At 44.9% G+C, this 72,089-nt stretch overlaps 2 protein-coding genes across 5 annotated transcripts; one reads left to right on the top strand and one right to left on the bottom strand.

Annotated features, from left to right (window-relative positions):
• The first annotated feature begins 330 nt into the window (after positions 1–330).
• On the top strand, positions 331–22,471 carry LOC106585443 (nuclear receptor subfamily 5 group A member 2-like). 2 transcript variants are annotated; one of them, XM_014171645.2, is made up of 7 exons: positions 331–538; positions 2,562–2,686; positions 2,789–2,930; positions 3,830–4,476; positions 8,144–8,263; positions 15,800–15,947; positions 20,519–22,471. In XM_014171645.2, the coding sequence occupies exons 1-7, from the start codon at positions 517–519 to the stop codon at positions 20,770–20,772; spliced, it is 1,458 nt and encodes a 485-aa protein (XP_014027120.1). In that variant the 5' UTR covers positions 331–516; the 3' UTR covers positions 20,773–22,471. The 2 variants fall into 2 exon arrangements, with proteins under 2 accessions (XP_014027120.1, XP_014027121.1); XM_014171646.2 differs by lacking the exon at positions 331–538 and adding an exon at positions 1,886–2,025.
• A 2,347-nt stretch (positions 22,472–24,818) lies between these two features.
• On the bottom strand, positions 24,819–44,431 carry adgrd2 (adhesion G protein-coupled receptor D2). 3 transcript variants are annotated; one of them, XM_014171644.2, is made up of 26 exons: positions 44,066–44,431; positions 43,749–43,816; positions 43,426–43,486; positions 42,994–43,230; positions 42,205–42,834; positions 40,967–41,092; positions 40,592–40,686; positions 40,065–40,364; positions 38,515–38,626; positions 35,636–35,770; positions 33,116–33,224; positions 32,767–32,872; positions 32,558–32,613; positions 32,314–32,440; positions 32,082–32,185; positions 31,685–31,787; positions 31,292–31,445; positions 30,765–30,898; positions 30,445–30,560; positions 29,028–29,148; positions 28,384–28,425; positions 28,197–28,250; positions 27,897–28,044; positions 26,234–26,286; positions 26,068–26,098; positions 24,819–25,054 (listed from the first exon to the last, which is right to left on the bottom strand). In XM_014171644.2, exons 2-26 carry the CDS (start codon positions 43,791–43,793, stop codon positions 25,047–25,049), a joined length of 3,207 nt encoding a protein of 1,068 aa, XP_014027119.2. In that variant the 5' UTR covers positions 43,794–43,816; positions 44,066–44,431; the 3' UTR covers positions 24,819–25,046. The 3 variants fall into 3 exon arrangements, with proteins under 3 accessions (XP_014027119.2, XP_045562842.1, XP_014027118.2); XM_045706886.1 differs by lacking the exon at positions 26,068–26,098 and having other exon boundaries at positions 44,143–44,431; XM_014171643.2 differs by lacking the exon at positions 26,068–26,098.
• Positions 44,432–72,089: the final 27,658 nt, after the last annotated feature.

The raw sequence follows: 72,089 nt of genomic DNA on the forward strand, positions 1-72,089 counted from the left end.
TCAAAAGTAAATGTTTTCTGATTGTTTTACATACATTTCTTCCAAATGCATTGTGTCTTACAATATGAGTACTGAAAGCATAACAGGCCTATTGGTCATGAATAATATAAATGTTTGAAATCTGCTACATTTTTTTAAATCAATTTGGCATAACAGACCCATACGATACACTGTGTGTCGGGCTACTCATGTATATGTGCATCTTAGTTATTATCTGCATGCTTGGATGGGAAAAAGGGCGCATCATCGTTTCCGTGGTCGTCACATGACGTTGACCAATAAGAACTTTGGTAACTTTTTTGCTATTTGATAAAGAAAGAAAAGCAAAGAGAACGCTGGAAATGACTGCAGTTATTCGTGGAGATCACCATTATCCTAAATTATTTGTTTATTAGGCTACGAATTTGTTTTGCAGATTCGGATTGTATATGACATACAAAGTGGTCAAAGTTTTGCAGCATCTTCTTTAATAGGTTTTATTGTCATCGACGTCTAGCCTGCCTCATAGGTAATACAATGTTGGGAGAAAAGGCACAAGGTAAGTGACAAAATCCGCTAGCGGAATGTGTAGAATTGCCTGAAGCTTCGGATATGCCTACATTAACTTTTAGTTATTTGCTATTTGTAAACCCACATATACTGTAGGCTAATGCAATCTTTTATTTTGTAATATGCCTCTATTTTGTTGTTGCACGTTCATATCGAATAGCCAATTTAAAATTATTTATTTAGCAGATAGACCAACATTTAAATAAAGATATTCAGTCTGCACTTCATTTGTTTATGTCGAAGCCTTTAACCGTATTGCAAGACAAATATTATATTAACCTGGCATATTCAGCAGTCTATTCAAGGAATAATTAATAATTAAATTCAATAGGTTCCAAAGGGGGGGGGAATAAAGGAAATAATAAGAAAAAAGGAAATAATAAGAAAAACAATACAGTTTTAATCTGCATTTGAAATGAAAATGGTACAAAATGAAATGCTTTCCCTTGATGTCTGACCTTGAGGTACAGAGTAGCCTAGGCTAATAGATGTAGATATATTTTTTTAAGCCGTTTGCATCTAAAGTAATTGCCAAAACAGCAAATATAGTCCAATGTGAATCAGTGAATCGAAATGAATTATACAAAATAGCCTGTAGAAAAACAAAAATATTTAAGCCTACTTATTGGATATTATCTTCCTATTTTGTCCAAAATAGTGTTAGCCTAACACCCCTTGTCGAAATGTAAGCTATTGTTTAAACGGCCTTGGAATATAATTAACTCAGGCGTTGGGTCTGCGTTTCCTATTATAGATCGAGTCTATTGATTCATGAAAAATTATTATAAAAAAGAGTAAGGACTGAAATGTGAAATAATACGCAAAAGGACCGTTGATGCGGAAGCTATAGGTCTACTAATTTCTTGTTTAAATTATTGCTGTTCACATTCATATGGCCTAAAGTCATAACTTAGTCACAGAATTAAAACTAACTCTGGATCTTAATTACGAAAACAAAACGACTGATGATTATGATAATAATAATATCGATAACAACAAACAACATGAATAATAACAAAAATGTAATAACAATCGTTATAGCCTAACTATGCTATAATAGCAGTAATAATAATAATAACGACAACGACAATAAAAATAATAATAATAATCATAACAGTATTAATAATCATAATAATAGATAGGCTATTATCACTTTCGATCATCCTCCGTTCCTATTTGACACTTTTGGTTAAAGGCATTCTCCTTAAAATGGGACATATCCGTTTATTATGTTGCAAGAAAGGGTACACTGTACCACACATAGGTTGTTTTCTCAAGATAGGTGGTCGCATCCACCGCTCATTGGCCAACCTCCCAGTAGAAGGTGAGAGAGCCCTGAGTAAAGGACATGTGCTCGTGTCGAAGCGCGCGTTGGACCGTGTTGTAGGTGTGGATTATAAAACGCGTTATTCTATCCTAGTCTGAGGCATTTCTTGATTAATAGGAATAACCACTTGGAAGAAGGGGGCGATAAAGGTAATCAACCATACACGTTATATTTGGTCGAATCCGTTTAATCATTTGCCTGTCTTATCATAAAATGTTTTTTTTTTAAGTTTTTACATTTGATTTTAATAAATCGTGAATATCAATGTTTTTATGTTTGCTTCCATGCATTATGGAATCGTCGGTCTTATTTTTGTGAAATAGTCTGAAACTATTGTCAATCAGCTGTCTGAAATACGCTAATATCACCGCAGCATCAATCTATCATATTTATTGTGGAAGTAAATGTATTTTTGCATTTTTCGCAATATATATATTAACCCACATTAAGATTATTATTAGTGAAACTATATATATTTTTAGGTTTTAAGCCTTTTGGAAGTTTGATTTAAAGCAGATATCATTTCACAGCTGCACATAATCCTACAATTTCGTCCTGCATTTTCAAATTTGTCAAGGGCCGTAAATGCATTTGATTAAGAAACTGTACATTATTTTAATTCATTTATTCGTTACATCCCTGCTTCATCCGTTTTTCTTGACCCTTGCTTTTATTTGCGAACCAGGCGTACCATTGATGGTAGGCGTAATGGACTACACCTATGATGAAGATTTGGAAGAATTGTGTCCTGTTTGTGGAGATAAGGTCTCAGGATACCACTATGGACTCCTTACATGTGAAAGTTGTAAGGTATTTTCATTTGTAATTATTCCTTTTTTCAATTTCCTTTTTTTCTTGTGTTTGTGGGTTTTGTGGCTCATCAACCTAATGTAGGATAGATATTTTCTCCAGGGCTTCTTCAAGAGGACAGTCCAGAACAAGAAGAGGTATACTTGTGCAGAAAACCAGGAGTGTAAAATAGACAAAACACAGCGGAAGAGATGTCCCTGCTGCCGATTCCAGAAATGCCTCGATGTTGGCATGAGATTAGAAGGTATGGTTCTCTTCATCTCACCCCTTCATTTGACATTATCATTGAGTCGATTTCAACCGTACTGTCCAGAAAAAAATAAGCCCTTAATGTTTTGGCATATTTTTTCATTTGGATATGATTGTATATATATGAATTTGTTATAATTTGCTATATGCCCGAAATATGTCCAACATATGGCCTGTAGGCCTCAACAGATGCTATAGCCTAATGTCTTAGTATCAGTTGCTTCTGAATTGTTTAACACTTTCGCAAAAGTTGTAGTGGTATCTTTGTTTTGAATTAGGGACAGACAATATACAGAGTTGAGAAGTTTAGCGTCGGTGATTTTATGGGGCGCAAAAACATGAAGTGGCCGGAGCGCGGAGCACACCAGTGATTCCCACCCAGGCTGTGATGTGAAAATGTAGCACCTGTTTCCGCGGAGAAATGACACATTCTTGATTTTCTAGTAAAACTCTGGGCTTCTCGCTGTGGTTTTAAACGGAGACTTAATATTTACATCAACACGGTACCATTGTGTAACAGCAAAGGCATTAGCGTATGTTGTGTATGGTACATTTTCAAAAAGAGAATTGTGTAATAGAATAAAGTAGTATGATACCCGTGTGGTTGTTTTACGTAGATTTTTACGAAAATTGATTCAGGAAACTGCAAAACACATATTCCTGACTAAATTAGGCTATTTTCCTGTGCACTTGTTATGGCTGTATTTGCAGTGATATATATTTGAATATTTGCGCTATCCTCTTTATAAGGATAGCGCAAATAATTATTTTTCATGAGGAGCATTTTACCATGATATCCTTCCGGCTATAGTAGCATAGTAACAATTTCCATGTAAAGACCCTCTGTTGTTGACATAGTTCTGTTTCCCCACTCCTTGTCTCTTTCTGTGACAGCTGTGCGTGCAGACCGCATGCGTGGGGGCAGGAATAAGTTTGGCCCCATGTACAAGCGGGACAGAGCCATGAAACAGCAGAAGAAGGCTTTGATACGTTCCACGGGCTTCAAGCTGGAGTCTGCTCCTCCACAGCTCTCCCCTGTACAGACTAACTATGGCTTCACTGGCACCCTGCACAGCCTCCCATCCCTCCCCAAAGGCCTCATGCCCTCCATCACCCCCACAGACTATGAGACCAGCCTCTACGGACCCTCCTCCCTGGGGGTGGCCATGCAGCCCCATGGACCCCTGACTACCCAGTACCAGTGCACAGCATTCCCCAGCAGGGCCATCAAGTCTGAGTACTCTGACCACCACACAAGCTCCCCAGAGTCTCTGGTGGGGTACCCCTTTCCGGATGTGTACCCCTCCGGAGGCTCCCCACAGCCTCCCACCCTCTCCCCCCTGGTGCTAGAGCTGCTGCGCTGCGACCCAGACGAGATGCAGGTACAGAGTAAGATCATGGCCTTCCTGCAGCAGGAACAGAGTGGCCGGGGCCGGCAGGACAGGCTCAGCACCTTCAGCCTCATGTGTCGCATGGCTGACCAGACTCTGTTCTCTATAGTGGAGTGGGCCAGGAGCTGCATCTTCTTCAAGGAGCTCAAGGTAAGCTTCCCAGACCCTGTCCACACAGAAATGATAGGAGAGACATGCACATTTAGAAATAATTCTTAGAATAATGATCACAGTATCATATCTTATCATTGTAATGATCTTATTATTCCACTTCATTCATAAGTGATATCAAGAATATTGAAGATAACATTTTTCTTGATCCTCTTTCTGAAGCCCTGCACCCACACACACATTATGGCAGTAAAGAACAAAGGCCTGTGTAAAAATGTTAGATTTACTATGACAGATAGTTATCATTGTTTCTGTCCCTCCTTGTTTCTGGTGGAGGCACTCAAATAGAGCAGCAGTTAAAGAGGTGACATCATAACCCACTGTACCTCCCTCGGGGTAATGATTTGGGATGCATCACTGTCCATGTCAGATAGGCCTTATACTTTGAGTCTCTTTGTCAACTGAAGGGTGTAATTGAGTTGTGCCATACTTTACAGCATGAGTTATGTCTCCAGTCAAATGTTACTCCCGGTCCCAACAGGAGAGTGAAATCAATAATGTTGTTTGACACTGTGGTGACTGACCAGAGGGGTATACTACGAAGGAAGCTAGATCTACTCAGGGTTTTCTAAAGCTAGCCAGCTTCAGTTAGCTTCACATTCCATCTAAGGCTTCATCTGTATACTACGATGGTGGATATTGCTCATCCGCCACGTGGCTAGTCGAATGCCGAACTCTTCATGGAGACAATGCTGTAGCATCAATCCATGGGCGAGTCAGTGACACATTTTAATTTGTGTAGAAATCAAAATGAAACACAATTTATGTAGCAAATTCAGCAGGCTACGGTGTGAAATAGGCTTTTAGAAGTGCCGTCTTTATTTTATTACTTATCATTAATACTGGCTTTGGTGTGCACAAGCAACATTTTCCCCACTCCCATCTATAAAATAATTGTATTAAGTAATATCTACAAAAGTTTTACCGTGCGTGATGTTTCAAATGCGTTCTGTCATTACTAAATGTGTAATGTGATAGGTATTTTAAAATTAACATTGTAAAACAAAAAACAAAAGATATGAAGGAGATGATGACGCAATCTTTGCGAAAGGGAGGGAATCTGATTTCCTTGGTCCTCAACTCGCGGCTCAGCCACTTCATTCAGGATAAATGGAGTAAGCTCTGAGTTAACCTGCAGGTTAGTTCTCAGGATTCGTTGCCATATAAATGTACCTGGTTAAAAGGTTAGCCACTTTCGTGGTACCAGTTATCCCGAGATGAACTCAGGGTTGACCAAAGTTACCTCGATAACTCCTCAAACCTGATTCGTAGTATAGGCCTCTGGGGCCTAAAGGAAACAATGCATGCTGGTGTTGATGAAGGCTGACCAGTGATATTTCTCAATGCTCACTGTGCTATTCATTTTATTGATGCTGTCATCGGCCAGAGAATAGCTTGCGACGGGAACTTACTAAAACATTGTTTGCTCTTTGCCATGTATTATTCGAAAAATATTTAGCACCCATCTGAATTGACGTGTATTTAGAAGCAACTTTTTGTCACATTATTGTTATTTGTCTGTTAGCCTTATCTGTGAGACAGTGAGTCCATTGTGTGGTGAGATAGGAACATAGTATCTATGTAAAGACTGTGTCATGGGGACACACACAGTGGTCCCATTCTTCACTTTAATTTACTCTTTTAACTGGCTTATTTTATAGTCGGTAGGCCTATATGCCTCTGAGGACCCATGTTCTGATGCAGTGATCAGTGGCCAGTAGTAGTTACGGCAGCATCATCAGCATTATGGAGTTAGACCTGACTGGAGAGGAGGATTCTGCCCCTGGATAAACAACAGTCTGAAAAATAGCTTAAATGACAGTGATGGGGTTTTGTTTTATATACAATATGAGAAAATGGCCAGCATATTTGATTTGATGTAATCGTGTGTAATCTAATCTAGCTATGGGATTATGATTATGGAAAATTGGAGAGACAGTTTAGTGTTGCCTCTGGCGTGTTGATAGTGCAAAGCCAAGTGTAACATTTGAACTGCATGGATTTCAGTCATGTTACGTACCTGTGATGTATCCTGGCTAAATTGCAACCAATTGTGAGGTTGTAGACGTGAACAGTGTGAGGCGAGCACAAAGCGGTGGATGTTTGCCAGGAGAGAGAGCCTCCTGCAGAAAGAGCTATCTCTCTGAGTAATTACATTCCATCCAGACGATAACAGGGGAATGTCAGCTCTCTCTCCACGGCCCAGTATTTTATCTCTCATTGTTCATATTTGCAGAGGAAAAATTGAGCTATCATCTGCTAAATTTACCTTGGGCATTGCCAGTATGTTTGTGTCAGAAACTGCCCGTTACTTGAGTTTTTACATACAGTATCTGACATTAACATACCTGTAGCATATGATCAGACATCATTACGTGCATGCAGGGTTGGTGCATTGTAGCAGCCCTTTACTAAATGTTGATTAAAAGAAAGATATATATTTATTGTTCCCTTTTTCCCACCAACTAACAAACAGCCATACACCACAGCATTACATACTCACATGATAACGGACAATGTGAGATGTAGGCGCTAAAACAAAAGAGAGATAGCTCCAGAGACAAATGATTGGGTTTCTTTTAAGGGAAAGGGGATGTGATTGGGTAAGGGAAAAGGAGCAGGTGGGTCTTCAGATTGGCGACTGATTGGCGACTGATTACTGCCACCTGTGACTAGGGCAGAAGGAGAGAAAACAAATACACACAGGATACATGTATCCGTAACAGATGGTTTTAGACCTGTCCGTCTGATCTCCAAAGCATCTGTATTGGTCTCAAAGCCAAATTATGACAGTTATGGAATGGCACTGAGTGAGGCAGGTTTATGCTTCCCTGTTTCTGCCAGCCAGGGGGGACAAGACTGAATGTCCCTTGACTGAACGTTCACTGTGTGTATGTGAGTGTGTGTGTGTGTGTGTGAAATGTTGTGTCTGTGTGCCGAATCCTCCTTGAGAAGAGGTACTGTATGATGAATCAAGCTGTTGTGTGTTGGTCCTGTAGCTCTGATTGGGAGCAAGATTGGACTCCTCCTCTGGACAGATATATAGTTCCATTGAAGGGGTAGTAATTCTGTCATCCCCATGCCAGATGAATGTGTGTCCTGGTGCTATTTGGGGGCTTCAGGAACGCTCTGTGTCACCAGCTGCAGATTACTGACAGTGTCGTCCTTCGACACCCAGAGTATATGTGCTAGCAATGAGGAGCATCCAATCACTCCCCCCCCCCCTTAATGGGCGGGAGCAAGGGAGGTGACGGAGGACAGGGAGCGGTGAGGAGGTGGGAGAGGTCATCTCTGTGGCTCGTAAATACAACGTGAGGATGCACGAGACACTGACACCAGCCCCAGATGCTGGAAATATGGCACAAGGACCCTCATCTTCCTCTCTGGGTTTTATAGTCACCCCATTTATCTGTCCATGTAGCTATGTGTGTTTCAGGTGGGACCACACTATCCCATGTGGATGCTAGCTTTTAAGGGGGTTGATGTTAGATTGATGCCTGCTTGAGATTGTAATATCAGTGTAGGCTGTTTTATTTGACATTGGGTTTGACATTAGATTGGTTCTCCACTATTCCTATGCTTGGCCAGCTGTGTGGAATGAGTTTGAGCTTTGATGTGACCTGTTGTTTTCTGATTCTACTTTAAGGTAGGTGACCAGATGAAGCTTCTTCACAACTGCTGGTCTGAGCTGCTGGTCCTGGACCATGTCTTCAGACAAGTGCAACATGGGAAGGAGAGCAGCCTGCTGCTGGTTACTGGCCAGGAGGTAAGCAGCCTTGCAGTTCCAACATAAAATTAATACAATCATACATTCATGAATACCAGACACACACACACACACACACACACACACACACACACACACACACACACACACACACACACACACACACACACACACACACACACACACACACACACACACACACGCGCGCGTCGTTACAAATACACAACCTCTATGGATAGCAATACATTTTTTTCTTTGTTGTTGCAGTAATGTGTATCTATACAGTACTTACTGTTATTACACTGTACCAGTGTTATTACCACACATTATTTTAGTGACAGAATATAAAGTGGGACTACACTGAGTGTACAAAACATTAAGAACACCTGGTCTTTCCATGACAAAGACTGACCAGGTGAATCCAGGCAAAAGCTACTGTATGATCCCTTATAGATGTCACTTGTTAAATCCAGTTCAATCGGTGTACATGAAGGGGAGGAGACAGGTTGAATAAGGATTTTTAAGCCTTGAAACAAAAGAGACATGAATTGTGTAGGTGTGCTATTCAGAGGGTGCAAGAGATAAGGGATATGGGTTGTAGGTGTCAGGTGCACCGGTTTTAGTGTGTCAAGGACTGCAACGCCGCTGGGTTTTTCACACTCAATAGTTTTCCATTTGTATCAAGGATGGTCCACCCCCAAAGGACATCCAGCCAACTTGATACAACTGTGGGAAGTATTGGAGTTAACATGGGCCAGCATCCCTGTGGAACGTTTTCAACACCTTGTAGAGTTCATCTGAAAATGGCGCCAGAGGGGATGGCTGCCGTCTTATCGGCTTTTAACCAACCATGCTATTTTGTTAGTTTTTTTCACTTTGTTCGTAACTTGTATTGTATATAATGTTGCTGCTACTGTCTATTATGACTGAAAAGAGCTTCTGGACATCAGAACTGCGGTTACTCACCTCAGATTAACGAAGAGTTTTTCTTCAATGAGTCAGATGGGAGGGATATACTACAGACACCCGACCATGCTCAGATCCCTGTCATTTGCCGGAGAAGGAAACAGAGATTTTGCAGAACAAGATCAGGGTGCCTTGTGAGGATCAGGTGATGAGTGGCTAATCTGCCTTTGCCTTCTGTCCTGCTAACTAACGTTCAATTGCTGGAAAATAAATGGGACAAACTGAAAGCATGTATATCCTACCAACAGAACATTAAAAACTGCAATATCTTATGTTTCACCGAGTCGTGGCTGAACGATGACATTAAGAACATACAGCTGGCGGGTTATACACTCTATCGGCAGGATAGAACAGCAGCCTCTGGTACGACACGGGGCGGGGGCCTATGCATATATGTAAACAACAGCTGGTGCACGATATCTAAGGAAGTCTCAAGGTTTTGCTCGCCTGAGGTAGAGTATCCCATGATAAGCTGTAGACCACACTATCTACCTAGAGACTTTTCATCTGTATTTTTCGTAGATGTCTACATACCACCACAGACCGATGCTGGCACTAAAACCGCACTCAATGAGCTGTATACCACCATAAGCAAACAGGAAACGCTCACCCAGAGGTGCCGCAACCAGAGGGGAAAAAATTCTAGACCACCTTTACTCCACACACAGAGATGCGTACAAAGCTCTCCCCTCCATTTGGCAAATCTGACCATAATTCTATCTTCCTGATTCCTGCTTACAAGCAAAAATTAAAGCAGGAAGCACCAGTGACTCACTCTAGAAAAAAAGTGGTTAGATGAAGCAGATGCTAAACTACAGGACTGTTTTGCTAGCACAGACTGGAATATGTTCCCGGGATTTTTCCGATGGCATTGAGGAGTACACCACGTCAGTCACTGGTTTTATCAATAAGTGCATCGAGGACGTTGTCCCCACAGTAACTGTACGTACATACCCCAACCAGAAGCCATGGATTACAGGTAACATTCACACTGAGCTAAAGGCTAGAGCTGCCGCTTTCAAGGAGCGGGACTCTAACCTGGAAGCGTATAAGAAATCCCCCTATGCCCTCCGACGAACCATCAAACAGGCAAAGTGTCAATACAGGACTAAGATCGAATCGTACTACACCGGCTCTGACACTCGTCGGATGTGGCAGGGCTTGCAAGCTAGTACAGACTACAAAGGGAAGCACAGCCGAGAGTTGCCCAGTGACACGAGCCTACCAGATGAGCTAAATAACTTCTATGCTCGCTTCGAGGCAAGTAACAATGAAACATGCACGAGAGAATCAGCTATTCCAGATGACTGTGTGATCACGCTCTCTGCAGCCGATGTGAGTAAGACCTTTAAACAGGTCAATATTCACCACAGGGCCAGATGGATTACCAGGACGTGTACTCCGAGCATGCGCTGACCAACTGGCAAGTGTCTTCATTGACATTTTCAACCTCTCCCGGTCTGAGTTTGAAATACCAACATGTTTCAAGCAAACCACCATAGTCCCTGTGCCCAAGAACACTAAGGTAACCTGCTTAAATGACTACCAACCCGTAGCACTCACATCTGTAGCCATGAAATGCTTTGACAGGCTGGTCATGGCTCACATCAACACCATTATCCCAGAAACACTAGACCCACTCCAATTTGCATACCGAACCAACAGATCCACAGATGATGCAATCTCTATTACACTCCACACTGCCATTTCACACCTGGACTAATGGAACACCTATGTGAGAATGCTATTCATTGACTACAGCTCAGCATTCAACACCATAGTGCCCTCAAAGCTCATCACTAAGCTAAGGACCCTGGGACTAAACACCTCCCTCTGCAACTGGATCCTGAACTTCCTGACGGGCAGCCCCCAGGTGGTAAGGGCAGGTAACAACACAGCCGCCACGCTGATCCTCAACACGGGGGCCCTTCAGGGGTGCGTGCTCAGTCCCCTCCTGTACTCCCTGTTCACTCATGACTGCACGGCCAGGCACGACTCCAACACCATCATTAAGTTTTCTGATGACACAACAGTGTAGGCCTGATCACCGACAATGAAGAGACAGCCTGTAGGGAGGAGGTCAGCGACCTGACCGTGTGGTGCAAGGACAACAACATCTCCCTCAACATGATCAAGACAAAGGAGATGATTGTGGACTGCAGGAAAAGGAGGATCGAGTATGCACCCATTCTCATCGACGGGGCTGCAGTGGAGCAGGTTGAGAACTTCAAGTTCCTTGGCGTCCACATCACCAACAAACTAACATGGTCCAAGCACACCAAGAGAGTCTTGAAGAGGGCACTACAAAACCTATTCCCCCTCAGGAGACTGAAAAGATTTGGCATGGGTCCTCAGATCCTCAAAAGGTTTTACAGCTGCACCATCGAGAGCATCCTGATGGGTTGCATCACTGCCTGCTATGGCAACTGCTCGTCCTCCGACCGCAAGGCACTGCAGAGGGTAGTGTGTACGGCCCAGTACATCACTGGGGCCAAGCTTCCTGCCATCCAGGTCCTCTATACCAGGCGGTGTCAGAGGAAGGCCCTAAAAATTGTCAAGGACTCCAGCCACCCTAGTCATAGACTGTTCTCTCTGCTACCGCACAGCAAGCAGTATCGAAGTGCCAAGTCTAGGTCCAAGAGGCTTCTAAACAGCTTCTACCCCCAAGCCATAAAACTCCTGAACAGCTAATCAAATGGCTACCCAGACTATTTGCATTGCTCCCACCCCATCTTCTATGCTGCTGCTACTCTCTGTTTTTATCTATGCATAGTCACTTTAATAACTATACCTACATGTACATATTAATTCAATTATCTCTACACCAGTGAACCAGCACGTTGACTCTGTACCAGTACCCCATGTATATAGCCCGGCTATTGTTATTTACTGCTGCTCTTTAAATATTTGTTATTCTTATCTCTTACTCTTTTTGTTGGTATTTTCTTGAAACTTCATTGTTGGTTAAGGGCCTGTAAGTAAGCATTTCACTGTAAGGTCTACGTAATTCAGCGCATGTGAGAAATACAATTTGATTTGATGCCCCGACGAATTGAGAGTGTTCTGAGGGCAAAGGGGGGTGCAACTCAATATTAGGAAGGTGTTCCTAATGTTTGTATGGTCAGTATATACCCACAAATAGATATGTACAGTGCCTTTTTTTCCACACCCCTTGACTTTTTCCACATTCGGATGTGTTACAGCCTGAATTTATGATGGATTGAGATTTTGTGCCACTGATTTACACACAATACCCTACAATGTCAAAGTGGATTTTTTTGTTGTTGTTGAAATGTTTACAAATTGATAAAACATTTAAAGCTGAAATGTCTTGAGTCAATAAGTATTCAACCCCTTTGTTATGTATGAGAAGCCTAAATACGTCCAGGAATAAACATGTGCGTAACAAGTCACATAATCTGTGTGCAATAATAGTGGTTAACAGGATTTTTGAATCATTACCCCGTCTCTGTACCCCACACATACAATTATCTGTAAGGCCCCTCAGTCAAGTAGTGGATTTCAAGCACAGATTCAACTACAAAGACCAGGGAGGTTTTCCAATGTCTTGCAAAGAATGGCACCTATTGGTAGATTGGTACAAACAAAAAAGCAGACACTGAATATCACTTTAGCATGGTGAAGTTATCAATTTTACTTTGGATGGTGTATCAATACACCCAGTCACTACAAAGATACAGGCGTCTTTCCTTATTCAGTTGACGGAAAGGAAGGAAACCGCTCAGGGATTTCACCATGAGGTGACTTTAAAACAGTTACAGACTTTAATGGCTGTGATAGGAGAAAACTTCGGACGGATCAACAACATTGCAGTTACTAAACAATACTAACCTAAGTGACAGAGTTAAAAGAAGTAAGTCTGTATGGAATGCAAATATTCAAAAACCTGTTTGCAATCTTTGGCGGACAAATCCAACACAACACGTCACTGAGTACCACCATTCATATTTTCAAGCATGGTGGTGGCTGCATCATGGTTTGGATCAGTTTGTCATCAGCAAGGACTAGGGATTTTTTTAGGATGAAAATAAATGGAATACAGCTATAATCACAGGCAAAATCCTAGGAAAGCCTGGTTCAGTCTGCTTTCCAACAGACACTGAGAGACAAATTCACCTTTCAGCAGGACAATAGCCTCAAACTCAAGGCCAAATATGCATCAGATTTGCTTATCAAGATGACATTGAATGTTCCTGATTGGCATAGTTACAGTTTTGATTTAAATCGGCTTGAAAATGGATGTCTAGCAATGATCAACAACCAACTTGACGGAGCTTGAAGAGTTTAAAAAGAATAATGGGCAGATATTGTAAAATCCAGGTGTGCAAAGCTGTTTTTTATAGATCGTTGAGAAAAAAAGACAATGAAATCCATTTTAATCCCAATTTGTAATACAACAAAATTGAAAAAATTCAAGGAGTGAGAACACTTTCTGCTGCCTGCTCTTGTTCTTGTGTTTGGAAGATGCAGAACAGAAAAGGAAAAAACAACCATCAGCTTGTCTCTGCAGCTTGTCTCTGCAGCTTGTAACTGACTCCTGGGTTTAGGGAGGAGAGGCGAAAGATTGCCACTGGTATTTATTTGCCTCGTGTTTAAATGAAGTTATTTTTTTCTCATAAAGACTGCAATGGAAAACAGGCAATTTTTATCTGCATACTGTACAAGGTTTGTGAGAACAGGAGGAAGAGGGGCTTAAAAGTTACACTGTATCATTCTAGAAGCTACTGTGGGAATTTGAGGATTTAACGTCCAATATGTTACATAAAATGCCAATCGCATTAATTTAGAAGGTGGTGAGAAGTTACTGCAGACTCAATGTATGGCATCTATGAACCTGTACTGAAGCTGTACTGTACTGTAATTCAAGTTGCAACACCACCACTTTTCAACCGCATTTTCATTATCTCCAGCACAATAACAGTGTCTACAACCTTTTGGTTATTGGCCCGCCACTCAACCTCTTACATCTAGACATTCCGCTAGCGGAACACCTGCTCCAATATCCAATGATAGGCGTGGCGCGAATTACAAATTCCTCAAAAATCCCAAAACTTCAATTTTTCAAACATATGACTATTTTACACCATTTTAAAGACAAGACTCTCCTTTTATCTAACCACACTGTCCGATTTCAAAAAGGCTTTACAGCGAAAGCAAAACATTAGATTATGTCAGCAGAGTACCCAGCCAGAAATAATCAGACACCCATTTTTCAAGCTAGCATATAATGTCACAAAAAACAAAACCACAGCTAAATGCAGCACTAACCTTTGATGATCTTCATCAGATGACACTCCTAGGACATTATGTTATACAATACATGCATGTTTTGTTCAATCAAGTTCATATTTATATCAAAAACCAGCTTTTTACATTAGCATGTGACGTTCAGAACTAGCATTCCCACCGAACACTTCCGGTGAATTTACTAAATTACTCACGATAAACGTTCACAAAAAACATAACAATTATTTTAAGAATTATAGATACAGAACTCCTTTATGCAATCGCTATGTCCGATTTTAAAATAGCTTTTCGGTGAAAGCACATTTTGCAATATTCTGAGTAGATCGCCTGGCCATCATGGCTAGCTATTTTGACACCCACCAAGTTTGGTACTCACCAAACTCAGATTTACTATAAGAAAAATTGGATTACCTTTGCTGTTCTTCGTCAGAATGCACTCCCAGGACTTCTACTTCAATAACAAATGTTGGTTTGGTTCCAAATAATCCATAGTTATATCCAAATAGCGGCGTTTTGTTCGTGCGTTCAAGACACTATCCGAAGGGTAAAGAAGGGTGACGCGCCCGGCGCGTTTCGTGACAAAAAAATTCAAAATATTCCATTACCGTACTTCGAAGCATGTCAAACGCTGTTTAAAATCAATTTTATGCGATTTTTCTCGTAAAAAAGCGATAATATTCCGACCGATGAAAAAATAAAAACATGGGGTTGTCTCGTGCACGCGCCCCCAGTCTCATTGTTCTCAGATCGACCACTATCCAAAGGCGCTACTGTTTTTCAGCCATGGCCTGCGAAGTCATCATTCAACGTTCTGGCGCCTTCTGAGAGCCTATGGGAGTGTTAGAAAATGTCACGTTACAGCAGAGATCCCCTGTTTTGGATAGAGATTAAGTAATAGTCAGAGAGGGCGCTTCCTGTTTGGAATCTTCTCAGGTTTTGGCCTGCCAAATGAGTTCTGTTATACTAACAGACACCATTCAAACAGTTTTAGAAACTTTTGAGTGGTTTCTATCCAAAGCTAATAATTATATGCATATTCTAGTTTCTGGGCAGGAGTAATAATCAGATTAAATCGGGTACGTTTTTTATCCGGCCGTGAAAATACTGCCCCCTATCCATAACAAGTTAACCGCTAGGCTACCTGTCACAGAGAAGCATTTTTTGGGGCATTTCTTCTTATCTTCTTAACCATAGATCGTAGAAATGCGCGATTTTTTTACATATGTAGACACTGGTTCGGTGCTGGAGAAAATGTATATGAGGTTGAAAAGTGCTGGAATTGCCCTTTAAAACCTGTATATACAGTAATACTTAATGTTGTCCTTTTGTGTTGTGTTGCAGATGGATCTGTCATCCATGGGGTCACAGGCGGGGTTGAGTCTGTCAGGCCTGGTCCAGAGAGGACAGGAGCTGGCTGGGAGGCTACTTGCCCTGCAGGTAGACAGGAGAGAGGTTGCCTGCCTCAAGTTCCTCCTCCTCTTCAATCCCAGTGAGTAGACCACATGGACATACAGTATACACGCTGTACGCTGTACCACATTAGATGGTGATTATTAGTCTTATAATATGTATATAATATAACACACTTTTATCCAAAGCGACTTACAGTCATGCGTGCATACATACAGCTCATGTATAGCTCATTACAGCTATCTCAAGAATGGAATAATCATCTTTGAAAATTACTATGGTCTTTCAAAGATTTGAATTTGATTAGGTTTGAGGTACTTCATACTTGTTTGTATCGTAGCTGTGGTTTGTATAACCCAGTGATGTGTAGTACTTAAGAATGAGAAAATAACTTTTTCAAACTTTTTGTTGGAAGTAGGTGTAACGGTCGTCGTATGAAATGGACCAAGGCGCAGCGGGTTGAGTGCTCATTTTTACTTTTAATTAGAACACTGAAAACACAAAACAAGAAAACGCACGAACGCACAGTAATGCAGGCTACACACAGCAATGCAAAAACAACTTCCCACAAAAGACAGGTGAAAACAGGGCTACCTAAGTATGACTCCCAATCAGCAACAACGATGTACAGCTGTTCCTGATTGAGAGCCATACCAGGCCAACAAAGAAATACACAACATAGAAAACCCATAGAAATACAAAACATAGAACAATCCCCAAAAACCCCGGAACACATAAAACAAACGCCCCTCTTACATAAATACATAATCCAACAAAACCCCGAACCACATAAAACAAACACCCCCTGCCACGTCCTGACCAAACTACAATAACAAATAACCCCTTTACTGGTCAGGACGTGACAGTACCCCCCCCCCCCCAAAGGTGCAGACCCCGGAGACCTCGGGCTGTAGGGCAACTCTGGCTGCGCCGATTGCGGACTGTAGGGCGATTCTCGCTGCGCCGATTCCGGACTGTAGGGCGACTCTCGCTGCGCCGACTCCGGACTGTTGGGCGTCTCTCTCGGCTCCTGACTGTGGGCCGTCTCTCTCGGCTCCTGACTGTGGGCCATCTCTCTCGGCTCCTGACTGTGGGCCATCTCTCTCGGCTCCTGACTGTGGGCCGCTCTCTCGGCTCCTGACTGTGGGCCGTCTCTCTCGGCTCCTGACTGTGGGCCGTCTCTCTCGGCTCCTGATTGTGGGCAATCTCTCTCGGTTCCTGATTGTGGGCCGTCTCTCTCGGTTCCTGACTGTGGGCCGTCTCTCTCGGTTCCTGATTGTGGGCCGTCTCTCTCGGTTCCTGACTGTGGGCCGTCTCTCTCGGTTCCTGACTGTGGGCCATCTCTCTCGGTTCCTGACTGTGGGCCGTCTCTCTCGGTTCCTGATTGTGGGCCGTCTCTCTCGGTTCCTGACTGTGGGCCGTCTCTCTCGGTTCCTGACTGTGGGCAATCTCTCTCGGCTCCTGACTGTGGGCCGCTCTCTCGGCTCCTGACTGTGGGCCGTCTCTCTCGGTTCCTGACTGTGGGCCGTCTCTCTCGGTTCCTGACTGTGGGCCGTCTCTCTCGGTTCCTGACTGTGGGCCGTCTCTCTCGGTTCCTGACTGTGGGCCGTCTCTCTCGGTTCCTGACTGTGGGCAATCTCTCTCGGTTCCTGACTGTGGGCCGTCTCTCTCGGTTCCTGACTGTGGGCCGTCTCTCTCGGTTCCTGACTGTGGGCCGTCTCTCTCGGTTCCTGACTGTGGGCCGTCTCTCTCGGTTCCTGACTGTGGGCAATCTCTCTCGGTTCCTGACTGTGGGCCGTCTCTCTCGGCTCCTGACTATGGGCCATCTCTCTCGGCTCCTGACTGTGGGCCATCTCTCTCGGCTCCTGACTGTGGGCCGCTCTCTCGGCTCCTGACTGTGGGCCGTCTCTCTCGGTTCCTGACTGTGGGCCGTCTCTCTCGGTTCCTGATTGTGGGCCGTCTCTCTCTGTTCCTGATTGTGGGCCGTCTCTCTCGGTTCCTGACTGTGGGCCGTCTCTCTCGGTTCCTGACTGTGGGCAATCTCTCTCGGTTCCTGACTGTGGGCCGTCTCTCTCGGTTCCTGACTGTGGGCCGTCTCTCTCGGTTCCTGACTGTGGGCCGTCTCTCTCGGCTCCTGACTGTGGGCCATCTCTCTTGGTTCCTGACTGTGGGCCGTCTCTCTCAGTTCCTGACTGTGGGCAGTCTCTCTACGGGGCACTGTTGCCAGAAGCTCTGGACGAGGCACTGTTGCCGGAAGCTTTGGACATGGCACTATCGTCGGAAGCTCTGGACGGGGACTGTGCACTGAAGGCCTGATGCGTGGGGCTGGCTTAGGATGCGCCAGACTAAGGACACGCACCACAGGGCTAGTGCGAGGAGCAGGAGCAGGACGAGCTGGACTGCGCTGACGCACTGTAGGCCTGGTGTGTGGGGCTGGCAGTGGAGGTACCAGACTGGAGACACGCACCCCAAGGCTAGTGCGAGGAGCGGGAACAGGACGTACTAGACTGGGCTGACGCACTGGAGGCCTGGTGCGTGGTGCTGGCTTTGGACACGCCAGACTGGAGACACGCACCTCAGGGCTAGTGCAAGGAGTGGGAACTGGATACACCGGGCCATGAGTAGGCACTGGAGGTCTGGAGCATACCTTCTGCACAACCCGTCCTGTCTGGATGGTAATAGCAGCCCTGCACGAGCGGAGTGCTGGCACAGGGCGAACTGGGCTGTGCAGAGGCCTGATGGTTGCCGTGCGTAGAGCAGGAGTAGGGTAGCCTGGACCTAGGAGGCGCACCGGTGGCCAGATGCGCTGTGCAGGCATCCTCCTTCCAGGCTGGATGCCCACTCTAGCACGGCACTTGCGAGGGGCTGGGATCGCTCGCACTGGACTGTGCGTGCGCATGGGCGAGATCGTGCGCACTTCCGCATACTCCGGCGCTCTCCACTCCATACACTCCCCATAATAAGCACGGGAGTTGGCTTAGGGCTCACCCTTGGCCCAGCCAAACTACCCGTGTGCCCCCCCCCCCAAAAAATTATTGGGGGTGCCTCTCGTGCTTCCTTCGTTGGGCCTGCTCTACGCTCCACTTTCGCCGTTCCTCCCTCGCTGTCTCCACCTGTTTCCATGGCAGGGTCTTGTCCCCTGCCATTACCTCCTCCCATGTCCAAGATGTCCTCCACTCCCTTCTCTCCCTGGCCCATTATCCTTGCTCCTCCTGGGCCCGCTGCTTGGTCCGTTGGTGGTGGGAAGTTCTGTAACGGTCGTCGTATGAAATGGACCAAGGCGCACCGGGTTGAGTGCTCATTTTTACTTTTAATTAGAACACTGAAAACACAAAACAAGAAAACGCACGAACGCACAGTAATGCAGGCTACACACAGCAATGCAAATACAACTTCCCACAAAAGACAGGTGAAAACAGGGCTACCTAAGTATGACTCCCAATCAGCAACAACGATGTACAGCTGTTCCTGATTGAGAGCCATACCAGGCCAACAAAGAAATACACAACATAGAAAACCCATAGAAATACAAAACATAGAACAATCCCCAAAAACCCCGGAACACATAAAACAAACGCCCCTCTTACATAAATACATAACCCAACAAAAGCCCGGAACACATAAAACAAACACCCCTCTTACATAAATACATAACCCAACAAAACCCCGAACCACATAAAACAAACACCCCCTGCCACGTCCTGACCAAACTACAATAACAAATAACCCCTTTACTGGTCAGGATGTGACAGTAGGTTTTAGTTGACAAGTCTCGCTGTCCCATTTATTTTGAAAGTCAGAGGTGGCATTTTAAATGGAAAGGTCACAGCCATTGATATATGTTTTTTTATCCAGAAGGTTCCAACTGTTATCTGAACCAGTCCTTTATTTCAGGTATACTCACATAATTCAATGTAGGGCCTTGTCAAAAGGCAACATTAACAAAGAAGACAACCTCACCCATTATTCTTTAATAGCATTCAATGGAATCTTAATGGATGGGTCTATCATTCAATAATCTGACTGACATTCATGCTGTGGCTTCTGTATATGGAGTGTGTATAGACGACAGTTGCCCAGATTCCCTTAAGCGACTGCTATTTAGCGCCAGCGAGCTGGGAATAAAAGGCTTTAGAATAATGAGAGCACTCGTCACAGGCAGAAAATATTTCCCATCTCCACTGTCTGTTTCATTCTCTTGCTCTCTCTCCCTCATCTTTCAATCAATGAGTCCGGTTTATCAGGGCAATTTAGTTGCCCTTAAGTGGTTTGAAAAGATTATTCAAAATATTTAATTACTGTGTGAATGGCTCTTCTGGCAGGACTCAGCTGATGCTGAATAGAAGTCCATTATAGGGTCTAGCTATTGTCACATATATACACACACACACAGACACACACAACCAACCCACAACCAACCCACGCTGTACAGATCCAATGTACCAGAAATTGAATATTAGTAATAAACTGATGCAATTTCAATGCTAAAATTTAGGCCTACACTTGATCTCAACAAGTTACTGATGCTGAGCCTTAACACAGGGATTTGAGGAACAGTTTCACATAAATATATCAATATTCTCCCATTTATGTGATCATCTACAGAGTAATTGAATCCCTTCTAAATCTCTTTCCTATGTCCCTGTCCAGATGTGAAGCTGTTGGAGAACCAGGTGTTTGTGGAAAGTGTTCAGGAGCAGGTGAATGGGGCTCTGCTGGAGTACACTGTATGCACCTACCCCCAGTACCTGGACAAGTTCAGCCAGCTGGTGCTGCATCTGCCAGAGCTGCGTGCCCTCAGCAATCAGGCAGAGGACTACCTGTGCTACAAACACCTGAGTGGGGAGGTGCCCTGCAACAACCTGCTCATTGAGATGCTGCATGCCAAGAAGGCCTGTATATGAGCACCACGCTACCATCACTATACACCAGCAGACTGTCTGTGGGACCGATGGTGTGGAAGCAAAGAGGGGATTTATGATTACAGCTAGGAGAAGATGAGTTGTGTGTTTGTGTGCGTGTGTCCGTGCATGCGTGAGTATCCCCTCTGTCCAAGGTGTGTGTAAACAGAATATGGACTCATTGTTTTGGCAGTCCTTTAAATGTACATAGTTATAAAATGTACAAAGAAAGCTATGCTATGATACTGTATGAAGTAAATGTAACATTTTGTTGAATTCAGCAGAGTGAGGTCTTGTATCAGAGTTATATCAGAGTTATAGGGCCTCTTTCAGATGAAAGAGGCCCTATAACACCTGTCATTAAGACATGTCTTACCCTTTCAAATATAGTGGAAGCACTACATTTATCTGAGCACTTGTTCTTTGTAAATTGTCACCAACTTTACCAAAAAATGTGGTATGTGAAAAATATGTTATGGTCAATATAGTTTTTTTCTATTAGATATTGATATTCTAATATATGAACTACACATATGTTTCAAGAATGACATCTGCATACTCATATTACGTTTAATGACTGTCTGTTACTCCAATGAGAGATCGACTTAAAGTGATAGAAAGAGAGAGCGATACAGAGGAGAGAGGGGGAGGGGGAAGAGATGGCGTAAGAGAGAGGGAGGGAGAGAGCCCTGAATGTGGCGCTGATGTGTGGGAGAGTATGAAGCCATCTTTGGCTGCAGTCGTCTCTTATTAACAGATTAATGGAGGACGGCCCCAGAAAGAGACAACCACGTGTGCGGACAGAAAAATGAACAACAAAGAAAGCAATCTCTTATTAAGTAGACGTGTTAAAAATGAATGTTCTTGGTAAGCTTTACGATATAAGTCCTCTAGCCTCTTCTGTCCACCTGGACTACAGAGCCAGGTCAAGGATAGGGGGTCGTGCACTGTGGATGTGCTCCAGACATTTTGTACTCGCAGAATGAAGGAAAACATGCAATTGGCAATGTATGGAATGTTTGCTTTTCAAGCTAAACTTGAAAGAGATCTAGGGAAATCCAGTTGGATTCAAGTGTAAGGAGAAAATAGACTTATCGTACTTGAGAAATGGCAGGAAAATTGTCAGATGAAGCACAAAACATCGAGTATCAGGACGGCAAGGAATGAAATCAACATCAACAATGACATGTAACACCCACATATCCGTTTGCGTAATTTCAGCACGTAGTGAAGCAACATGTTTGAATTGTCTCTCATACAGACATGGCAGGGTTGGCTGTTTTAACTTCTTGGAGACAATCAGAACACCTGCCTTAAGATAACCCTGGCCTGTCTGTCTAAATATATTGACCATTTTGTAACTGAAATGACTGTCATCTGTACCTCTTTGTACAGTACATTTATATTGTGAAACTGGAAAAGAAATGCCACAGTGAGCTATACCAAGCTCAGATGTTTCACCACACATACTTTTTCATTTCTTAAGGTTGAAGATACTTATTGTGTAATTGGTTCTCTATATGTTGCTTTTGCTTCTGTTGAGTTTCACCTTAGTATGTGCAGTCCCAGTCTTGGATGTTTTGGTGAAGTGATGAGGTCTGTTTAAGATCTCATTCTCAAACTGTCTGTGATGGTCCACTTGGTTACCTCTGTCAGAAATATGAATGCTTTTCAAACAGAAACAATCAAAACATACTTTTCTTTAAATATATTTTATTGTAATAGCATCAAACCAATAAATGTAATTAAGTAATGCGCTACTTATGTTCTGTCCATTTCTTTTGAACCATCTCGCTGTTGTTCAATGACCATGGGGGTCATATATACATAATACATTCTTTTCAAATACTCTGGAGGCTATCCAGGATAGTGGTAGCAATTTATGAGTCATGACAATGCAATTCATATTAATGTGAAAGTCTGTGGTTTTGGGCTGACAAGTCAGTGCTACTTCACAAATACATATGTAAATGTACATTTCAGCCAATGGCTACAAAGAGCGCAAATATTGGAGGCCATTAACAGTAATTAAACAATACATTTAAGGAACAAAGTATAAGGGCTTTGGAAAAGCTATCATTTTCATACAAATCTTACAATGTATTGTTACGAAATCGATTAACTAGCCTCAAATATTGTTGCACTCTCTCTAGGGGTCTAGGGGTCTTAGTCCTAGTTACATGGTCTATAACCTGATTTAAGATGTGCATCTATGTGAGAAATCAGCGTATGAGGACTGTGTTGTATGTACATGTACCCAGGAGACAGCAACCTTACCTTAGGTCTAGGGCCAGCTCCTTCATGACCTCTTGGTTAGCCAGTCCAAGCAGATTTTTGATTGTTCAGAGGTGACAAAAATAAATATATACAAAAAACGAAAAACATGCCCAAGCAAAAGATTTTAAACAAAACCAAGGGCTCACATGGTTACCAAGAAAAAACATCAGCCTAACGGTTCTAATAGCTGTCTCAATCTCGTTTCCTTGCACCTGTGCCCAATCAACACTTAATAAAGCTCCACAAGACTTCCTGGCTGAGCATTTGAACCAGGTTGCTGCTGCCCCCTGGGGATGAGGTGTGGAAGTGTGTGGTAGTGTGTTTGTCTATGTCCTAACAATAACCTTCCCCCCATCTCATAACAATATATGTATAGAAATACAATTATATCAAACGATAATGTACATTATATTTGCCCCAGCATATTCTTCTATTGGGACAATAAACAGTTTCATACGATCATTTGAGCTGTAGTGAATAATGTGTCTCGGTTCAGAGTGCACCTTCCTGCAGTGGAGATAGGGAGAGGCCAGGATTGCTGCTGCTTGTTGTAAGGCAGGATAGGCCAGGGCAGGGGAGGGAGGAAAGGCTTGGGGAGAAAGCCAAGCTGCAGCTAGCACAGCCTCCAATACACATAGTGGTTGGTTGCTGATACAGTACTGTAGGTGGACAACAGGTGCTAGGCTTCATAAAGTTTCTTTACGAGCTGCCCAGACAGTGCACAGTAAGTTAGCAGCATATCTCTACTATATAATGCTGTTGATCTATAAGAGGATTTGTCATCCTACTATCCAGGTTTTCACACTGACAACACAATCTTGTTGTCTGGTCATATAATATCTTACAGTAGTATAAGCCTTTAATCCTAGATTCAAAGTTTCCAGTGCTTACAGTGATGTCTACTGTTTAGTTATGTCTGTAAAAACAGTCATGTCTACTGTCTAGTTATGTCTGTAAAAACAGTAGTCTACTGTCTAGTTATGTCTGTAAAAACAGTAACGTCTACTGTCTAGTTATGTCTGTAAAAACAGTAGTCTACTGTTTAGTTATGTCTGTAAAAACAGTAACGCCTACTGTCTAGTTATGTCTGTAAAAACAGTAACGTCTACTGTCTAGTTATGTCTGTAAAAACAGTAGTCTACTGTTTAGTTATGTCTGTAAAAACAGTAACGCCTACTGTCTAGTTATGTCTGTAAAATATGTAACATCTATTGTCTAGTTATGTCTGTAAAAACAGAAACGTCTACTGTCTAGTTATGTCTGTAAAAACAGTAACGTCTAGTGTCTAGTTATGTCTGTAATAACAGTAACGTCTAGTGTCTAGTTATGTCTGTAAAACATGTAACGTCTACTGTCTAGTTATGTCTGTAAAAACAGAAACGTCTACTGTCTAGTTATGTCTGTAAAAACAGTAACGTCTATTGTCTAGTTATGTCTGTAAAAACAGTAACGTCTATTGTCTAGTTATGTCTGTAAAAACAGTAACGTCTACTGTCTAGTTATGTCTGTAAAAACAAAAAGTACACATGCACAAAAAATAACTGTAAAAAAAGACTGAAGGTGTGATAAGCCACTCTCCAAAAGAGAATGAAACTGAAGTCTGTATGCACACGACAAATGTTGTGTTGCCTCTCTGGAACAGCCATTTCCTAAACAGCAGATGGTTCCTGACCCTGGGAATGGGACACTGTGGTGGAGGAGGAGCTGTCGCCCTAAAAAAACACTTCCTGCTTCACACGCTCTGTGTGTGTGTGTGCACATCTTTGAGTCTTTCATTCTGTATGTGTGTGTGTGTGTGTGTGTGTGTGTGTGTGTGTGTGTGTGTGTATCCTATATGTGCAGTATTTGAGTGTGTGTCTATTTACATCATCTACAATATTTGTATGAGAGTGGATGCATCTATTGTGTGTATCTGTTTGTGCTATTCACTGTGCAATTCCACTTTCTTCCCACCAGGTTATATGATAAATGTGCCTTTGTGTCCAATTCCAAACATTCCATCAGCAGCCTGTTGTAACAGAAAAGTAACACAAAATGTATTATTCTATCAACATATTATGTCCAATATAATAGATTATTCTTTCTTTGCAAAAATGAAAACTACAGACTAGACATCGTAAAACCTCCATTATTGCCCCCAACACAACATATTGGGTGGATTGAGTGTGTGTGGGTGCGTGGGTGTGTGCCTGTGTGGGTGTGTGTGTCTGTCTGTTTGTCTGTGTGTGTGTGCGCATGCGTGAATGCGTATGTGTGTGTGCATACATGCGTGTGACACAGTCAAGCTGTGGGAGCAGGTGTTTGAGAGGATGATCGGCGGTAGCCTGATTGTCTAACTACTGAGGAAAATGATGTTTCCTATTGTTCTGACTGTCAACATCGGACCCCAAGTGCCACTCACACACCACACTGATCAGGTGTTTGCCATAAAAGAGAAAACATTCAGCAAATCAAAGGACAAACTTTCACCTCTCTCCTTTCTGATGATTAGACTGAGACTATAAGGTTCTCTCTGCATTTTTTGGTCAAAATGTAGTTATTGATATAGCCTTGTTCTGTTCAGTGTTCTCAACTTATATAGTACTCTAGATACCCAATTCATGTTTCTCTGTTCAAAAGAATACACAATAAAAAGTGCTGACACCATTCAAACCGATTAGGATTCAGAACTTTAAAGCCAATTATCTCAGAATCCTCTTTTTTGCAGATAGAACCTTATAGTTCCAGGCTCTCGACATGGTGAAGTGACCTGGCCCACTTCAAAAACCAAAAAAGTGCTGCCAAAATGTTTACAAAACACACACCTGATGTTATTACATGTAGTCAAAATAACTGTCCAATCAAAAAGAATTTAAATCTGAAGAAAATATAGATACTAACATAAGGGGATTAAATGATGACGAAATAGTCAGTAGACAATGTAACCTGGTTCCTTATTGTATGTGTGCCAGCCACATTCTTTTTAATAAAGCAAGATTAAATGAAAGTCAGATTCAGCTGCCTAGGAAATGGTGAAAATACCTGAGGGCTTGAAAGCAGTCAATTGAACCACCTGGTAAAGTAAAACAGACATGTTGATGTCTGGGAGATGGATCAGAATTCGTAAAATACACAATGAACCATTTAGGAGTGATAGTAGGCCAAATAAGAGGATAGAGTCTCTTTAGATGCATAATACCAAACATACCTGGTTTCCTGATGCTGGTTTCAAGGAGAAACGACTTTCTTTTCCAAAACTCTCTGAAAGACAAAAAGGCAAAATCTCACAGAGATGCATTTATTCACCTGGTACTAAAGGAGAAGTTTACCCAAAATCTAGAAACCAAGTGATTCCATACATTGAAACTAGTTCAGTGGAGTTTGCCCTCTCCCCCTCTCTCTCCATGTAGTACTGAAACAGCGGCAAAAGCAGTTCATCTGACTGGTGACGTTGCTGGATGCAGGCCTCACTTTGCGCTGTTGCCAGTGAATTCATGATACACAAATCTGCAAATTGTGGACAAATTCATTGTTTTATTGAAGCGTACTGCGAAATTAGCTATTTTTGTCAAAAGTATTATCGGTTTTGAGTCAGGAAATGTGTACTTTTCGACCCCAAACAGTAGCGATTATTTTATATCATGGAGGGGTGCTGATGGTGTCGTCGCCTGAGTATTCGTCCGGAGAATTGAGGCAAATTGCAGCAGTAGCTGGATCACAGCCCCAACCCTGTCGCTTTCTCTTCTCAAATGTGCCTTTGTATTTTGGCACTGCGCCATATCCAGTCCATGGAAATATAGTAGCAACAGTTGTATCTTTTAGTATCCTTCAGTTTCCTGTCCCCATAATTTCAGATTGCACATCTTATTCATATACATCCCCACTGAAGTGCTTGCTACCCACATGCAGCAATGCAAGGTTGGCTGCAGGAGTATTTATATTGTATTTACTATTTCGAATTGCTATTAACCTTCTTCTGCATCACTCCATATCTTTTATAGGAAAACCATTGACATTTGGTGGCTTCTTCCCTTGATTTACTGTGTAAAGTGCAGTCAGGGACCGGACATCAGCTTGCTCTTGCAGCCATCTCTTTTTCCACTTTGCATAACTAACTTTACCTGTGATTTGTCTAACCATTAACTTTTGCACCAGGTTCTTTCTCACCCATTAAAGAATTGAATTTGTGACATCAAGCTCCATATAAGGGCATATTGTGACGTTTCTACATTGCAGGGTCTACCCCATGAGGGCGTACATGAGGGCGTACATGAGGGCGTACATGAGGGCGTACATGCGCAGTTGTTACCCATCGCCGCTGCTGTGGAGTCGACTAGATAAAATAATAATATAAAATAATCACAAATATTTTAGGTTGAAATATACAAGTTTCCTGACTCAAACCCGATAGTACTTTGACAAAAATAGCTAATTCGGCAGTACACTTTCAATAAAATAACACATTTCTGAATAATGAATTCACTGGCAACGGAGTAGAGCGAGGCCTGCATCCAGCACAAGTCACAAGTCACGTGACCCATTTTTGCAGCTGTTTCAGTACTACAGGGAGAGAGAAGGGGAGAGGGCAAACTCCACTAAACTAGTTTCAATGTATGGAATCATTTGGGAGTTTTGGGTAAACTTTGCCTTTAATGGCGTTCATGTCAGGTTCGTTGAACACCTAAGTGTAATATCCAGACTGCATGACCCCTTGCACCACAACCCACCACTAACCAACCCTAACCCAACCCAACCCAGCCTACCCAAAACCAGACAACCTTCCCCCAACCTGACCCACCCCAACCCTCCACAGCCCCAATCCTCACTCCAACCCCAGGGCCACCCACCCCACTCTGGCCAGCCTCTCCTACCACTCTTGATGACCAGTGAGGTGGAGGTGGTGCTGCCGGGGCCTGAGATGTCGCTGGTCTCTGGGCTGGAGGGAGGTGGCAGACTGTGGGTCCACGTCTGGGCTGGACTCCTCTGGGACGGCAGAAAGCTGATTGGCTGGGAACAGTTCTACAACCAATGAGATTGCATTGAGAAGTTTACATGAGGCTGTCTGACTGTGTATTCAATGCATGTTCATCTTGAGTTAGCATAATGTTTTTCTCCAGGTTGAGAATAATCAAAATGTTAGTACGGATGTCGCTGTATGCTTTTTGGCTCACCGTGAAAGACAAGGCTTTCCTCTTCTCTTTGATCCTCTTTATGGCATTCCTCACCTTTAAGAAAAGCAGACAATACCCTCAGTAGCTTGTACTGCCACTGACGTGTTTGGCGTTGGCATGCCACAGATAGACAACTGCATTCTGAGAGAAAGAAGCCCTGCTGAAACAGAGTTCTTAGAAAACATACCTCACTATTGTAAACCGCATACACCAGGAATATGTACAGACCCTACAGGAAGGAAAAGACAGAAGACAATGTACAATATAGTGAGTTATTTCTATGGAGCCTTCAACAGCCTAAGTATAGTTTGAGGATGATGAGGTTTACCTCCCCTCTCTCCGGATGAAGCCTCACAATAAATCTAAATTAACTAGCAGCTCTCTGAGGGTTACTCCGGGGCCATGGCCAGCTCATTCACATGAATTAACAACCATGCAGGAAGCTTATATGAGAGAGAGAGCAAGAAAGAGAGAGAGAGAGAGGGAGAGCGCACAGAGTAACACACAGAGAGAGAGAGAGAGAGATAGCGAAAGAGAGAGGTAGAGGTAGAAAGAGAAAATTAGAGGGGAAGTGCAGAGTACCTCCATCTGATTTACAAGTCTTATCAGGAGTGTGATGGGAAGAGAGGTGGAGGTGAATCTGGCAAGGGGCCAGCCTTGAGCCCTGTCCTTCAAAGGTCCAGACTGAGCCACCCTTTCCCACACACTACACTGCTCCTGCGGCCCACCAACCCGCTTATCTAGCCCATCTCTCTCTCTCTCTCTCTCTCTCTCGCTCGCTCTCTACAAACTTTTACAGACAAAGATCCTTGAAAGGATGGCTTTGCTTACCTGGAAAGCATTGAGAGCGATGAAGACATAGGCCACCATCATGGATAGGTGCACCAGGACTCCACACAGCCAGGTAAGGCCCAGCACTGGCAGTAGAATAAGGACTGGTCGCGTCACAGCCCTGCAGAAGTCAGACTGTCAGTATAGAACACACACCCACTCACGCACCGACCCCCACACACACACTCTCCTGGCAGGACTCAGCTGATGCTGAATAGAAGTCCATTATGGCATCTAGCTATTGTCACGCACACACACACACACACACACACACACACACACACACACACACACACACACACACACACACACACACACACACACACACACACACACACACACACACACACACACACACACACACACACACACACAAACTGCACAGAATGTAGTTATGTGACAACCACAGCTATACTTGATGCGAGTGTATTCAATTTAAATTAGTAAAAATAGTAATAATAATCACATTATTACATTATTATCATGTATGCTCTGTGTCTCTGATTTGTTGTCGTCCTGCTGCACCTGGGCCAGGAAATTGAGTTCACGTTGAACTTTGTCTACAAGGACAAAGTGAGCAATTCCTCTTCTTCCTTTGCTTTTCTTTTCAATTTAGTCTTCTTTCCAAACTTGTGACATCTCATCACATTCTTACGGGGAACAGATAGACTGTGGAGGGGGCAGAGATGGCTTGCTTACTCCTTCACTCTCTTTACAAGGAAATGAAGAGGTGATGATTGAAAATAAATATCTCAATGAAATACTGTCTTGGTGTTCATAGATGTGCAGTGTGCACAATATCATTGTTTTATTTGTCTTGTCTCTGCATGTAGGCAGCTATATATGAGCATAGCATGTTTAGACCCTGTCTATATTGGGACAGCACTGAACCCTATGCCCTGGTCCCTGTTTAGAGTCCACATTGACCAGACAATGAGCTCAGTGAAAAGCACACAGACCAACACACACCCACACAGTCTGCCTCTCCGTCTCTCTGTCTCGATAGGACCAGGTGTTAGACTGATAAGACCTATAACAACTCCCACTACTTCAGACTCAAACTACCTCATTCTCATACACTTACAGTCTCTCTGTTGAGTTCAGTTAAGTTTGGCTGTGTGGATCGGTCACTTGTGGATTTGAAAATCACCTATTCCACAGATTGTACTTCAAAGGAAATTTCTCTGACAGCTCTCTGTCTCGTTGTATCGCACATATAAAACATACCATGAAAAACCACCAAGTGTTGGATGTTGGGTCGCAGAATCAAAACACAATGTATGTGTCCTAGGTTTGCATGTGCGTGAGAGAGCAGGAGAGTCAGGGAAAGAGGACGAGAGACTGAATGAGAGCGAATGAGAGAGAGAGAGTGGTTGAGAGAGAGAGAGAAAGAGAGAGCTATAGTGTGGTGACTCACCAGGTCAGGTCGAAGGTATGGAGTTTAGATGCTGAACTGGGAGTGAGCATCTTCGCGCGACGACGAGCGCTGGACACTGTCACTATGACTACCCGGCAAAGCACCACTGCATTGACCTAGGAGTACACAAAGTCTTAGAACAACTGATGGACATGCCATATTGTTGCTGCATGACACATGTATGACACATGAATAACCATCACAGGTGAGCACACACACACACAAATGCACACACACACACATGCAAATGCACACACACACACACAAATGCACAAACACACAGTAAAGTGAAGTAACACAAGTAAAGCAAAGCTACATACGACCAAGATAAACAGAACAGGTCCCACAAAAGCCCAAATCATATCAGTCTCCACATTGAGCCAGCAGTGATTGTCTGCTTTGTACTTGTCCAAGGATATCGTCAAGGTTACACCAACAATCACAACAGGTAGACCTGCAAAAAGAAAGCAACAATATGTTTTTTTTTACAGGAATATAACACAGGAATGTCTTGAATAAAGAGAGTTGACATTGCTGTGTTACAGGCACTGCAGTAGACATCATTCACCAGCCATTCTGTTTCCTCTGAAAAAAGTGAACACCTCAGACAGCTGGCCAATAGATGAGCATCTTATAACACATCATCATGAGCATGTTTAGCTATTTGAATAAATACACTCTCCCAATGTGGTCAGTAGGAACACAGCCTTTGGTCTAGATGAGTTGTGTTCCAGACAGCACTGTGCACAAACTGGGCTTGTAGGATATCGGCCAGTGTCTTGTGTGACTGGATGAGTCCTGTGTGGAGTGTATCAGGACATTGTGTTATAGCTGTAGTGTGTTTTACCCCAGCCGATGGAATAGTACATCTTCATCCTGCGGTCCTCGCTGATGTTGACAGACACCACCTTACTCCACAGCAGCAGCCCCTCCACCAGCATCCAGGAGAAGGAGGCCATGAAGAAAAAGTGCAGCAGGGCCGTCACCACCAGACACGCCCCCTAGTGGACAGGAGGGACAAAGCATTGACACACTTGTCCGCCATTTAAGTAACACACATATAGTGCTGTGGTCTAGAGAAGAGAATGTCCTATCATACATTCATCAACCGAAGCAGATAAAAGCCCACAGGCACATGGATCTCTGACCCTATGCCCTCCTCTAGTTCATATTACCCATAACCATACAGAGAATGAGATGTTTGAAGAGAGACAGAGCTACTGTATGTAAAGAGTCCCACCTCGTTAGCAGAGGCCCAGTCACTGCACATCAGCAGCAGCTCAGCTATTCCCAGAGCCACGATCAGGTTCTTATGGACAGTGGTGCGGTCAGACTTAGGAACTCTGAACCCACACCAGGCCAGACGGGAGAGGGGAGAGGGGAGAGGGGAGAGGGAGGGGAGAGGGGAGAGGGGGAGAGGGGAGAGGGGAGACAGACACAGAGAGATGATCAAGGTCAGACCAACATACAGCTAGTCTGTGAGTCAGTAATCATACATAAATACTAAACACAGCAGCAATGGGTCTGCTCAACATGGTAAAGAAGACATATTGTACAGACAGACCTAATCATTCAAACACATGTCTTGTACCCTCCACATGCTAGTAGATTATTCCATGAAGCAGAGCACCACTCACCCCACAGCAATGAAGAGGATGAAGGTGAAGAGTAGGCCACACAGAGACACTCCACAGCCAATGAACGTCATCACCTGGAGGGCTTTTTCATTCTCTGGACTCCTCTGACACACACACACACACACAGGTATTTATCAGAAACTATACTGACTATAAGTGTCTATTCTCTATTGAGTGCACTATTTCACAATGTGGAATGTGGTGTCTTGTGGAGGATAGAATGGACCTTTACCTGGACTTCATAGACTTGCATCAACAGGGCAAAGTTGGTGGTGTGGTTGCAGAAGCAGACAGTGGAGTCGTATTGTTTAGAGATGACCTCACATCCTCTAGTAGACCACCACCCCCCTGCCTCTGGCCTAGAGGAGGACAACAGTTTACACTTTCATCGCATTTTATGGTAACCTTTACACTAATGAATCAAACACTGATTTCTATTGATGTAATGGCAGAACATGTGCTGTCATTATACTCACATCAGATCAAAGTCCCAGAATGCACAGACTGGGTCATACACGGTCCCTACAGGATTCTAAAGGAATCAATGGAACAGGACATCCTTTCACACTTACAGTAAAGGACAGACTTATGGAGGAGAACAAGGGACATATATCATATTCTCTGTGAGCGAGGCAGAGGTATATAGTGTATAGAGGAATATATTCCATGTGAGTGTGAGACTAACCTGAGCTCTGTGTTGGAGCTGGAAGCGTACAGCCATGCTGACAGGCTGTCCGTCACCCAGGACTGTAGTAGAGATGACAGAAGAGCCCAGGATGGTGCCCAGGTACCTGACACACAAAGCACAGCACAGGCCATATGGGGACAGTCACACATAAGGCTGGATATCAACACTGGCTTATGCTCAGTAGGCACTAATGGAAAAAAGTCTTAATGGAAAATGAAAATTAATGTTCTTAATGGACTGATTCATATCTACAGTAATTCATGAAAAAAAGACTTGTCCTTTTTCAAGTTATTTATTCTCATTTCGTGCCTACTCAGTGTCACCCTGGTCTAAAACAGTTCCCTACCTTTGGATGCCATCGGTGACGATGGGAAACATGGTGATGTTCTCCTCTGAGTTGAAGAGAGGCCGCAGGGAACTGTACCACGTGTTGACCACAGTCACCTTCTGGAAGCCTGCTCATACAACATCCACATAAACAACAACATCAACATCCACATAAACAACAACATCAACATCCACATAAACATCAACATCCACATAAACATCCACATAAACAACAACATCAACATCCACATAAACATCAACATCCACATAAACAACAACATCAACATCCACATAAACAACAACATCAACATCCACATAAACAACAACATCAACATCCACATAAACAACAACATAAACATCCACATAAACAACAACATCAACATCCACATAAACATCAACATCCACATAAACAACAACATCAACATCCACATAAACAACATCAACATCCACATAAACACCAACATCCACATAAACAACAACATCAACATCCACATAAACAACAACATCAACATCCACATAAACAACAACATCAACATCAACATAAACATCAACATCAACATCCACATAAACATCAACATCCACATAAACAACAACATCAACATCCACATAAACAACAACATCAACATCCACATAAACAACATCAACATCCACATAAACAACAACATCCACATAAACAACAACAACAACAACATCCACATAAACATCAACATCCACATAAACAACAACATCCACATAAACATAAACAACAACCACATCAACATCCACATAAACAACAACATCCACATAAACATAAACAACAACCACATAAACATCAACATCCACATAAACAACAACATCCACATAAACATCCACATAAACAACAACATCCACATAAACATAAACAACAACCACATAAACATCAACATCCACATAAACAACAACATCCACATAAACAACCTCCACATAAACAACATCCACATAAACAACATCCACATAAACAACAACATCCACATAAACAACAACAACATCCACATAAACAACAACATCAACATCCACATAAACAACATCAACATTTGCATAAACATCAACATCCACATAAACAAAAACATCCACATAAACAACATCCACATAAACAACAACATCAACATCCACATAAACAACATCAACATTTGCATAAACATCAACATCCACATAAACAACATCAACATCCACATAAACAACACCATCAACATCAACATCCACATAAACAACACCATCAACATCCACATCCACATAGACAACAACATCAACATCCACATAAACAACATCAACATCCACATCCACATAGACAACAACATCAACATCCACATAAACAACACCATCAACATCCACATCCACATAGACAACAACATCAACATCCACATAAACAACATCAACATCCACATCCACATAGACAACAACATCAACATCCACATAGACAACAACATCAACATCCACATAAACAACATCAACATCCACATCCACATAAACAACAACATCAACATCCACATAAACAACAACATCAACATCCACATAAAGAACAACATCCACATAAACAACATCAACATCCACATAAACAACAACATCAACATCCACATAAACAACAACATCCACATAAACAACAACATCAACATCCACATAAACAACACTTCTAAGAACACTAGACAGTTTAACAATGCAGCACAAATTGGAAACACAGAGCAATGTTATGTCTCACAATAGCCAGCTAATATAGATTGTGAATAGTTGTATGAAGTCAAGTGGTACTACAAATGGATGAAAACATACTGTCTGTACCATGCACTGACAAGTGTGTACCAGTACATACACTAAGAACAGCTGCTCTTTCCATGACATAGACTGACCAGGTGAATCCAAGTGAAACTATGATCCCTTATTGATGTCACTTGTTAAATCCACTTCAATCAGTGTAGATGAAGGGGAGGAGACAGGTTAAAGAAGGATTTTTAAGCCTTGAGACAACTAAGACATGGATTGTGTATGTGTGCCATTCGTTCATTCAGAGGGTGAATGGGCAAGACAAAAGATTTAAGTGCCATTGAACGGGGTATTGTAGTAGGTGCCAGGCTTTTCACGCTCAACAGTTTCTTGTGTGTATCAAGAATGGTCCACCTACCCAAAGGACATCCAGCCAACTTGACACAACTGTGGGAAGCATTGGAGTCAACATGGGCCAGCATCTCTGTGGAATGCTTTCAACACCTTGTAGTGTCCATGCCCTGACGAAATGAGGCTGTTCTGAGGGCAAACACGGGGGGTGCAACTTGCAACTCAATATTAGGAATGTGTTCTTCATGTTTTGTACACTCAGTGTTCAAACAGTGCTTGATAAATTCTTGGTATGTATTTTAAAATCCTGCTTCACTACTGTAGGTGTTTTTACTGTTAGAGGAATGCATGGTTGAGACTGTAAAGTAGTCGGCTGGCTATGATTGAAGGAGTGCATATTCTCATCTAGACACAGTACAGCTACAGACAGCACAGTTACAGACAGTACAGCGCTCTCAGGGATGTCTCTCACCGTTGTCATGGAGATCCTGCATGTTCTGTGTGGGGACTGAGATGCAGTCTATGTTGGTGTCGCTGTCCACCACTGGACCACAGAACTTAGACCCGCTAGATTCCTCTCCCAGACTCTGCTGCTGGACCTCCAGTTCTGAATGACATAAATAACTATTTTCAGTGGAATTAACTATAGGAAGAGGAATGGTTGTAGTCACAGCAGCACATCCTACAAAAAGTGCTAATGAGTAAACATGCAAAGGACAGAAAGGCTTGTACACTATATGCTCCTACATGCTACCACCTGTGACCTGATGAAGACAGGTCCACTGTGGATAGGAAGGTTGACATTAAAGGTGGTATAAGGAGCATACATAGTGTAGTGGGCAGGCCTAGCTGTCATTTTTGTATTATAGTAAGAGGAACAGCTAAGTGCTCCATAGCGGTTGGTAAATGACGTTATATTGTAGCAAGATGCCTGTGTTCGGCAATAGTAGGTCTAGAAGAACAAAGGAAAGAACAAGTATGAAGCTCATGTCGCGGGGTCCAAATAAGGTCCAGGTTTCTCTGAATAGCAGTAGACGCATGACCCACATGAGAAAATACTATATTATAAACTGTCACGGCCTGACCATGTTAAGCTGTTATTTTCTATGGTAGAGTTGGTCAGGGCGTGACAGGGGGGTTTAGTCTATGTGTTCTATTTCTATGTTGTTAGGTTCTAGTTTTTGTATTTCTATGTTGGTTTGTTTGGGATGATCTCCAATTAGAGGCAGCTGGTCCTCATTGTCTCTAATTGGAGATCATACTTAAGTAAGGTTTTTTTCTACCTGGGTTTTGTGGGTGATTATTTTTGAGTAGTGTTTGTTTCAGCTCTGCGTCACGGTTTGTTGTTTTGTTTATTCAGTTTATTTATGTATTGCATAGTTTCACAGATGAAATAAAATGTGGAACGACACACACGCTGCACTTTGGTCCTCTTCTCCTTATGACAACTGTGACAGAATCACCCACCACCAAAGGACCAAGCAGCGTGATCAGGAGTGGACCTGGGGGGACATTTTGAATGGAAAGGGATCCTGGACGTGGGAGGAGATCCAGGCTGGATGGGATCGCCTCCCATGGGAACAGGTGGAGGCAGCGAAAGCAGAACGGCAACGTTACGAGGAGCTAGCACGGCAACGACTGTGTCGCCAATGCGCATTCACAGCCCGGTGCGATCTGTGCCCGCGCCCCGCATTTGCCGTGCTAGGTTGAGCATTCAGCCAGGACGGGTGGTGCCAGCTCTACGCTCGAGACCTCCAGTGTGCCTCCATGGTCCAGTATATCTTGTGCCTGCTCCACGTACCCGGCATCCAGTGAGTCAATCTAGCCTGGTAGCCTGGTTCCTGCTCCCTGCACTAGCCCTGAGGTGCGTGTTACTAGTCTGGCGTCACCTGTGCCAGCCCCACGCATCAGGCCTCCAGTGCACATTCAGTGCACATCCCACATCCCATCCCAGGCGACAGTTCCCAGTCCGGAGCTTCCGGCGACAGTTCCCAGTCCGGAGCTTCCGGCGACAGTTCCCAGTCCGGAGCTTCCGGCGACGTTCTACAGTCCGGAACCTCCTGAGACGACCTGCAGCCCGGAACCTCCGGCGACGGCCTGCAGCCCGGATGGGTGATTATTTTTTAATAGTGTTTGTTTCACCTCTGAGTCATGGTTTGTTTTGTTTATTCAGTTTATTTATGTATTGCATAATTTCACAGTTTAAATAAAATGTGGAACCACATACACGCTGCACTTTGGTCCTCTTCTCCTTATGACAACCGTGACATAAACAGGGTGGTTCCAACCCTGAATGCTGATTGGCTGACTGCCGTATAACACGGGTATGACAAAACATATATTTTGGCTATTCGAATTATATTGGTAACCAGTTTATAATAGCAATAAGGCACCTCGGGGGTTTGGGGTATATGGCCAATATACCACGGCTAAGGGCTGTATCCAGGCACTCCGCGTTGCCTCGTACATAAGAACAGACCTTAGCTGTGATATATTGGCCATATACCACACCCCCTTGTGCTTTATTGCTTAAGTATACTATAACTACTACAGTATTCACTGTAGTGCTTTAGTGGACTTTACTGTAGTATTCACTGTAGTGTTTTTGCAAACTAAAGTCAGCAAAAAGTATTTACTGTAGCATACTGTAGTATTTACTCTTTACTATAGTATAAATAATGTAGTAAAGGAAAACTGTAGTATATAGTAATTAATGTGGTGTTTTTGCAGATTGTACTATAGTGTATTATTTACTGTTGTGTTTCTGCTGACATGACTGTAGTATTTACTATAGTGTTTTTGTTTTATTATCTTTGACATAGAAGTACAGGCTCTGTCCTTCAGGAAACCTACTGGAGTAATACTAAAAGAGCAACATGTCCAGAACCTGTAGGTAGTTTGGTACTGTAGGTAGGTAGGACTGGGGTCTGAGCGGATAGTTGAAGCGTCTGCTCCTTTCTATAACCTGTAGGTAATACAATATATGGTCTATACTTGGCATGTAGGTTTCTCACTTATGGGTGGCACAAATTGGGATATGGGGTGGGGAATGGGCAGGGTACAGTATGTGCTAATTAGTATAGTATTCTACAGTATACTACAGTTTACTACAGAATTCTATACTAGGTACTGTAATATTCTATAGTATACTTTAGTATTTTTTTTATGTGGGTACACAAAGCAATATCGAACTAATAAAAATATTAAGTGACTAATTCTGAATTAGCCACTGGAAGATGTTATCGGTTCAATATTGCTTTGTGTAGTATGTCTGTCCACTCACTCAGCCTTTCAAAAGCCCACAGAACACACTGTAACAGTCTAGAGAATGTACTGTACTAAGTGACTTACTGATGCTGGAGCTGTGAATGAGCAGATGGTCAGTTTCTGCCATCAGCCGAGTGCTCAGACTGGTCACCATGCGGTCAATACTCTTGACCACAGTCATTGGTCCACTCACCACCTGGGGCACAGGGCAGGGATAAGGGTATGGGGTTCATCATAGCAATATACTGGTCATTGGTAGGGCCCTGACCACGTGACCTGACCAGGATATTAAGCCTATAACTAGGACACAGAGTTTGGTCAGCTGGTCACGAGACTCCTGGCTGTAGTTATTGGAGAAGAGCAGACACTGTGAGTGAAGCAGTGTTACGTGGGTGAGGAAAGCCACAGTGTTTCAGTCCTCTAGCTGCTCTAATACATTCAGTCTGGCTGTGCTGTGCTGCTGTAACCTTGACGGGTAGAAAGGCCTGGGAGAGGGGAGGTGGGTGAAGCGGGGGAGGCGAGCGCTGCATCAATATGAACACTTATCATATGGCTACCACTAGGATACATAGACATATAGTATACATGTTCTACGTAATTGTTTTGGATGGGTCTGTTAACCATAATAGCACACAGTGCTTCTTTTAAAGAACATTCAAGATTGTCTTTGTTGGATATTAAATAAAAATTGTTCAGAGATCATAATAGTCTGTGAAAATGTGCTGCAGCAATATATAAATTAGACCTGTTTATTGTTAAACTAGATATTCATGGATTTAGAGAAGATTACATTTAGTGTATGTGCAATCAAGCTTTATCAAGATTCAGCCTTATGTGTTCTGTACATGTACACTAACTAATTAAGCCAAGCGTAACCATTTATTTGTATACATTCACAGTACACATCTTACTGCCCTCTAGTGGAGATATGATAAAATCATACTCCAGTAGTCATGTCTACGTTCTTAACACCTTGTCTCTGCCTCCTGTTCCCAGTCATTGTTGTAGCCTGCCACTCTGGTACCTGATTTTATTTATTTATTTTTATTTATTTCACCTTTATTTAACCAGGTAGGCAAGTTGAGAACAAGTTCTCATTTACAATTGCGACCTGGCCAAGATAAAGCAAAGCAGTTCGACAACATACAAAAACACAGAGTTACACATGGAGTAAAACAACATACAATCAAAGATGCAGTAGAAGAAAAAAATAAAAATAAAATAAGACTATATACAATGTGAGCAAATGATGTGAGATAAGGGAGGTAAAGGCAAAAAAAAATGCCATGGTGGCAAAGTAAATAAAGTATAGCAAGAAAAACACTGGAATGGTAGATTTGTAGTTTGAAGAAAGTTCAAAGATAAAATATAAATAATATGGTGCAAAGGAGCAAAATAAATAAAATAAATAAATACAGTAGGGGAAGAGGTAGTAGTTTGGGCTAAATTATAGATGGGCTATGTACAGGTGCAGTGATCTGTGAGCTGCTCTGACAGCTGGTGCTTAAAGCTAGTGAGGGAGATAAGTGTTTCCAGTTTCAGAGATTTTTGTAGTTCGTTCCAGTCATTGGCAGCAGAGAACAGGGTAAATGTAAACAGGGCTTCATAAATCACTTTAAATAATTGATTGATACCTGTTTGATGGCCTGCCACTTGGGGACGTTGTCCTGGCTGATGATGCTGTCAGCCACAGTGATGAAGGTGTGGCTGAGCTCCCCAGCGCTGTTGGTGGCCCGGCTGTGGTTCCCCTCCGTGGCCATGTCTGTGGGCACGTCTGCAGCCCGCACCAGCAGTTGGACCAGGGACAGCATGTCTCCAGGCTGCAGCCCCTCCTTGGTGTCTTCCAGGGCCTGCCTGGACATGTTGAGCAGACTGGACACCTGACCCCAGCTCATCTGGCCCCCTGACTGCTCCCCAATCACACCCTCCACACCCTGATGAACACACACACGCACGCACACACACACACACAAATACACACAAATACACACAAAGAGCAGAGGATGTAAAGGAAATCAAAAACTGTAGTTCAAAGAAAATTGGACATCATTTTCTGACAGAACAAAGATAAATTGCTGTGTCAAGTTAAATAAGTTAGAGATCAATCATAAATGTCCTAATCCTGACAGGCAACCAGTGATTTATAGTAATCAGTCTTTACCTGTGTTCCATTGGAGAGCTGCATGAGGTGGTTCATGAAGGGACTGGGATGGGAGCTCTGAAACTCACTCAACCCCTTCATCTTAACATAGCGCTCTGTAACAGAGAGCCATGGGTCAGAAACAGTCCATGGTTCCTCTCTGATGTTTTGTTAGGGTATTTAGTTACAAACCATGTACAGAGTCACAACGATTCATGTTCAGTCATTTCCCCTAATGTGACGCTAAATTCATTTCACTAGTCAATTCAGATATATACATGGTATTGTTGTACAGTAAAGAGTCATGTAGTAAGTACTGTGATAGCCATGTTTGTTACAGTATGTAAGTAATGGTCTAGGCCTATGTAGTGGCGGTTTAGGTAGTGGTTGACTCACCACTGCTGGTCCTGCAGATGAAGGGGAGTGTGGTGGAGCAGTCTGCAGAGCTGTACAAGGGGAGCTGTTGGCTAGACCAGCCCTCTAGAGCCCTGCAGCCCTGCATCTCCCTCTGCCTGTGGACCCCTGCAACACAACACACAGACACACAGCATGAGACAGCTCCAGTAACTACATAATCAGTTTATTGTTCTACTAAAGTTCATGGAAATACATTTAAATGACTTATTTGCGTCAAGTGAGCTCTTGATTTTGTGACACCTTTGTTTACTCCATGGTCCTCTAAGTACTTGGTTTAATTTAGCATGCTGTAGCATAACATGTTTTCAATCTAAAGCAATTTACATGTATAAGTAAAATACTATCATATTTTCATGTTCATATTCAACAACCTTTGAAAAACACAGACAATTCATTGCAATTATTTTAACCATGTTTGACATTTTTACTGAGAATGGCTGCCAACAAAAAGCCAGTCAACTTGTTACTCACAGAAATGGAATTCCTTCTTTTTCCTGGCGCTTAAACGTTTTGTTGCTTTTCACTATTGAGTAGAGCTCCATTCTCTTCGTAAAGCACAGACCTCATACTTGTGTGAATCCCCCTCCTCTGCCCTCCACATGGCCTTTAGCCAGTGAACCACGCTAACCAGTTTCCTCTCCCCCATGACTCTCTCTCAGACAGACATACTGGATGTGTTCAGGCAGACAGCCACTGGTTTAACTGGCCTCTTTTGAGGTAGATCACCCAGAACGATTCAACAACCAACTGACAGGGGACTGGGAACAATCACCACTGACTCAGTATTGGATTAGTAATAGCTACGGATTGATCTGGAAGAAGGACAATAGGTTTGCAATAGAAAGCTCTATAAAGGTACCATATCAGAATTAAAAAGCTATGTGAAAGAAACAAAATACCTACATTTTGATTTTAAATCTGCAGGAGGCCACCCAAATAATGCATCGTGAATTTTGTGTGTGAACAAATCCTTCTTCAATGGAAAGTAGGCTACCTAACTAGGACCAAGAGACCGCAAAGGGCATGTGAAACAAAATGCCTGACAGTAAATTTAAATGGCCAAGATTCAACTGCTAAGATGACAATTAAACCAAACAAAAAATATATCAACCTGGAATCAAAAGCACTGATAAAAAGCACATCCAATAAAGATCAGATTATGGCTATATTTTATGTAGGGATCTCTCATTGTTGTGTGAGTGTTGGTGCAGTCTCACCTGGACAGAACAGACTGGCTGACACCTCTCTTACCACTGGATGACGGGTCATATTATCAATACTCCAGGTAAAGATAGCTTGCTGGGTCAAAGGCGAGCAGCCGTCCAGGGCACGGAACTGCCTCTGCTCCAAGGATGTGTCCCAGACATTCAGATCTGTGATATTCCCTACGAAGGGTTCAGTGAAGTTCCCTCCAAATGAGTCCTGGTCCTGCCCCAGGATAAGTATCCCCTCTCCATGTATGTCCCTGGGGGTGTCAGTCCTGGAGCCCATAGCCCCTTTCTCCCCGTCCACATAGATGGCCCAGTGGCCGTCAGCCTTGCGCCAGGTAACACAGAGGTGGTGCCAGGCCCCATCGTTGAGGAAGGAGGCCTTGTAGGGGAGGTGCTGCCCGTGGACAATGAGCGCCAGTAGTATGCGTCCTGTTCTGTCCACCTGCCCGCGCAGCTGGAACTCATTGGTGAAGACAGGTGCGGCGTAGGAGTACATGGTGGACACCTGGTCCCACTGGGGGTCCCACTGCACGCGGACACACACGCTCACCGCTGGTAGGGCCGGAAACATCATGTTGACACGGCCGTAGCCCTCCTGAGAATCCCTGGGAAAGTTCAGGGCTTGGAAGAGCATGTCTAACAGGTAGAGACAGAAGAAGATCATCACTCTCTATGCTGGCCTTGATCACAACACAACGCCAAGGTATCGATCATCATTTATAGACAACTTGATAGAGTGGAAGAGATAAATGCAATATGGCATCAAGACATAGCTGCTGTAGTTGCTAAACTCACACTGTTTGGCTAGTGCCAGAGGCCTGCTTGTTGGTCTGTTGGGGTCCCTGACCCACATGGGTCCATGCAGGCCTGCCCGCCTCTGGAGCTCCAGGGTTCCCTCCTCGTCTTCAGGCTGGCCCAGGGTGGTGAGGGAGCTGAACTGGCCGCTGCAGAAGCTCTCTGCCTGGGAGAGGTCCAGGGATACGTTGACCAGCTGGAACACCCAGTCTGATGTTTGATGGACCAGACTGCCCTCTGTCATTATGACCACAAAACCACAAATAGGCATGGATCACACTTTACAGGAACACCTCTATCATCTCTTTAAGCAAATCTCTATGGAAACAACAGGGAAATGACATGATATCCTAAAGACATTCTAGCATCATACATCAGGTTGTAAGAGTTGCTGCCATGGTATTGAAAGTGATTGACAGTTCCAGAACTCACCGCCTGAGTCCATCTCTCCTTTGTCTGGCCCCGGCTGTGTTGGCTCACATTCACACAGCACCTACAATAGAGGAAACATTTACTCTGCTTTATTCTGTTGGCTAGGGCATAGACATAATATCCTTGATATGTACTTATTCAATGAACTCAGTATAGAAACAAGCAGAACCATGGAGTCAAATGAATAGTTGCGTTTAGCCTATGAAACGTATCAGATCTACCAATAAATTCATTAATTTCTACAGTAAAACGCTGAAAACAATGAATGGATTCATATTCCACATTATTTCATTTTATATATATAAGAAAGTAATAGACATTACCACTATGCAACAGAGCAGAAGCCCAGACAGGAGGGCTCCAGTCATCTCTATGTCTCAGTGTTCCACAGCTGAAACAAAACACAATGCTAACTGGTCTCTGCCTTTCAGGAGACACTTAGGTTTCTTCAATGGATCATACTGTAGCCTCTATTCATATCAAAGACCAATACACCTCTGTTCAACAATACAATGACTAACACAGTGCAACAACATACTGTATAAACAATGTTTGAAGTATTATAGATATTATACTATATTTTGTGTATATTTCAAAGAGAACCACTTCAAATAAAATAGCGATAGGCTACTTATCTTACCGTACAACACACATCAAAGTTACCCCAGACCCACACTGCAACAGGTGATGTCCCCTTATTTGTGTAACTGGGCTTACTGTAGACTCGTAGTGAACAGACTGCTCCGACTCCAGCTTTTACTGCCTAGTGCTACTCCAAGGCTGCTGTAACTCTCCTTAAATACTGAGGATCACTACTCTGATTTCCTGCGTGTGCTCTGACCATTGTCCAGTCTAGTCAGTTCATCCACTGTTCAGCCGCTTTTGCCTCCAGTATCTCCTGCCTGACTGGTCTCTATGGAGAAGTCTCTGCTGTGCATTGTGAGGAGCATCTGTCTGTTGCCTTTCTGTCCAACAGTCAACCTCTGCCTTCAGCCAGCCCCCCCTCCCTAGCACCAACACCACCACCACACTCTTCAGCACCCTTGAATCAGTAGCATGCTTTGTCATGCAAATCAGGCCATTTTTTTAAGAACTCTACGTACACAAGCAGTGCCAAGTGTTTGGTACGGAGAGTTCATCAAGACCAGCAGGGTGGCAAGCATTTCTGCACCACTCTTATTGTCTGCTACTGCTTCTGCTATTTACTGTATACATCAAGGTACGCTACATGACCAACAGTATGTGGACTCCTGCTCGTCGAACATCTCATTCCAAAATCATGGGCATTAATATGGAGTTGGTCCCCGCTTTGCTGCTATAACAGCCTCCACTCTTCTGGGAAGACTTTCCACTAGATGTTGGAACATTGCTGTGGGGACTCGCTTCCATCCATCCACAAGAGCATTAGTGAGGTGGAGCACTGATGTTGGGCGATTAGGCCTGGCTCGCAGTCATCCTTCCAATTCATCCCAAAGGTGTTCGATGGGGTTGAGGTCAGGGCTTTGTGCAGGCCAGTCAAGTTCTTCCACACCGATCTCGACAAACCATTTCTGTATGGACCTTGCTTTGTGCACGGGGGCATAGTCATGCTGAAAAAGCAAGGGCCTTTCCCAAACTGTTGCCACAAAGTTGGAAGCACAGAATTGTCTAGAATGTCATTGTATGCTGTAGTGTTAAGATTTCCCTTCACTTGAACTAAGGAGCCCAGCCTGAACCATGAAATGCTTCCTCAGATCATTATTCTTCCTCCACCAAACTTTACAGTTGGCTCTATGCATTGGGGCAGGTAGCGTTCTCCTGGCATCCACCAAACCTAATTTTGTCCGTCGGACTGCCTGAAGCGTGATTCATCACTCCAGAGAATGCTCGAGTCCAATGGCGGTGAGCTTTACACCACTCCAGCCGACGCTTGGCATTGCACATGGTGATCTTAGGCTTGTGTGCGGCTGCTTGGCCGTTGAAACCTATTTCATTAAGCTCCCGACTAACAGTTCTTGTGTTGAAGTTGCTTCAAGAGGCAGTTTGGAACGCGGTAGTAAGTGTTCCAACCAAGGACAAACGATTTTTACATGCTACGTACTTCAGCACTCTGCGGCCCCATTCTGTGAGCTTATGTGGCTTACCACTTCGCCTTGTTGCTCCTAAACGTTTCCACTTCACAATAACAGCACTTACAGTTGACTGGGGCAGCTAGAGCAGGGCAAAAATTTGAAAAAATTACTTGTTGAAAAGGTGGCATCCTATGACGGTGCCATATTGAAAGTCACTGAGCTCTTCAGTAAGGTCATTGTACTGCCAATATTTTTCTATGGTGATTGCATGGCGGTGTGCTCGATTTTATGCCCCTGGCAGTAACGGTATGGCTGAAATAGCCGAATCCACCAATATGAAGGGGTGTCCACATACTTTTGTACATATAGTGTATCAGTACATTACATAGTCAATGAGATGTCATTTACTACCCATTGGGCGGTGCACAATTGACCCAGCGTCATCCGGGTTAGGGTTTGGCTGGGTTAGGCTGTCATTGTAAATAAGAATTTGTTCTTAACTGACTTGCCTAGTTAAATAAAGGTCAAAAATAAAGTTTGATTGGGTCAAAAATCAAATCAAAAGTTATTTGTCACATGCGCCAAATACAACAGGTGTAGACCTTACCGTGAAATGCTTACTTACAAGCCCTTAACCAACAACGCAGTTCAAGAAATAGAGTTGAGAAAATATTTTCAAAATAAAGTATAGTAAAAAATTAAATAAATACTAACACAATAAATAAGGTTAAATAAAAATGTTTAAAAACATTTGTAAAAATACTATGATGATAATGAATGACTTCCAATTCTACGGTAAACCATAGAGCATCATCTATTTTATTTAGGTTACTCTGTATATATACACTGAGTTTACCAAACAATGAGAACTCATTCCTAAATTTGAGTTGCACCCTGCCTTTTGCCCTCAGAACAGCCTCAATTCGCTGGAGAATGGCCTCTACAATATGTTGAAGCGTTCCACAGGTATGCTGGCCCATGTTGATTCCAATGCTTCCCACAGTTGTGTCAAGTTGGCTGTATGTTCTTTGTGTGATGGACCAATATTGATACACAATAAAACTGTGAACTGTTGAGCGCACCTTGCACCTAGTACCATACTACTACCAGTTCAAAGGCACTTAAATCTTTTGTCTTGCCCATTCACCCTCTGAATGGCACATATACAGTGCATTCGGGAAGGATTTAGACCCCTTGACTTTTTCCACACTTTGCGACGCTACAGCCTTATTCTAAAATGTATTAAATGTTTGTTTTTTCTCATCAATCTCCACGCAATACCCCATAAAGACAAATCAAAAACAGTTTTTTGGAAATGTTTGCAAATTTATAAAAAGTAAAAATGTAAATAATACATTTACATAAGTATTCAGACCCTTTACTCAGTACTTTGTTGAAGCACCTTTGGCAGCGATTACAGCATCGAGTCTTCTGGGGTATGACGATACAAGCTTGGCACACCTGTTTTTGGGGAGTTTCTCCAATTCTTCTCTGCATATCCTCTCAAGCTCTGTCAGGTTGGATGGGGAGCGTCGCTGCATAGCAATTTTCAGGTCTCTCCAGAGATGCTCCCGAGTGGTGCAGCGGTCTAAGGCACTGCATCTCAGCGCTAGAGGCATCACTACAGACCCTGGTTGGATTCCAGGCTGTATCACAACTGGCAGTGATTGAGAGTCCCATAGGGTGGTGCACAATTGGCCCAGTGTCGTCCAGGTTAGGGTTTGTAGGCTGTGTGTCTTGGAAAGTTTTTTTTGCCTGGTCACAACATGTGTTGTGTTGTGCATTGAAGGGAAGAGAACGGAATAGGTGAAACACATAACGTAAACGCGAGAAGGAATATAACGTGGCTACTGTGAACTGTGTCTAAGGGTGATCAGGGGTGTATTCATTCTGCCGATTCTGTTGAAAAACGTTTCTTAAACAGGAGCAAACGGAACAAAACCGGGATAAACATACCTGAATTTGTCCAATAGAAACTCTAATTTGCAACTGTTCGACTAATGATTACACCCATTATCAGCTAGATGCAGGCAAGAGTGTGCAAGGCAGTATTGAATGTCACTGTCGGACCATGTGTCACTGTCTGTCACATCAAATTTCTCTCTCGACCTCTGTGCACCTACTGTAAACTTTCATTCGTAGGTTAGGTTGAGTGCTTTGGATCAGGTTTTCATCAAGGATCTCTCTGTACTTTGCTCCGTTCATCTTTACCTCGATCCTGACTAGTATCCCAGTCCCTGCCGCTGAAAAACATCCCCACAGAATGATTCTGCCACTACCATGCTTCACCATATGGATGGTGCCTGGTTTCCTCCAGATGTGACACTTGGCATTCAGGCCAAAGAGTTCAATCTTGGTTTCATCAGACCAGAGAATCTTGTTTCTCATGGTCTGAGAGTCCTTAAGTTGCCTTTTGGCAAACTCCAAGCAGGCTGTCATGTGCCTTTTACTGAGGAGTTGCTTCTGTCTGGCCACTCTACCACAAAGGCCTGATTGGTGGAGTGCTGTAGAGATGGTTGTCCCTCTGGAAAGTTCACCCATCTCCACAGAGGAACTCTGGAGCTCTGTCAGATTGATCATCGGGTTCTTGGTCACCTCCCTGACTAAGGCCCTTCTCCCCCGATTGGTCAGTTTAGCCGGGAGGCCAGCTTTAGGAAGAGTCTTGATGGTTTCAAACTTCTTCCATTTAAGAGTGATGGAGGACACTGTGTTCTTGGGGACCTTCAATGCTGCAGACTTTTTTTGGTACCCTTCCCCAGATCTGTGCCTCGACACAATCTTGTCTCTGAGCTCTACGGACAGTTCCTTCAACCTCATGGCTTGGTTTTTGCCCTGACATGCACTGTCAACTGTGGGACCTTATATAGACAGGTGTGTGCCTTTCCAAATCATGCACAATCAATTTAATTTACCACAGGCGGATTCCAATCAAGTTGTAGAAACATCTCAAGGTTGTTCAATGGAAAAAGGATGCACATGAGCTAAATTTCGAGTCTCATAGCAAAGGGTCTGAATACTTATGTAAATAAGGTATTTCTGTTTTTTATTTTGAATAAATGTGCAAAAATGTCCAAAAACTTGTTTTCGCTTTGTCATTATGGGGTATTGTGTGTAGATTGATGAGGAAACATGTTAATTGAATCCTTTTTAGAAGAAGGCTGTAACGTAACAAAATGTGGAAAAAGTGAAGGGTCTGAATGGGGATACCTAGTCAGTCTTACAACTGAATGCATTCAACTGAAATGTGTCTTCCGCATTTAACCCAACCCCTCTGAATAAGAGATGCGCTCTATTCAATCCATGTCTCAATTGTCTCAAGTCTCAAAAAAGTCTTAACAAGTGACATCAATAAGGGATCGTAGCTTTCAACTGGATTCACCTGGTCAGTCTATGTCATGGAAAGAGCAGGTGTTCTTAATGTTTTGTGCACTCAGTGTTTAACATACTGCATGTAACACATACTTTCTTGTTAGATGCACATAAGTAACCAGCATACATAGACATTTACAACCAGAACACATTCCTTTACTGTATATGAAATGAAATAAATAGTATGGACCACTCTCGGTTTTTGGTTTTAGTAGAGGGATCCCCCCGTGTGCCCCCAAGCACACACACGTGTGCTTGAGTGTACGACCCCACACAAAAGCCACTAATCACTAATGCCCTGGAAGACAAAGAGCTGCATTAGTATTCCCCTGAGCACCAACCAACACACAGACTGAAAGCCACACCACAGACCCAGATTAACAAAGCCTGCTGCTGCTGCACCAAACTGGGCATCACTCGCCTTAATCTGCTGTCTGAACAGCAGCGTGCGGCCTCTCCCTTCACCCACACCATACACATTGGTTAGAACATGTAAGCATCTTTTGCAAGTTTGCGTTTGGAACAATTTAATGTGGTTCTAAGTGTGTGTCTCTGTCCACCTTCTGTGTAAACAGTATAGTTAGAGCATAATGCTAAGCCCTGTGTTGCTGACTCACTGCAGTAAAACACATTAGGGGTTGATGTATAAAACGTAACTACCACCTGTTCGCTCTATACACTGAGTTGACAGAAATAATGGGTATAGCTGTGATGTTTCCTCCAACTCACTGTGTCAGAAAAGGACACACAAGCAAATACATGAAACTCATGATCTTTAGAGGAGTATTGATTATGTCATTTGGCTATACAAAACAAGTAGTAAGTTTAACATGGTGGTTACATTTTATGAATCAACCCCATTGCTATGTTTGTGAGAGGTAGAGAAGGGATTTGTCTTGTGTGTTGGTGAAATAGGGGTGTGATAACCATCTCTACCCTGGTTGACTGAATTAAGGAAATGTCTCTGTACGCATAAGACATTTTATATACCATTCAAAAACATATTGATTGATGGTTTATTGATACAAACGAATGAGCAACACTTATCAATCTTTATTCAACTTCAATCCATATTGTTCTTAATATAATTTGGGTTAACTGCAGGGCTTGTTGAAAAGGTACTGAGATGAGATGCACTATAGGGTGACAGTGTGACAACCATGTTGCGAGTGTGAGGAGAATGTGGTGTGTAGGAGACAGCCTTGTTAACAGAGTAGGCCTGAGGTAGGAGTTGTGGGATGCAGTGGAGGCATGACTACCTTGGTACGCTGGTATGTCAACTACAATGCAATGATTCACAGAGTGATAAAAGCAGTGCTGGAGAACACATCATGTGGAAGAGGCACCACAGCATTGTCCGGGGGATCCCAGAGCAACAGACTAACCGCATCAGGAGCAAGGAGGTAAAAGTGTGGTTGAAAAAGCGTTTGTCTAACAGCTGCATGTTCATGGTAAAGAAAGAGCCTAGGACTTTGGGGGAGGCTCCAATGCATTTTACGTGACATTGTGTACCCTGATTCTGATCCTATCCACACAAACTGTAGTTGATTAGCTATGTCAGATCATAACTGTCATTGTCAGTCGTTGCTAGGAGTGGTGGTAGGAGTCAGGCGCAGAGAGCAGAGGTAAGGAACTGTGTGTTTATTCAATAAAACACAACACGATCGACGCCAACACAACCGGCGTGAAAAATACAAAAGTGCCCAAACAACAGGTGCACAGCATGCATAAAAATAGAACGATAGTAGATCGCCAGCACATCCAAATACAAAACACAACCTGACGCTAAATAATCCCGCACAAACCTGGGCGGGCTAACCAGACTTAAATAACCAAAAATCCAAAGAACCAAATGAGGAACAGGTGCAAACAATAAGACATACCAAACGAAAAGGAAAAAGGGATCAGCGGCGGCTAGTAGGCCGGTGACGACGACCGCCGAGCGCCGCCCAAGCAGGCAGGGGAGCCACCTTCGGTGGGATTCGTGACACTACCCCCCTCCTGACGCGTGGCTCCCGCATCGCGCCGCCACCGACCTCGAGGGCGACCCGGAGGACGAGGCGCAGGGCGATCCCCATGAAGGCGGTGGTTCTCCTTCAGTTGTGGGGGGTCCAAAATGTCCTTCCTGGGTACCCAGCACCTCTCCTCCGCGCCGTACCCCTCCCAGTCGACGAGGTACTGTAGGCCACCCCCCCCCCCCCGAAGTCTGGAGTCCAGAATGGCGCGTATCTTATACGCCGGGGACCCCCCAATGTCCAGCGGGGGTGGAGGAACCTCCGGCACCTCACCTTCCTGCATGGGACCAGCCACCACCGGCCTGAGGAGAGACACATGAAACGAGGGGTTAATACGGTAGTAAGATGGAAGTTGTAACCGGTAACACACCTCGTTTATCCTCCTCAGGACTTTAAACGGCCCTACACACTGCGGGCCCAGCTTCCGGCAGGGCAAGCGGAGGGGCAGGTTTCTAGCCGAGAGCCAGACTCGATCCCCTGGTGCAAACACAGGGGTCTCACTGCGGTGCTGGTCAGCGCTCTTCTTCTGCCGTCCACTCGCCTTTGTGAATGCGTCTTGGATGGCTCTCCAAGTGTCCTTCGAGCGCTGCACCCAATCCTCCACCGCAGGAGCCTTGGTCTGGCTCTGGTGCCATGGAGCCAGGACCGGCTGGTAGCCCAACACGCACTGGAACGGTGACATGTTGGTTGATGAGTGACGTAGAGAATTTTGGGCTATTTCTGCCCATGGCACGTATCTCGCCCATTCCCTGGGCCGGTCCTGGCAATACGTCCTTAGAAACCTACCCACCTCTTGGTTCACCCTCTCCACCTGCCCATTACTCTCGGGGTGGAAACCCGAGGTCAGGCTGACCGAGACCCCCAAACGTTCCATGAACACCCTCCAAACTCTTGACGTGAACTGGGGACCCCGATCAGAAACGATGTCCTCGGGCACCCCGTAGTGCCGGAAGACATGGGTAAACAGGGCCTCCGCAGTCTGCAGAGCCGTAGGGAGACCGGGCAACGGGATGAGACGACAGGACTTCGAGAACCAATCCACAACGACCAGGATAGTGGTGTTCCCCTGAGATACGGGAAGGTCAGTGAGGAAGTCCACTGACAAGTGTGACCACGGCCGCTGTGGAACGGGGAGGGGGTGTAATTTCCCTCTAGGCAGGTGTCGAGGAGCCTTGCTCTGAGCGCACACCGAGCAGGAGGAAACATAAAACCGCACGTCCTTACCCAAGGTGGGCCACCAGTACTTCCCCCTCAGATTCCGCACTGTCCTCTCGATCCCAGGGTGACCCGAAGAGGGGAGATTATGGGCCCATCGAATCAATCGATCACGGAGACCAAGCGGCACGTACTGAACACCTGCCGGACACTACGATGGTGCAGGTTCCAACCGTAATGCCCGCTCGATCTCCGTGTCCAACTCCCATACCACCGGAGCTACCAAGCACGACGCTGGAAGAATGGGAGCCGGATCGATGGCCCTCTCCTCGGTGTCATATAGGCGGGACAGTGCGTCGGCCTTCGTGTTCTGTGAACCTGGCCGATAAGAGATCGTGAACCGGAAACGGGTAAAGAACATGGCCCACCTGGCCTGACGCGGATTCAGTCTCCTAGTTGCCCGGATGTACTCGAGATTACGGTGGTCAGTCCAGATGAGGAAAGGGTGCTTAGCCCCCTCAAGCCAATGTCTCCACACCTTCAGAGCCTTGACCACAGCTAACAACTCCCTGTCCCCCACGTCATAGTTCTGCTCCGCCGGCAAGAGCTTCCTAGAAAAGAAAGCGCACGGGCGGAGTTTGAGTGGCGTGCCCGAGCGCTGTGATAGCACGGCCCCCACCCCAGTCTCGGACGCGTCCACCTCCACTATGAATGCCAACGAGGGATCCGGATGAGCCAGCACTGGAGCGACGGTAAACAGCTCCTTCAGGCGACTCAACGATCTGTTCGCCTCTGCTGACCAGCGCAAGCGCGCCGGACCCCCCTTCAGCAGTGAGGTAATGGGAGCAGCAACTTGACCAAAGCCCCAGATAAACCTCCGGTAGTAATTGGCAAACCCTAAAAACCGCTGCACCTCCTTTACCGTGGTCGGAGTCGGCCAATTACGCACGGCTTTAACGCGGTCATCCTCCATCACCACCCCCGAGGTGGAAATGCGATACCCCAGGAAGGAAACGGCTCGTTTGAAAAACTCACATTTCTCAGCCTTAACGTACAGGTCATTCTCCAGCAGTCGCCCAAGCACCTTGCGCACCAGGGAGACATGCGCGGCGCAGGTGGCGGAATAAATCAGGATGTCGTCAATATACACCACCACCCCCTGCCCGTGCAGGTCCCTGAGAATCTCATCAACAAAGGATTGAAAGACGGCTGGAGCATTCTTTAACCCATACGGCATGACGAGGTACTCATACTGGCCCGATGTGGTACTAAATGCGGTTTTCCACTCGTCTCCTCCCCGGATACGCACCAGATTGTAAGCGCTCCTGAGGTCCAGTTTCATGAAAAAACGCGCGCCGTGAAATGATTCCATCGCCGTAGCGATGAGAGGTAGTGGGTAACTGAACCCTACTGTGATGGAATTTAGACCTCGATAATCAATGCACGGACGCAACCCTCCATCCTTTTTCTTCACGAAAAAGAAACTCGAGGAGACGGGTGACATGGAGGGCCGAATGTACCCCTGTCTCAGAGATTCCGTGACATATGTCTCCATAGCCAACGTTTCCTCCTGTGACAATGGGTACACGTGACTCCTGGGAAGTGCAGCGTTTACCTGGAGATTTATCACGCAATCCCCTCGTCGATGAGGTGGTAATCGGGTCGCCCTCTTTTTACAGAAGGCGATAGCCAAATCGGCATATTCTGAGGGAATGCGCACAGTGGAAACCTGGTCTGGACTCTCCACCGTCGTTGCACCGATGGAAACTCCCTTACACCTGCCTGAGCACTCCTCTGACCACCCTCTGAGAGCCCCCTGTCTCCACGAAATATTGGGATTGTGATTGGCCAGCCAGGGAATCCCCAGCACCACCGGAAACGCAGGAGAATCAATGAGGAAGAGACTAATCCGTTCCCCATGATCCCCCTGCGTTACCATGTCCAGTGGCACCGTGGCCTCCCTGACCAGTCCTGACCCTAATGGTCGGCTATCTAAGGAGTGCACGGGGAAAGGTTGGTCGCCTTTGTGAATGCGTCTTGGAACCAACAGTGCCCTGGAACCAACAGTGCCCTGTCTGGACGCCCGCGCGCAGCCAGCAGGTTGTCGAGACGAATGGACATGTCGATTAGCTCATCTAGTGTTAGGGTAGTGTCCCAACAGGCTAGCTCACGGCGGACGTCCTCCCGGAGGCTACACCGATAGTGGTCCATCAGGGCCCTGTCGTTCCACCCTGCTCCAGCAGCCAAGGTCCGGAACTCCAGAGCAAAGTCCTGTGCGCTCCTCGTCTCCTGCCGCAGGTGGAACAGCCGTTCACCCGCCGCCCGGCCCTCTGCTGGGTGGTCGAACACGGCCCGGAAACGGCGGGTGAACTCGGGTAGTGATCCCATGCCGAGTCTGGGCCATACCACACTGCGTTGTCCCACTCCAGGGCACGTCCCGTTAAGCAGGAGACGAGGACGCTTACGCTCTCCTCTCCCGAGGGAGTCGGACGAACGGTAGCCAGGTACAACTCCAACTGTAGCAGGAACCCCTGGCACCCAGCCGCCGCTCCATCGTACTCCCTGGGGAGAGCCAGGCGTAGGGCTCCGGGTCCGGAAGTCGGTGGAGGGGTAGATGGTGGAGGGGGAATTGGTGCTGGGGATGCGGTAGGGAGGCCACTCCTCTCCCATCGGTCCATCCTCTCCATCATCTGGTCCATCGCTGAGCCGATTCGGTGGAGGATGGTGGTATGATGGAGGACCCGTTCCTCCATCGATGGGAGAGGAGGGGAGGCTGCTCCTGCTGCCTCCATAGCTGGTGCGGGATTCTGTCAGTCGTTGCTAGGAGTGGTGGTAGGAGTCAGGCGCAGAGAGCAGAGGTAAGGAACTGTGTGTTTATTCAATAAAACACAACACGATCAACGCCAACACAACCGGCGTGAAAAATGCAAAGTGCCCAAACAACAGGTGCACAGCATGCATAAAAATAGAACGATAGTAGATCGCAAGCACATCCAAATAAAAAACACAACCTGACGCTAAATAATCCCGCACAAACCTGGGCGGGCTAACCAGGCTTAAATAACCAAAAATCAAAAGAACCAAATGAGGAACAGGTGCAAACAATAAGACATACCAAACGAAAAGGAAAAAGGGATCAGCGGCGGCTAGTAGGCCGGTGACGATGACCGCCGAGCGCCGCCCGAGCAGGCAGGGGAGCCACCTTCGCTGGGATTCGTGACAGTCATTGTAGATATGGGGACGAGAGTGTCACTGATTTGCTGACAGTATTTCAGTAACTTCCCAATCGATTTTAGTCAGATACTGTACAATACATCAGACAAGGTTAGGAACCTGAGAAGGTCTGAAAACAGTGATGTTGTTATTGGGATGTCGCAAACTGAAGGACATAATGATTACAGTTCTAAATTACACTAGAAATGGTGGAAAAATATCTGTCTGTCTTGTGGTTCGGAGTGGGAAAATACAGTACATCCCAAGCACATCTACTCACTCATACACACGTCAAGTACAAACATAACACCAACACAGACAATAGATGTTATGTTGTTTGTTGGTCTACACTGTACCGAATGCTGTGTTTTTGAAGGCTTTGTAAGCTGGTTGTGTTGGGCTCCCTATGTAAACGCCTACGTGTTCAGTCGCCTTCTCTGGCCAATGTGGGTTTTTCCTCAGAGCAGCCTTGTTTCAAAGTCAACACTGCTCTACTTAGATGGAGAGACTAGGATAGGGATAGAGAGACTGTGAGGCCATTCAAGTTTCTCTGTTTTACAAAGTCCATGACTACACTTACAAACATATTTTATCAATGCGACTGAATCACATTAAACATTTACAGTCATTAAGACATCCATGTACTGTAAAACTAATAAAGTAAAACATTTAGACTTCTGAACTGCACTGAATATTCTGGACACACCTTCTTTAGCTTGGTGTCAACAAATATCCATAGTAAAGCAGTCAACAGCTTCTTTTAATCAACATTTGAATATGATGTCGCAGAAGTACACAAAAGAGCCCAGGAATAATTGACCCCCCCTTTCACCATCTTGTCTCTCCCCTTTCCTCCACTCTAACTTTGTGGCAACTGCCACCCAGTGTATTTCCATGACAACCTGGGGGTTGTAAGAACGGCATGGAAACGTCAAACAGTGGGCTCGGCAGGCTCACATCAGAGGAGACAAAGAGCCAGTGAGCTACATGTGGTGAGAGGATGAACACTTTTCCCAGAAGCACCAGCCCACAGTAGCATGCCCAGGCACCCTGGGATACTGACACCCCCAAAGTCTTTGTCTTGTTCAACAATAAGATTCTATATGATGAAGCTGAATGGTATTACATAACTGTACATAACTGTAATACGTAACGCTATCTGGAGTTGCAACAAAGTGTCAAATGACTTACAAAAACGTAAAGATAATGTACAGTTAATGTACAGTTAATGTAAAGATAATGTACAGTTAATGTAAAGATAATGTAAAGATAAACAAATATTTGTTGGAAAAGGACCCATAAGTAATCTGTTGTTTTACGAAGCATGTGACAAATACAATTTGATTTGATTTGAATGTAAAATGGGCAACAATGTGTTGAGAGTTGAGGGGATACCTGCACAGTTTTGCTGTGCCGCTCCATTACAGAGTGATTTTTACTACAATGTGCTGCTGACTGATATCTTCCAAAGAGATGATAGAAGTGGTAAATCCATGGTAAAGGTGTCTTATTTTTTTAAACCCATAAACATGTGTGTGAGGTGTATACTTTTGTTTTAAAGTAGATTTGTTTAAGACTACCAATTAACACTCTGTGTGACCCTGATTTAGTACCCTGCAGTAATTAACCATCCAGAGTCCAGTGAATTGTCTACAAAGCAAAAGCAACTTTTATTTGTTGTTATTTAACTAGGCAAGTCAGTTAAGAACAAATTCTTATTTTACAATGACAGCCTACCCTGGCCAAACCCTCCCCTAAACCAATTGTGGGCCGCCTTATGGGACTCCCGATCATGGCCGGTTGTGTTACAGCCGGGATCGAATCAGGGCTTTGTAGTGATGCCTCTAGCAATGAGATGCGGTGCCTTAGACCACTGCGCCACTCGGGAGCCCATATGGCAAATTCTAACAACGACATTGTGAGTCCTCTGACAGACAAGACTAACCTGTATTCAGATTAAGAGATGATTCAAAGGTTAAAAAATAACCAAAAGACAAGAATACATTCAGATGAGATTTATGGAATTATTAAAGGGTACATGTCTGTAAATCTGCGGTTCAGAAAATGGTGGAATTTCACCTCGTTAACAAACATTCCTGCCTGGCCGGCCATTCGGGGGCATGTTTGTCCGGCCTAATCTGGCCAGAGCAGATAGTCTTGATGACCGCCCCTTTAACCATCAATCAGAACCTCTGCTGGGGAAAGGGTCAGTGTGGGAGAGGGGTTCACACCGTCGCTATGGAGACCGCCTTTAAAAGCAGCGCCATAAATGTTGTAGGGGCATTAGGTTGAGACAAAAACAGAAGGGGGGGAGACAGAGATGGTCAGATGGAGTCACTTGGTGCAGGCTAACATTAGCTATTAGCTTTATCTCAGAGCACTCAGCCACAGCCGTGTCTGACCTTACTTACCTCTTATACATATCCTAAAACCGCTGCTCATTTCAGACCTCTTTTTGACTTAAAAAGCATCAATGCATACTGTAAACTGTGCTGGACTCTACTGTGGACTCACTCAGTCAGTCGTAGAGCTCCCCACATCTGTCGATAGAGACTACCGTACATTCTAAACTTAAATCACAAATGTTAAAGTTTAAAACTGAACTCAAACTTTGGTCCTTGGCCACTTCCTGAATTCATAGAAATGCTTCTTTCGCATTTTGTATGAAGGAAAACCAAAAGTGGTGAGCTTGAAGTGGTGAGCTTGTTCAACTGGCGGTTGTAGTCCTCAGCAACTAATCAGGGAGCGTTAAGACATTATGTTCAGCCACTTCCTCCCTATGCCACTTCAATACAAACCTATTATGGGATGGTTTAATAGGATTTTGAGGTAGAATAGCTAAGAAACAGATACACAATAGAGATGTGTGATGAATGGTCTGAGAACAATAATTGAAATTGTGTAATCTGTTAATCTCTGACATTTCTCTCTCTCTCTCTCTCTCTCTCTCGCTCTCGCTCTCTCTCTGAATGTGAACTATTATGTCTTTCAGTCCACATCTATCATACCCTTCGTGCGCTCTGCCACTCCAAATGAAAGGCTTTCCATTGGAAATTGTATTCTTGAAGAACGTATAAAAAAAGAACAAATTCTTATAATAAAGAGGTGACTCTCATTGTGAGGATTCCTGGAGGATAATATGTTGAGCTGCAGTTAGAAAGGAGAGGCATGTGGATGTTATGTGTGAAGGTCTGTCCACTGACCCCACTTTTCAGGCACCCCAAGAACCCCACTTGAGTAAAACACATGATACTTCGTATTTTGAATGAGTTAGTCAAGTGCAGATTTCCCCATCAAATTGTGGGGATCTCTACAGCTGATTAATGGAATGGCTTCGTGGCGCTTTAATAAAATATTGTATGCACATGATAATGTATATAAAAATGATCAAATGTGTCACTCTCTAACTGCACCCTCAATTTTGAACTATTATTCCTGGTTATCAGGTACAGTAAATCTCTATTGTCAAGTAAGAAAAATGACACTGAACTGAGTTTGTCACTGCAGGCTTGGTGGATGTAAAAAACATAATGAGATATAAAATGTGATAAGGATATCACTAAACTCTGAGCTATGCACTGGACAGTCACAGAGCATGACAGCTATTCCTATTGACACACTGACACCAAGTGGCAGGATGTTGTATATATACCGTGTAAGTGGCCACAAGACCAGCACCTGCCACCTACAGTATACACTACACATGATCAATTCTGACTGAGAAATCGAAGAGCGCTGATTTGATTGAAATTTATGAAAGAAATTCCCACACCTTAAGAAATGTACGATTAACTGCAGACAATATTATACTACCTCAGAGCCACCAATTCCCAGCTGAAATTATGCACATGTCCACTAGGTGCTGCTGTTGTATAAGGACTCAATGCTCAGTGGCACTGGCTTGTGAGTCAATAATGAGATATTATTGTAGACTTCTCAGGAGATCACAGGAGAGACAGGTTTCCCTGTTCAGGTTTACCTCCTCTGACTGTGTCACATGCAGTCACAGACTACTGCAGATATGAATGAGATGGGGAGGAAACAATTACCTTTAGCCAACACTGTGAAACAGCTGTGCAATTACTGAGAACAGAGGTTTGCACTTAGCCCGCTCATTGCCCCAGCGACGTGGCTCACCTCGTGCTGCAACCCACAGCACAGCAGCCATCACAAAAGCTAATTAAGGCCTCATCACACCTGGAGAGTAACATGCTGATTTCCATAAAATACATGTCAGAATGGGAGATTTCAATTCTGCACACCGTGACAAGTTTTATAATGCCAAACATCTACCCCTCATTACTATATTCATTACAGACGAAATCCTAGAACCTTAATAGTCCAGGTAATCTATAGAATGTGTGATGTCGGTAGGAATGGTACTGAATGGTACTGAATATCTCAGTGGCATGTTCAGGTACTGTATAGTAGGTCTGTTATTACATATCAGCTGATGAGTATATCCCCACCCTCTGTCACTCTGTGTGTAACGTTATGCTATGTATAAAGCAGAGGAAGTGATTGGCTGTGGTTGACAGGCTGTGTGGTGGAACTGTGTCAGACAGTGGCACTGGCTATGTTGTGGCTGTGTCTGACAGGGCAGAGGGGCGTAAGCTGCTTGGCAGCTCAGTGTGCTGTGACAGATCCACGACTCCCCATAGACCTGCTGGAGGTTTCAGTATATACTGTACTATAAGCCCTGTGTGTGTGAATATACTGTACATTGAACATGGTTCATGGTCCTAAGGACTCAGTAGGTTAGAGTACGGCGCTGGCAAGTGGCAACACCGAGGCAATGGGTTTGATTCCCATATGGGCTACACTTTAAATGAGTCACTGTTAATTGGAAGTTGTTTTGGATCAAAGCGTCTGCTAAATGATCGCATTTCTTAAGAGTTTCAGAAGCACGGTGTTCCAGTCATCGTAGAAACACTAAAGGGGAAAGAAGGAAGGAGAGAGAGAAGATGGACAGAGAGCAGCTTCATGAACCTGATGACCTTCACTGTATCTGAGCTCCTCTCAGACTGCAGGTCCTGGCAGGGATCACCCCAGAGTATGGAGTGGGCTCACATCTTGTCACGTCCTGACCAGCAGATGGAGCTAGTGTTTTAGTTTTGGTCAGGACGTGGCATGTTTGTGTTTGTTAAATGTTGGGTTGATGATTGGGACTTCCAATTGAAGGCAGGTGTGTATAGTTGCCTTTGATTGGAAGTCCTATATAGGTGTGTGTGTTTGTCTTTGGGGTTGTGGGGAATTGTTCTGTGTTGAGCCTATGCTTTGCCAGACTGTTGGTTGTTCGTTCATTCTTGTGGTTTGTTATTTTGGCATTCATTTTGAAAATAAATAAACATCAAGATGAGCCTGCACATACCTGCTGCGTTTTGGTCCTCTTCTCTCCAGTACGACATTTTCAAGGATGAGTACGACTTATTTTATGACAGAATCACCCACCATTCCAGGACCAAGCAGCAGAGGAAGGAGCAGAGGAATGACAAACGAGAGAAATGGACTTGGGAGGAGATCTTGGAGGGAAAAGGCTCCTACACTTGGGAGGAGATCCAAGCCGGTAAAGATCGCCTTCCATGGGGACAGGTGGTAAGCGAGAGATGGGAAAGGAGTAAGGCTGGCATGGACCGGGAACGTTTCCGAGGGACAAGACTGGCGTTGAAGCACGAGAGGCACCCCCAATAATTTTTTTGGGGGGGGCACACGGGTAGTTTGGCTAGGCATAGGAAGAGCCGGAAGCCAGCTACCCGTGGTTATATGGAGGAGCGTATGAGGTGGAGAGCGCCATGTGTCGCTGAGGAGCGCACTATCTCACCCATACGCACGCACAGTCCGGTGCGCGTTATTCCAGCCCCTCGCAGGTGCCGTGCTAGAGCGGGTATCCAGCCTGGTAGGAGGATGCCTGCGCAGCGCATCTGGTCGCCGGTACGCCTCCGAGGACCAGGCTACCCAACTCCCGCTCTACGCACGGCTACCATCAGGCCCCTGCACAGCCCAGTCTGCCCTGTACGAGCACCCCGCTCGTACAGGGCTACTAGTTCCATCCAGCCAAGACGGGTTGTGCAGGAGGTAAGATCAAGACCGACTGTGCGCCTCCATAGCCCTGGGTTTCCAGCTCCTGTCTCTCGTGCGAACCCGGAAGTGCGTCAACCCAGTCCGACTCGTCCTGTTCCCGCTCCCCGCACTAGCCTGGAGGTGCGTGTTAATAATCTGGTAAGCCCAGTACCAGCACCACGCACCAGGCTACAAGTGCGTAAACCCAGCCTCACCAGTCAACAGTCATCAGAGCTGCCCGCCAGTCAACAGTCATCATCAGAGCTGCCCGCCAGTCAACAGTCGTCATCAGAGCTGCCCGCCAGTCAACAGTTGTCATCAGAGCTGCCCGCCAGTCAACAGTCGTCGTCAGAGCTGCCCGCCAGTCAACAGTCGTCATCAGAGCTGCCCGCCAGTCAACAGTCGTCATCAGAGCTGCCCGCCAGTCAACAGTCGTCGTCAGAGCTGCCCGCCAGTCAACAGTCGTCGTCAGAGCTGCCCGCCAGTCAACAGTCGTCATCAGAGCTGCCCGCCAGTCAACAGTCGTCATCAGAGCTGCCCGCCAGTCAACAGTCGTCGTCAGAGCTGCCCGCCAGTCAACAGTCGTCGTCAGAGCTGCCCGCCAGTCAACAGTCGTCAGAGCTGCCCGCCAGTCAACAGTCGTCAGAGCTGCCCGCCAGTCAACAGTCGCCAGAGAGGTCAGACTGCGCTGAACTGCCGGAGTGGCCAGACTGCGCTGAACTGCCGGAGTGGCCAGACTGCGCTGAACTGCCGGAGTGGCCAGACTGCGCTGAACTGCCGGAGTGGCCAGACTGCGCTGAACTGCCGGAGTGGCCAGACTGCCCTGACCTGCCGGAGTGGCCAGACTGCCCTGACCTGCCGGAGTGGCCAGACTGCCCTGACCTGCCGGAGTGGCCAGACTGCCCTGACCTGCCGGAGTGGCCAGACTGCCCTGACCTGCCGGAGTGGCCAGACTGCCCCGACTGTCCCGAGTTGCCAGACTGCCCCGACTGTCCCGAGTTGCCAGACTGCCCCGACTGTCCCGAGTTGCCAGACTGCCCCGACTGTCCCGAGTTGCCAGACTGCCCCGACTGTCCCGAGTTGCCAGACTGTCCCGAGTTGCCAGACTGCCCCGACAGCCTGGAACGGCCTGCACCTGAGCCACCTCCAGGATAGGTGGGTTGGGGAGGGAGGGTGTAGCACAGTGCCGTCGTTGACGGCAGCCACCCTCCCTTCCCTCCCTTATGGTTTAGGGGTTATTGTTTGTTGGGGTATTGGGGATTTTCTTGTTTTTCTTTTTTAGGTGCATTCCGGGGTCTGCACCTTGAGGGGGGGGGGGGGTACTGTCACGTCCTGACCAGCAGATGGAGCTAGTGTTTTAGTTTTGGTCAGGACGTGGCATGTTTGTGTTTGTTAAATGTTGGGTTGATGATTGGGACTTCCAATTGAAGGCAGGTGTGTATAGTTGCCTTTGATTGGAAGTCCTATATAGGTGTGTGTGTTTGTCTTTGGGGTTGTGGGGAATTGTTCTGTGTTGAGCTTTGCTTTGCCAGACTGTTTGTTAGTTGTTCGTTTTTCGTTTTTGTTATTTTGTATGTTCATTTTTGAAGATAATTAAAAATCAAGATGAGCATTCACGTACCTGCTGCGTTTTGGTCCTCATTCACCGACGACAACCGTGACACATCTCAGTTGTATACTTCCTATGATGAGAAAAACCAAACATGTACAGCTCAGTCTTTCTGAGATCATAAATGCAATCACTGTTACAATCAGTGCTGTATGTCAATGTTTCCTAATTTAATAATATAAAACATGATACAGAACATTATTACTTTCATACAGTATATTTTGAAACTGAATGCAGTATAGCATACTGTATATATTTTTTAACTAAATGCAGCAAAGCATACTGTATAGATTTTACTGAATTCAGTATAGCATACCATATATATATATTTTATATATTTTACTGAATGCAGCATTTTTTTTCTTCTCCTGAATGCAGTATAGCATACCATATATTTTTTTTACTGAATCCAGTTAAGCATACCGAAAGCCATTTTATAAAGTAAGACATAGTTATTGTGATGTTTTGGCCACTTGAAAACTGACACACCTGCACTTTTGCCCTCTACAGTATTTCCACTTATGCACGATTCAAATGATTTATAAAACATAGAGGCCATGTAGTATTTGGTGAGCTGCTGATGGGGTAGAGGAAAGGACCCAAATGCATTTCCTGTGTCTCTGAGGGCTTCTGAGGAGATCTGCTGCTTACTCAAGAGTGAAAGCATCAAATTAAAGTGTTTGTGCTGACAAAGGACAAATGGGATTCTTTTTTCAGCAAACGGTGCAGGATTGTGTGGAGTTGCTCAAAGTGTCAGGAAAAATGTCTACTGGTCGACACCTCTAATGAAACGTGCACATGAAATTAGAGCCCACATTTGCTTGCTGTGTTTTGGCTATGCAAGCTGAGGCAAGAGAGAGAGAAAGTGAAGGGAGAGAGAGAGACAGAGAGAGAGACAGAGAGAGAGAGATATAGAGGGGGGGAGAGAGGGAGAGAAAGAAAGAGGGATGTCTCTCCTTCTCTCTCTTGTATATAGATAGATATTTTGTACCCTTGAAGTGGGAGTAAATTGAATATTCATGAGTGAGTGTGAATAAGTGCTCTGTCAGCCAGTGGTGTCACTGATAGATGAGGGGATGGCTGGGCTGGGGCTCAATGGCCAGCCAGGCTTCTCCACAGAGGGGTAGGGTAGGTAGGTAGCTAGGTAGGTAGCTAGGTACTGTAGGTATGTAGATAGGTACTGTAGGTATGTAGGTAGGTACTGTAGGTAGGTGCTGTAGGTATGTAGGTAAGTAGGTAGGTACTGTAGGTAGGTACATTTGTATTGTGTTGGGTCGGCGCTGTGGGCGGGCGCTGTGGGGTGTGTGTGTGTGTTCTGTTGGTATTTGTTGTTGTGCTGGGCACTGTGGTGCTGGCGCGCGGTGGGTGGTGGTGCGGTGGGTGGGGGTGGGCCGGGTGGGCGGGTGGGTGGGTGCTGTGGGTGGGTGCTGTGGGTGTGTGGGTGAGTGGGTGGGTGCTGTGGGTGGGTGGGTGGGTACTGTGGGTGGGTGCTGTGGGTGTGTGGGTGGGTGGGCACTGTGGGTGGGTACTGTGGGTGGGTGGGTGGGTGCTGTGGGCGGGTACTGTGGGTGTGTGGGTGGGTGGTGGGTGGGGTGGGTGGGTGGGTGGGTGGGTGGGTGGGTTGGTGCTGTGGGTGGGTGCTGTGGGTGTGTGGGAAGGTGGGTACTGTGGGTGGGTACTGTGGGTATGTAAGTGGTGGGTGGGTGGGTGGGTGGGTGGGTGGGTGGGTGGGTGGGTGGGTGGGTGGGTGGGTGGGTGGGTGGGTGGGTGCTGTGGGTGGGTGGTGTGCTGTGGGTGTGGGTGTGTGGGTGGTGGGTGGGTGGGCACTGTGGGTGGGTGGGTGGTGGGGGGTGGGTGGTGGGTGGCCTGTGGTGGTCTGTTGGATGGTGGTTAGGTGGTGGGTACTGTGGGTGGGTGGTAGGTGGGTACTGTGGGTATGTAGGTGGGTGGGTGGGTGGGCACTGTGGGTGGGTAGGTGGGTACTGTGGGTGGGTGCTGTGGGTGGTGGGGTACTGTGGGTGGGTGGGTACTGTGGGTCGGTACTGTGGGTAGAGGTAGGTGGTGATAGGTGGGTGGGTGGGTGGGTGGGTGGGTGGGTGGGTGCTGTGGGTGGTCTGTAGGTGGGTGGGTACTGTGGGTGGGTGGGTGGTGGGTGGTGGTGGGTGGGTGGGTGGGTAGGTGGGTGGTGGGTGGGTGGTGGTGGTCGGTCGGTCGTTGTCGTTCGGTCGGTCGGTCGGTCGGTCGGTCGGTGGATACTGTGGGTGGTAGGGTACTGTAGGTGGGTGCTGTGGGTGGGTGGGTGGGTGGGTGGGTGCTGTGGGTGGGTGGGTGGGTGGGTGGGTGGGTGGGTGCTGTGGGTGGGTGGGTGGGTGGTGGGTGGGTGGGTGGGTGGGTGGGTGGTGGGTGGGTGGGTGGGTGGGTGGGTAGGTGGGTAGGTGGGTAGGTGGTGGGTGGGTGGGTAGGTAGGTAGGTAGGTACGGAGGCGGCTAACTTTGGAGATGGGATAGAGAGGTTAAGTTACTGCAACCCATTATCCTTGCATACATTTAACTCTACTTTAAGAATCCTTGGCTGTCACACTTTCAACAGCAGGTGTAGCCTGCATTTAATATAGCCCAGTGAATGGATACTTGACAGTTTCCTGACGTCTTTCTTCGGCTGGAGTCTGCAGGTCTCGTGATCAGTGAAGCTAAGAGAACAGGCCAGTGGACCCTGAATTGAGTGGTATGTTTTTTTCCCCAGCCAGTTGGTCTGGAGTCTGGAGGCTCCTCTCATTTCCGGTTCCCGGGCAGTAAGTCCGTAGCCCCAAACCTTCTTTAATTCACTCTGACAAGTTCTCACAGTTGCTGCTCAATCTCCAGTGTCCTCTCTCTCAGAGTTGAAGGCCGAGCCAGGCGACAAACACAGCAATGGATAATTTCCTCCATAGTTCATCTCAGCCTCATACTGTATAATTTGAAATGATAATTTTATTCATGATGCTCCTTATTGTGCCTGCCTGCACAGCTGGTCTGTACAAGTGGAAATGTTCTGTTGAGGGGATCAACAGGCTGCCAGGCCAATATAGAGCGATGTGTTCGACACGCTGGCCCAATGGCTCGTCACCAGCCAGACAGTGGCTGGGCCAGATGGCCTCCTCGGGCAGGCAGGGAGGGAGAGGGCCCACTCGGCACAGACGTCAATTCAACCTCTACTCCACGTTGGTTGAACGTAATTTCATTGAAATGACGTGGAAACAACGTTGATTCAACCAGTGTGTGCCCAGTGGGGGAGCACTGGTGCTGAACTCAGGCAGCCCAGAGTTGGACGACTGAGAGAAATCTCCAGAGTTATTACATCCAAAACATTACAGATGGGTCTTAATGCTTCTTGATGCAATGACAAACTGAAGGATTTTGGCAGTTATGTCAAAGGTCTTTGTAGAGTATCATGAGCTCTAGCCTGATCAAATCTAATAGGTTTTAGCTTGCTCTCACTCCCAGGGGGTTTAGAGCCAATCCTCGAAACCATCCCCATTTGTAATTTGATATTAGATTAAATACAGTATGATGTCGTAGAATCATGCAAATAAGATGCTAGAATCCTAGTATATTATGCCTAAGAGCGTTGCAGGCACTTTGGAAGCCTTTAAAGGGCTAGAAATAGAGTTGCTGTGCTGCTATCAGGCTCAAAAAGAGCAGTCACAGCCCATGATACAGATGGTCCAGTGCTCCCACCCTGCCTCCCCACTTCTCTTTATTTTCATTCCTCCATTTTGGTGATAATGTATTGGATACAGGGTGTGTAATGATCCTCGAGCACTGCTATACACACTAACAGGCATTTCTGTCAAACACATCACTATGCTCATTGATTTGTGCTGCCTTTAAAACAGGCCGTTTCCTACACATGAAGCCCTGCCATAATTGGGTCTTGCTTAAATGATTCAAATAAGCAGCCTGGTCTCATAGACTAGAGGTAACATAGTAAATGTAAATCTGGGACACTCATGATACAGTATGTTAAGTTTTGTAGCGTGGTTGGTCGAGATGGATGAATGGCCGTATAACATGAACATCTAGCAACCCATAGGGTGCAAGTTTAAATCTCATCACGGACAATTTTAGCTAATTAGCCACTTTTCAACTACTTACTACTTTTTACCTACTTTCCCCTACTTAGCATGTTAGCTAACCCTTCCCCTAACCCTAACCTTAACCTTAACCCTTCCCCTAACTCCTAATCCTAACCCCTAGCCTAGCTAATGTTAGCCAGCTACAGTAGATAATATTAGCTACCTAGCCAGCTAGCTAGAATTCAAAACATACCATATGTTTTGCAAATTCGTAACATATTGTACATTTTGCAAATTTGTAACATATAATACGAATTGGAAATCGTAACGTATCATAGTAAATGGGTGATGGACATCCACAAATGAATACATACCATACGAAACGTAACATATCATACTAAATGAAACAGATTTACATACAGAATAATACAAAATGCTCTGAGACCAGGTTGAAATATGGCAGTCTGTTTTGCTTTCCCTCTCCTCCTTCACTCCCGGCGTCACTACCATCCCCACTTATTTCATTACAGATTCAGCAGACTTGATAAAACAGCGGGGCTGCCCCATTCCACACCGCTTAACCAGCCAGCCCTCGTTCTGGCCCCAGACAAAGAAGTGGTCAAGCGAGGCAACAAATCACACCAAATGGAGCATTTGCTCTTTGTGCAGTCTAGTTATCGAAACTGATAGCAGCGTAAAGAATACTGAGTAGGTCTAATAAATGCTGAAGAGAGGATATCCTCTCCTAATTGGATAGAGAAACGGAAGCACACACGTTCCCCCAAAATGAGTTCTGTGAAATAGCCTATTAGGATACATACATTGGGAGTCTGCTTTGCTGTCACAGATAAACATGTTCTCTCAGGGCTAATTGCTCTATCTGTTCCAGCCCAGGTTCCAGGATCCAGTGACAGGACGCTGTTAGCGCTGGGCCTTCAGATCTCCTGGACTCCCCAGTGTTGTGTTGTGGATGAGCTGTAATGCTGAAATGCACAGCACATTCAGCCACAGCTGACTGTACTACTTCATAGAGAATGGGGAGCTTGACGTAACTCCAAACTTGCAATACAAGTTCCAAATGAACAGTCAACAGAAATCCCTGGTTAGAGACTTAAGACAGCTGTCACGTGGGCATTGATGGATTAACTAACACATGACAGATAGTCAAGAAAATATGATAATATATGCGTCATAATAATATCCGTACCCAGCTAGCACATTTGGTTCCTTGGAAGTTGTTGGAACATACATTTTTTATTTCCCATTGGCAGTGGTTAGGAAAAGTTCCCAATTGTCATACTTGAGTAAAAGTAAAGATACCGTAATAGAGCACAACAGTGGAGGTGTCATAATACCCATAAAACCTAGCGGTCAAACAGGGAAATGATTCAAACTGTTCTTCCCACCATTCATTTTCTCATAGGGGATTGTAGAAACACTTAAATAAAGGCTGTGTTTCGGGTAGGCTTACCCTGCAGTTTTGATAACCATGTAAATCTCTCTCGGACAAGGTGACTTTTATCAATATATTCGGCTTTATTTACTCAGATTATAAAATGCTAATTAAAATCAAAGTAGACATCATGCAAGACTACAAATCCCTACAAGCTCCTGCACATCATCTCTAACTGACACCTTTGCTAACAAGTACATTTAAAGAAATTTTGCCAATTTATTCATTGCTACATTTAGCTAAGATTAGATCGTTAATGCAGAGATTCTTACCTTTGCCTCGATTTGGCAATCTCGTTCAGATCATCATGGCATTTGTAGTTCTGTAGCTGCCACATCAAATTTCAAATCAAATTTATTTTTATATAGCCCTTCGTACATCAGCTGATATTCTCAAAGTGCTGTACAGAAACCCAGCCTAAAACCCCAAACAGCAAGCAAAGCATGTGAAAGAAGCACGGTGGCTAGGAAAAACTCCCTAGGAAAAACTCCCTAGAAAGGCCAAAAACCTAGGAAGAAACCTAGAGAGGAACCAGGCTATGAGGGGTGGCCAGTCCTCTTCTGGCTGTGCAGGCTGGATATTATAACAGAACATGGTCAAAATGTTAAAATGTTAAAATGTTCATAAATGACCAGCATGGTCAAATAATAATAATCATAGTAGTTGTCGAGGGTGCAACAAGCACGTCCGGTGAACAGGTCAGGGTTCCATAGCCGCAGGCAGAACAGTTGAAACTGGAGCAGCAGCACGGCCAGGTGGACTGGGGACAGCAAGGAGTCATCATACCAGGTAGTCCTGAGGCATGGTCCTAGGGCTCAGGTCCTCCGAGAGAAAGACAGAAAGAGAGAAAGAGAGAATTAGAGAGAGCATATTTAAATACACACAGGACACCGGATAAGACAAGAGAAATACTCCAGATGTAACAGACTGACCCTAGCCCCCCGACACATAAACTACTGCAGCATAAATACTGGAGGCTGAGACAGGAGGGATCAGAAGACACTGTGGCCCCATCCGATGATACCCCGGACAGGGCCAAACAGGCAGGATATAACCCCACCCACTTTGCCAAAGCACAGCCCCCACACCACTAGAGGGATGTCTCCAACCACCAACTTACCGTCCTAAGACAAGGCCGAGTATAGCCCACAACGATCTCCGCCATGGCACAACCCAAGGGGGGCGCCAACCCAGACAGGAAGACCACGTCAGTGACTCAACCCACTCAAGTGACGCACCCCTCCCATGGACGGCATGGAAGAACACCAGTAGGCCAGTGACTCATCCTCTGTAAAAGGGTTAGAGGCAGAGAATCCCAGTGGAAAGAGGGGAACCGGCAAGGCAGAGACAGCAAGGGCGGTTCGTTGCTCCAGCCTTTCCGTTCACCTTCACACTCCTGGGCCAGACTATACTTAATCATAGGACCTACTGAAGAGATAAGTCTTCAGTAAAGACTTAAAGGTTGAGACTGAGTCTGCGTCTCTCACATTGGTAGGCAGACCATTCCATAAAAATGGAGCTCTATAGGAGAAAGCCCTACCTCCAGCCGTTTGCTTAGAAATTCTAGGGACAATTAGGAGGCCTGCGTCTTGTGACCGTAGCGTACGTGTAGGTATGTACGGCAGGACCAAATCGGAAAGATAGGTAGGAGCAAGCCCATGTAATGCTTTGTAGGTTAGCAGTAAAACCTTGAAATCAGCCCTTGCCTTAACAGGAAGCCAGTGTAGGGAGGCTAACACTGGAGTAATATGATCAAATTTTTTGGTTCTAGTCAGGATTCTAGCAGCCGTATTTAGCACTAACTGAAGTTTATTTAGTGCTTTATCCGGGTAGCCGGAAAGTAGAGCATTGCAGTAGTCCAGCCTAGAAGTAACAAAAGCATGGATAAATTTTTCTGCGTCATTTTTGGACAGAAAATTTCTGATTTTTGCAATGTTACGTAGATGGAAAAAAGCTGTCCTTGAAACAGTCTTGATATGTTCTTCAAAAGAGAGATCAGGGTCCAGAGTAACGCCGAGGTCCTTCACAGTTTTATTTGAGACGACTGTACAACCATCCAGATTAATTGTCAGATTCAACAGAAGATCTCTTTGTTTCTTGGGACCTAGAACAAGCATCTCTGTTTTGTCCGAGTTTAAAAGTAGAAAGTTTGCAGCCATCCACTTCTTTATGTCTGAAACACAGGCTTCTAGCGAGGGCAATTTTGGGGCTTCACCATGTTTCATTGAAATGTACAGCTGTGTGTCGTCCGCATAGCAGTGAAATTTAACATTATGTTTTCGAATGACATCCCCAAGAGGTAAAATATATAGTGAAAACAATAGCGGTCCTAAAACGGAACCTTGAGGAACACCGAAATTTACAATTGATTTGTCAGAGGACAAACCATTCACAGAGACAAACTGATATCTTTCCGACAGATAAGATCTAAACCAGGCCAGAACTTGTCCATGTAGACCAATTTGGGTTTCCAATCTCTCCAAAAGAATGTGGTGATCGATGGTATCAAAAGCGGCACTAAGATCTAGGAGCACGAGGACAGATGCAGAGCCTCGGTCTGACGTCATTAAAAGGTCCTTTACCACCTTCACAAGTGCAGTCTCAGTGCTATGATGGGGTCTAAAACCAGACTGAAGCGTTTCGTATACATTGTTTGTCTTCAGGAAGGCAGTCAGTTGCTGTGCAACAGCTTTTTCTAAAATTTTGGAGAGGAATGGAAGATTCGATATAGGCCGATAGTTTTTTATAATTTCTGGATCAAGATTCGGCTTTTTCAAGAGAGGCTTTATTACTGCCACTTTTAGTGAGCTTGGTACACATCCGGTGGATAGAGAGCCGTTTATTATGTTCAACATAGGAGGGCCAAGCACAGGAAGCAGCTCTTTCAGTAGTTTAGTTGGAATAGGGTCCAGTATGCAGCTTGAGGGTTTGGAGGCCATGATTATTTTCATCATTGCGTCAAGAGATATAGTACTAAAACACTTTAGTATCTCCCTTGATCCTAGGTCCTGGCAGAGTTGTGCAGACTCAGGACAATGGAGCTTTGGAGGAATACCCAGATTTAAAGAGGAGTCTGTAATTTGCTTTCTAATGATCATGATCTTTTCCTCAAAGAAGTTCATAAATTTATTACTGCTGAAGTGAAAGCCATCCTCCATTTGCGAAGGCTGCTTTTTAGTTAGCTTTGCGACAGTATCAAAAAGAAATTTCGGATTGTTCTTATTTTCCTCAATTAAGTTGGAAAAATAGGATGATCGAGCAGCAGTAAGGGCTCTTCGATACTGCACGGTACTGTCTTTCCAAGCTAGTCGGAAGACTTCCAGTTTGGTGTGGCGCCATTTCCGTTCCAATTTTCTGGAAGCTTGCTTCAGAGCTCGTGTATTTTCTGTATACCAGGGAGCTAGTTTCTTATGACAGATGTTTTTAGTTTTTAGGGGTGCAACTGCATCTAGGGTATTTCGCAAGGTTAAATTGAGTTCCTCGGTTAGGTGGTTAACTGATTTTTGTCCTCTGACGTCCTTGGGTAGGCAGAGGCAGTCTGAAGGGCATCAAGGAATCTTTGGGTTGTCTGAGAATTTATAGCACGACTTTTAATGCTCCTTGGTTGGGGTCTGAGCAGATTATTTGTTGCAATTGCAAACGTAATAAAATGGTGGTCCGATAGTCCAGGATTATGAGGAAAAAC

Source organism: Salmo salar, chromosome ssa24 (assembly GCF_905237065.1).
Source record: "Salmo salar chromosome ssa24, Ssal_v3.1, whole genome shotgun sequence".
NCBI lineage: Eukaryota > Metazoa > Chordata > Actinopteri > Salmoniformes > Salmonidae > Salmo > Salmo salar.

Excerpts from the sequence above, each read along its gene's own strand:
- LOC106585443 (XM_014171645.2), top strand. The coding sequence starts at position 517 with ATGTTGGGAGAAAAGGCACAAG. Across the intron at positions 539-2,561 it reads GTTGGGAGAAAAGGCACAAG|GCGTACCATTGATGGTAGGC; the intron begins GTAAGTGACAAA and ends TTTGCGAACCAG. Across the intron at positions 8,264-15,799 it reads TGCTGGTTACTGGCCAGGAG|ATGGATCTGTCATCCATGGG; the intron begins GTAAGCAGCCTT and ends GTTGTGTTGCAG.
- adgrd2 (XM_045706886.1), bottom strand. The coding sequence starts at position 43,793 with ATGACTGGAGCCCTCCTGTCTGGGCTTCTGCTCTGTTGCATAGTG. Across the intron at positions 40,365-40,591 it reads AGCTCTCCAATGGAACACAG|GGTGTGGAGGGTGTGATTGG; the intron begins GTAAAGACTGAT and ends TGTGTTCATCAG. Across the intron at positions 33,225-35,635 it reads GCAGGATCTCCATGACAACG|GCTTCCAGAAGGTGACTGTG; the intron begins GTGAGAGACATC and ends TTGTATGAGCAG.